Raw genomic sequence first — 69,443 nt, 5'->3', positions numbered from 1 at the left:
CCTGCCCATTTAAGTGCCAGCCTGGGCCCTCATCCCAGTCTCAGACCAAGAACCGTGCTGTCTGTAGCTCTGGTACATAAACCTCAGTGACCCAAATCCATGGATTGACTTCCCAGCTTCATTCCCCCACTTCCATTTCACTACAGCTTTATCTGATGGTCACTGGGCTGTGTCTGGCACATCAGCAGCGCCTGTTTCCAGTTCATCCTTTGATGAACTCAGTGATGGTCCAACTGAAACATTTGGGAGAGCTCTCAGTGTCTTCATGAGTTTTCAGTTCAAGCCTCAGCAGCATTTCCATGCAAACTCGACCCTCACCTTTTCATCCTATTTACTCCAAACTCAATTAAAGGACTTGCACTTTATAGGTGGTCTGGGATCTTCCTAGGAAATTTTGTCTCTGCTTCTACTGCCTCAGCATGAAGCAAAATTGGCTGTTAGTCCTAAGACCAGGAGCAGATGCTCCCCCCCTGAATACCTGAAAGCATCTTCCTCTGAAGCTTATTTCTTTCTCTGCATGACCCTGTCATTATTTAAAAGTTTTAGGGTTCAGCAGATTATTTTTTTGCATGACAAGTAATTGCATTTCTCTTGGAAGAGAAATTTTATTTTCTTTGAGTAAAAAAAGTCTACATGGATGTGATATCTTATTTACTGTAGTATTTCTTATATCTTATATTCACACTTCCAGAGAGGACTGAGATAACACTGCTGAGGTGTACTCCTGAGCAGGAGGCAGCTGCATGGGGTTGTTGGTGCTGCAGGCAGCTCTTCTGTGTTCTCTCGGGTTGTTTCTTTCCAACAGAAATGGAAAACCTGACAAAACTTTCCTCGTCACAGTAGCTTTGAACACTCTGAAGGCTGTAATTAGAATTAGCATTTTTTCCAGAGTTCCTTGGCGATTTCAGGCTGTTCTCCTGGGCAGCAGCCATTATTTGGACTAACAGTCAGCAGGCTCACAGCCAGTTCTGCAGCAACCAGCAGAAGTCAGAGGAGTTTGGAAGGAGAACATTGAGTGCTCAGGTGCTTGTCTGCTCCTTCACCACCCTGAAACTCCTTGGAGGTGTCTGTGCTGAGGCACAGGGGTTGAGGGGTTGGGCACACAGGGCCCTCAGATGGGCTCCACTGTGTGTGTGACTCAAGGGTACCAACAGCATCCCTTGGACAGGCACAGGCAAATGAACTGAAGCCCTTGCAAATCCCCAGCAGGTCCCAGTTTCAGCTGGGTTCCTCCTAGAGCAATTAACCTGAGAGAAAATTACAGTCTGGCACACCATCATTGACAAGTTGCCAGGCTTGCGGTGAAGCCAACTGCTTAACTGAGTGTGTGGCATTTACTGCCTGTGGGAAAAGTAAGGTGAAACAAATCCGTGGTTGAAACAACTCTATCTTACTATACATCTACAAAATACCTGCAAATTCATCCTCTTGTGGACATATTCACAGCTTGGAACACTCATTCTATAGCAAGAGTCCTTTCTCACCATGTCCAGTGAAGGTGGGCACAATGATGGTAGTCACAAGGTGGTGAACTTATAACTGGACCCTTTTTCTCCTGGTTATATTAATGAAAAACTGCTGTGTCCCCTTCTACCTAGCCAAAGGTACCATAAAATCAGCAGGGTAGACTGCTCAAAAGGCAAATCATTTTGCTTCCCAGTAAACCCTGCAGATAGAACCTCTTCCCCAGGCTCTCCTGGCTGTTAAAAGCAACTACTCCACACAGAACTTGCTGTCTCTTTGCAGACAAAGGAACAAAGTTCATTTGGATTTTCCTTGCCAGTGGGACAGCAGTAATGATGTGCAAAGCCTTGAGCACATGAATATTTTTTCCAATCATGCCCAAGGATTTTCTATTCCTGAACTTTATCTCCCTGCCAGTGCTTAAAGGAGACTAGCAAAGGCTCAGGTTCTCAGAGGAGTCTGAGTGCTGCAACACATCCGAGTCTGCTGGACACCACCAGAGCTCAGGGGCTATGAAAACTGAGGAGAAATGTCTTCCCCTCAAAGTTAATACATCTCTTAATGATGTTAGGAGAAGGTGTCAAGGGTCTTAATCACAGAACCAAAGAGTTGTTAAAGCTGCAGAAGACCTCTAAGAACATCAAGTCCAATTATTAACACAGCACCACTGTGTTCACCGCTAAACCATGTCTCAAGTGCCACATCCACACACTTTTAGAACACCTCCAATGATCTGATTCAAGCTGATCAGCCAGTCCCACTCTATGTGTTTGCAACAGGACATTTATTGCTTCAAAGACTGAGTGTCCTGGGGTGACTTATCTTAGGAAAAAAAGGATGGCACAAACAGATAAAAATTCATGTTAGAAAAGGGAAACCTTGGGAGAGGAAAAGATAAATGACTCACAACTGGGTTGTGGGAACTGTAGGATGCATGAAATCCTGACCCCACTTGAGTCACTTTGCCATTTACTTCGTGAAGGCAGGTGACTGTCAAGTACAAAATCTCCTCCAGTTGCTCCAGGAAAAGGTGCACAGCTGATGTTTCCCATCCTTGCTTATGCAATCCTAAAAACTGTCCTTTGCCAAAGTCACTGCAGCTGACCCACAAGAGCACTTTACAATTGCTGACTGTATTTTTAGCTGACCTTGCATGTGACTCAGTAGAGAGAAATGAGGAAAGACAGTCCCATGGGATTTCCCAGCTCTCTACATACCACCACAGATCACCACAGCTGTGAGAGTCCAAAGAGAAAAGACAAAAAGGAGACATTTCCTCTGCTCAGATGTATCTTGCCACCGGGGAATCTGTTTGTAATTTAATAAACATCTTAATGACATCAACAACTGGGTAAAAAGGACACTGAGCAGACATGGCTGTAACTGATCACACTTTCCTAGAGAACCAAGAGAGGTTTATTTTTCAGCCAGTCCTAGATTTTGGTCTTTTCTTGATTAATCAATGTGGGGGTTTTATGATTTTGATCTTAACTCCATAAAGTTCCATGTTTTGGAGCAGCTGGAATCAAAGGAAGATAAGTGCTTCTACCCCAAAGCACTCCTTCATAATGTACCAGTGGTTCTCCATAAAAAGAATATACTGAGATAACAGACAAAAATGTTGGGTACAGCTTCAGCAAAGGTTCTGGGTAGACACTTCTCTCACTTCAGGCTCAAGAGGAACCCCTCTGTAGGTAATTTGCCTGAGATCCAGGTTTAGCAGCACAAACTAAGTATGTAGTATGCAGTATGAAGTAAACCTTTAGGGGTTAATGGCTGTGTTGCTTTTAGTAGGTGTAATGAAAAGAAACTCTGATACTTGGGAGCAGAATAAAAGCTTTCATAGTGCAAAGTTAATCTGCTGACTACTCGTGCAGCTCACAAAAGCACCAAAGCCCTTTGGAGTTTTAATCTCCCTGGTTCAGCATTTGGTCACTGGCTGTCTGCTTCCAGCCTGCAGGACTGGGGGCATTTGTGCCAAAACTGTTTATTCTGAGAGGCAGGGTGGTCATTTTCCAGCAGGAGGATAACAGACAGCCAAGAGCCAGGCTCTGTCCACAGGACTTTTTACAGATTCAAAGGCATCTTGATTTGAGACCTCATTCAGCACAGAACTAGGATTGCTTGTTAACAACTCTCTTGATGAGCCATCTTCCCCAGCCACTGGGGAAGATAATTTGGATCCATAGAATCCATATGCCATTTTATATTCGATGTGCCCTTCAGCTTGGTATAGTGGCTCACATTAAGGTCTGTGCCCTGGAAAAACATCTGAGATTTGTTCTGAAAGACTCAGATTCCCAAAAAGGACAAAATTGCTTTTCTTTCAGCAGAACCTCTTGAGTTTTACTTCACTAAGTGTTTTGCCAAGGTAATTTAATGGCAGAAGTGTTCTCTCTGTGCTGTTAGACTGGAGAAAAGAATCTGCTGAATGCACTTTGCTGGGAATTCTGCCTGATCTGCCTCTTTTCATACCTCTCAGAACAGAACTGCCCCAGACAATCCTATGCTCAATTTTGGCAACACTGACGTTTACAGAGTGATGAATCCTTCTACATTCCTTGTTCCCATCCCATACCCATTAACATAATCATTTCTCACTGTAAGATACTTTACTGCAGGTAAACCATCTCACCTTGAGGTGTCTTCAGAGCCACCTCTCACCTCAGACACAGCAAACATTTTGCAGAAGGAAAACAGTGAGACAAAGTCTGAACCAGGCTTTGCCCTCTCAGAGCTGAGCAGCCCACAATAAACACGAGGAGCTCACCTGCTTCAGCTTCGTCCCCACCATGGAAGCGCTGCTGTCCAGCACAAACACGACGTTCTTTGGCAAGGGAGGAAGATCTGTAGGGGCGAAGTAGTGCACAAAATATCCATTGAGGATCTGTGGAAGAGCAAGGGAGTCAGGAATCAAAGGTGCAATGTTCTACAACATCATTTTGGGATATTTGGATACTTTCAGTGACTCTGTCTACAGCGCAGGATATGAATGCTCCTTGGTATCCTTCCTAATTCTGGTCCCCTGTTTATCCAGACTGGATAAGCCAACTGGAGCTCTGCACATCTCCTTCCATGGCTGACACTGGGGTTTCCTTCCAAATGCAACAAGGATATAACACATGTGCCCACAGATCAGAACTACAACATGTACTTGAGGAACTGATCTTGTATCCAGATATGTGCAGCAAGTATACTGAGAAACTGAAAGGCAGACACAAAAAAGAGGTCAATGAAGCAAAGAGGAAGTCCATCTCATGGTTGCTAATTGACTGGTTTTATTTTGGATAGTTCTTACAAGATGGAGGAGTAGCCTTCACTCAGGAAGCATTTTTAGGAATTTGGAGCAGGCAAAACAATTGAACCATCTCGAGTACAGTTAATAAAACAGAAAAGATGAATCGTGTGTACAGTACCTGAACATCCCCAACACTCAGCTCCCTGTTGACATCGTATCTAATTATGAAGTCTCCCAAAATTCCATTTCGGGCAATCCTGGTTTGCTCAACAACACTGGGATTGAATGTAACCTTAGCTAAGGTTTTGGTGTGCCCAATGACAGTAGAGGGAGGAGGAGATGCATCACCTGTTGAGATAAATCCACAGTATTACAGGTTTTTCCCATTGCCTTACAGATGTCAAAGCACAGCAAAGGTGTTATTGCCACAGAGACAAATCAGCCAGCAGAGTGACTTACTGGGATTGAAGATTCAGCTCTCCAGTGATAAAAAAAGACAGATAAAAAGAAATTAACCCCTCTCCTCTAGCTTTAAACTGAAACCCATCTTGTAATGCTCTCAGGGATGCAAATGTTTGTAGAAAATTCCTGTATTTGGTTCTGTTTTGCCAAACACACAGTCTCAGACATGCTGCTCATTCCAGCCAGCTCTAGACATCCAGGACACAGATCTTACACCTGAGATCCTGACAGCCGATGCAAGTAGGATTCATTTGACCTGTTTAAACACATTTCTTCCAGGATTATGGTACTCAAACTGTAGATTTTTCCTTATTGATTATAAAGAATTCTTGAGGTGGCATGTTCAGACATACCACAGGCATGTGAGGTGGGAATGATCTGAGTGACCCTCCTTGCAGAAGCCTTTTATACTCTTGAATACAGTTCCCATGTCTTCCCCCAGGTTTCTTTTTCAGGCAGCACTTGATATCTGGATCATGATTACTCTCTTCTGTTTATTGGCCTTGTTCTTTTTAAACAAGAGACAGAGAGAGGAAAATCTATGAGATATTTCAGAGTCCAGAGCATGGATGAGCTCCAAATGCTTTTTCTGGTTTGTGCTCACACTGAAGGAGTTAGTAGAGCCTTCAGACAAACTTTCCACCAAATTCAGCTGAAGAAGTAAACAGAGCAGGAAAAAGTATTTTCCAGATGAAATTGGCATCCTCACAAGAGGAACAGTTAAACCTAAATTATTTTGGAGTCTGGCAGATTCGGAATTAGAGCTGAAATGCAAAGTTCATCCTCCGCTAACATGTGGAAACTTCCAGACAGCTGTTATAAGAAATAAAAAGCTTTCTGAGACCTCTTAATTCAGAAAGAAACAGTCATCCCCGAGCAGTCTAGTGTCTCCTGCCCAAGCCCACAGCTAGTTCTCACACAGCTACACTGGAGGAAGAAGATGAGGACAGCATCCAGGACATCATTCAGAAAGTGGCTCCATTCTGAGCTTGCCAAAGAAAATCAAGATCATTGGCCTCAATGCCTCCTGTTTTGGGGTTTGTATGTGACAGAAGAGAACACCTGCACATGCCAGAAGATCATTTTCCAAAACTCACATGCCTAGTGCCTTCCTTTGGGAAAAATACAACTCCCATATGGAGCCATGTGTGCAGGAGTTACTGTACAAGGACATATCCTAGAAAGACCTGTCATCACATTGTTTCTGCCCCCCATTCAGAGAGGATGGATGCAGGACTTTCTGAAAGACAAGAAAAGGACACATCCACAAGTGAGACTAGAGGAGACACAGGATGCTGGTGGCTCAAACACTCAGGGCAAGCTGCTGATGGGCAAAGCACCCACCCAGGAGCCAGGGCTGAGCACAGCCCAGCTCAGGCTGCAGCCAGTGCTGGACCAGGTGAGGAAAGAGGGGAACCCGGGGAGGTGGGAACTTTGTCCTTATGGAGTGAACTCAGCTGTGATAACTCCCCACCCAGGGGACATTCACACAGAGCCTGAAGGTGTTCACGCTGCTGATGGGCCATGATGGGACATAATTGACAACAGCACTAATTTAATAGGCAGCTGTATCTTCTGAGAAGGTGTCAAAGACTCCCGAAGTGTCCCATGATCCACAACATTCCATCACTCAGGTGTCCTTGATCCACAACATTCCAGCAATCATTACAAGCTCCCCACCCCTGGGCAGAGACCTGGGCATTCCCACCTGAACCTGAGTAAATATAAACCAAATAGACTGGGGATTCTGTGGGTTTCCCTAGGATTTTCCTCACCACATGATGGATCTAGCCTGTGATAGCCACTTTAACCAATAGACATTGAAATTGCAACAGCCAAATCTCATCACAAGTCTTTCAGGTAATGAGATCTTTTTACTCTTCTATATTTTCTAAGGTGATATATTTATGCTTTTATATTTTTATATTGCTGTAGATAATAAGAACCAAAACATATCTGTTTTCCTGTGCTACCAGGTTGTTCTAAAATAAAACCACATGTGTGTATTTACAAACACTGATGAATCACTGTCATTTCAAGAACCTGGGTTACCCTCACCTTTTAGGATGGGTTGTAACAGTTTGATGGCACAATATGTTTTTCATCCACTACTCTCAAGGTAATTTGTAAGTACCTATCAAAATTTCATATTTTATCATTAACTGTGAGATACTTTAGACATAGGAAATAGAGGAAGGGAGCTTTCATGACATATTCAACCTCAAACCAGTCAGGCAGTACCATTTTCCAATGTTCCAATGTCCAGCCAAGTGGTACTGAAGAGTTTTAAGCCATGGGAATACAAGAGAGAGCAGACACTGTTTTTTTCTCGTTTACTCCCAGTATATACACTGTCTGCCAAGAGCCCCTCTTTAAATGTGAGATTCACAATTCACCTGTCTTTCACTTAAAAACTCCCAGCCTTCCCTGGAGGTCTCACTGCATGTGCAGATCCCACGATTTTTGGGTGTCATATGAGCAAGAATGCTTTGCAGGGAGCAAGTAATGGCTCTGATGGTTTGTTTTTGGATCCATCTTGAGAGATGACAGTCAGCTGGAATATAGTGGACAACCACATGGGATGATTCCAGACACAAAGGGTCTGTAATTGAATTCTGAACACAGACAAAGCACAGGGAATCTGAGTTCTGTTGCTTTACCCATCCTGCAATGGAACACCTATTTTATATATGTTTTACTGGCTAGGGAGGATTATAGAATCCAACAGCTCAGGCCCATTTTTATATGAGCTCTTTGAAATCTGAAGCATGATGCCAAGAATGTCAGTGCTTCCAGGTTGCCATTTGGATAGTGAGTTACATGAGTTTTCCCTGTATGTCATTTATATATAGGAATTTCCATACTGTGCTGGAGCAACAGTGTGTCTGCTCTGCGGAGTCTGTGTCTATCCTTGATCAATGCCAGATGTCTTGCAGGAAAACCACATGCCAACAATGCACTGTGATATTCCCTGATAGGTGAAAAAAGTTTCCTGCCTGTCCTGATGAGGAGCAGAGCACATTTATCACTTGGCACATGGCTGTACAGTGCAGAAACTAATGAGGCTTGACCTGAAGATAATCCAGGTCACTGAGAGCCTTGATTTCAGGTGATTTGGATGAAATCAGTAGGATCTTACTGAACAATCAGTTTAACTCCAGTTCACATATATTAGGATCTTTCTGTGGCAGATATGAACAGCTCCACTGATTTTGCTGGCACTGTGCTGCTCAGAGTGACTGAGGGTCAAGTCCCAAAAGACTCTGCATCCTCCTTCCATCCTTCTTTTTTGGTGTTTTTTGACAACATGTAGCAATCACAGTATCCTGAGCTGTTGGTTTACAACAGAAAAAATTACATCTACACTGTCTGAACAGTGAGCAAGGACAGTTAGGGGCAAGAGCAGATGCTCAGATAGCGCTTAGCGCTTTGGCAAAATACGGATTTTCCTCTTGGAATTTCCCATGTTCTGAAGTGCAGGATTTCCTATCTTCCTTGGCATAGATGGATGGAAAAAACAATTCACTTGAGCGAATAAAATAAACAGTTCCCAGGAGACTGGAGGCCAGTGAAGAGGCTGTTCCAGTGTTGAGCACAAGGCCTGAAGGCCCAATTCAAAACTCTTAAAGACAATAGGGAAAAAAAAAACAAACCCAAACCCTATTGAGATGAATGGGATCAGCCCTGTATTCATTAAGCTTCAAAGTCCTCACAGGCTTAGGCACAGATAGCACACAGACACAGTCATCCAGAAAAAATAGATCCAATGCTGCCAGGCCACTTCTTGAGAGGTCCCCAAGGCCCCACAAATAACAGAGCCATGGGTCATAAAATCCCCCCTTACCTTCAGCTTTCCCATTGCCTTTCTGCTTGCTGTTTCGAAGGGGAGGCACCTCCAGGGACACTATTCCTGAGTTCTCCAGGATGTTCACCTCCACTCGTAAGCGCCCCACCAGCTGCTGGGGCCGGATGCTGACGGTGTATTCGTATTTCCCCAGCCGCCTTTGCAGAAGTTCTTCATAATGCAATATGAACCTGGCCTGCATCTTGCGAGGAATGAAGACAGAGGCCTTGAATGTCTCATAGCCGTTCTCCCTGGAAGGAAAATCCAAAGACACCTTCACATCCCATACACGTTACACATTACCTCCTTCTCCTCCCTCTGATAGTTTTGCCTGTTCCCTGTAAATAATCAACTGAGCCTTCCCATCAAATCTTGTTGAACACCTATTACATTTACCATTGAACTTTTTTGATTTACTGCTTTGTATAATTAAAGTATATTCTTGCTTCCCCCTTGAGTGAAGTGGATGACTGTCCATGACAGCACCCTAATTTTCCATTCTGTTATTCAGAAAGTAACAAGAATTCGTTCCCCCAGTAGTACATCCTGGACCACCCTGGAATTTAAAAAGTTGTGTGACAGGGTTAGAAAAAGCTACATGCAATTTTTCATGGCTTGGAGTATAGGAATGACACCAGGCAGTGCAGATAACATTCAGTTTAGTTGCTCCTTCCCATAAATCCATGGATGGGCACACCAAGGCAGCCAAGACAAAGATGGCAGGAGAGTGCATCACTTCCCAAAACACAGCAAAATGCACAAAACTCACCTTCCTTCTGTGGAGCTTGGAGGTTTCTTGTGCCTTTCTTTGTCATCGGTGCTATTTTTCTTTTCTTTGCCCGTGACCTCTCCGTAATAAGTCTTGTTGCCAATGCTCCTGGAGAGATCAGAGATGTCAGCATGGTCACTCTGCACCCAAGTACAGTGACAGGTGTACATTTGCTGCAGGTTCTTTCACAGGCTTTGATGTGAGAAGAGTCTCAGAGTGCTGCTAATGTCACTCTCCTCAGTCCACCCAAGTCTCTGGGACAAAAGCCAACTCAGAAATTCTCTGGCTGGAAATAACCAGCCCAGTACAAAGGCAAAAGTCTCTTATTCTTCCTATTCACTATAAATGGAAGTATTTCATAAAGAGTGGGTCCCCTATGCCCTCTGGTCAAGTCTGAAGCTGTGGCCCCAATATATGTCTGTAGAGAGGATCTGAGCATGAACAAACCAAGTATGTTTGAGACCAATAGTTTAATTTATTGGTCATTTCACTATGAGGTTTCTCTCTATTTGGTTTATCATTCACACCTCCAGCAGCCACTGAACCTCTCTGCTGGTTAGAGTTGATTTCTGCTCCATTGACAATGTGGAGAACAGGAAATTACAAGAAGATTTTTAGACATTACAGTCAGTCAGGTGTGATAAATCATGTGCCATTGTTGCTGAACCTTTCCCTGGAAAAGTTTTTGAGGTCTTGAAGAGAGTTTTCTCATTCAAATCAGAGAGAGGAGGAGAAGGAAGCAGTTAAAAGACACTCAGATGGGAAACAGAGTAGTTTCCCTCCCTGTTTACCTTGAGGATTTGAATTTAGTACCATGGCATCCCTAGACTTGGTCTGTGCATTACTTACATGGTAAAGTTGGAGATGAAAGCTGCAGCTGGAATCTGCATCTCAAACACTGCTTCCCGTGCCTCAGAGCCACTGTTCACCATGGTGCAGGACACGGTGGTGAAAGCGTACCGGGAAATGATCGTGGATCTCACGTGGAACTCTGACATCCGAGGCCTGGTTTCCTATGGGAATCAAATGTCACCTCTAAACAGACAGCTGGATAACTCACCCCTTCAGTGTTTCCATGGATTTAATGTTTAATCTGGACTAGCAAACTCCTACCCAATGAGTATTAGACTCCTGACAACAGGCAAGGTGGGCTTGTCCGCAAAGTTTCAGGTGAGCTGCAAACAGTAAATCAGGAATGTGGTACTGCCTTTGCTCATGCACAGAGGCCACATTGTCCAGTGCTTGGGAAAAGTCTGAGAGCTCTGCTTATGCCAGCCTTTAAGTTGTGAAACACCCTGACAAAATCCATCTGTGTTCTAAACTGAAGCCTTCAGCTCTGACTGTGTGAGAGGACCAGGATTATTCCCTTGAATAGAATGGAAGAGAAGCCCAAAATATGTCCCTATGGGGTCCAGAACTGTGTCACAGACCCTGTCCTGCTCACTGTGCACAAGAGCAGATGGAAGACTTCTTGAAAGACTGACATCACCATTTATGAAGCAGCACCTCCAAATTCATCCAGTCACATCCCTAAGTTATGTAAACAGAGAAGCTGCTGTCAGTGGAGTCAACTGAGTCCTCCTCTGTTGACAATCCATCCTGGAAGTCTGCACTAATGGATGAAGAGACTTAATAAAAAACACTGACACTGTGACATCTCAAACAAAATATTTTAAGCTTTTTAGCCCACACTGGACTCCTTCCAGCAGAGACAGAAGTGAATGACACATGATGTAGCAATGGAAGCTGAAAGCCAATTTCTGCTTCTTTGGAATGTGTTTTCGTGCACAAGTCCTGAGTTAGAGCATTTCTCCAGACTAATGTGTTTTTTGACAGCAATATCTCCATGGAGCTCAAATGTTTTCTTCCTGGAATACTTCAGTGTAATTAACTGTAAGCAGCCTTTGAGAAAGAAAAATCTGTACATTAACTTACACAATCAAAGGCCAAACCCTCAAAAGCAGAAGTAAAATACACTGTAAATACAGAGCAACCTCACTAAGCCAAATACAGTGAGACTCTTCCTGTTGAGGCTGGTAAAAACTCACAGTCACGTAAGAGTTGTGAGGACAAGAACAGGCTCTTCAGCTGCCTGTCCAGGCTTTCTTTCAGAACAAAAAATAATTTTGGCAAACAGCTTAAGAAAGGGAGCAAGTTTTTGTCTGAGTATGAAACAAGAACATTTCTGCAGTAGCTGATGGCATCAGAAGTAACTGAGCATCCAACTAACCAAGTTGCTGGGCTAGTGAATTCCAGGAAAATGGAAGAATGAGGATCTGCTGGAAATACAGATCTACCAAGAGACTTGGCATGAAGCCCTACCTGCCTACACTTGCAAGGCTTGGAAAGAGTGATAATGTGTCTCAGATGAGCCTAGTCATGATAGATTAACTGGGGAATGTGTTCTGTGTCCAGGATCCTGTTTACCTCACGTAGAACACAATGACAAGAGATTAGAACATCCAGGGTAGGATTCACCTCACTGATTTTAGGCAGATCAGTGCAATGGATCTATGGATCTAGGCTAGAACACCCCTGCACAGGTCTAATGTCCCACCCTTAGACCACTGCTTAATTAACTGCTGTTAATTAGAACTAGATCCTACTGTTCTTAGGACCTTCCATGATACATAGGCATGGCTTTCTAGTCTCATTATCCAGAAGGTGGAGAAGATGGGGAGTTTTGATTGAAATAGGGTTGTAGGAATGTTTTCAGACATAATGAGCTGATGCTTCATTCAATCTTCCATGACAATAATTGCCTGTGGCACAGCAAGGTACACAGAGGATTTAATAACAGCAGACATAGAAAGAATCGGAAACTACAGCAAATTCTTTGGTGTCAGACCTTCTGCATTCACCCCCATGTGCTGCAGTTCACAAAAAACTGTGGGTTTATATGTAGCTGACAGATGATCAGCAAAAGAGGATCAAGCCCTTTGCCTGTCACTTGAGATACAAGTGGCTCTGCAGTGACCTGTCTGACACTGTGAACACACTGATGGATTCACAGGAAATCAGAAATTCTTTCAAATGTGACAGAGAGCATGAACTTGCCACTGTTAGGACAGCAACAGGAGAATGGTTGTGTTGGGTGAGAAAAAAGCAGTTGTAACCATGTAGCCTGTCACTGGCAGAGACCAACAGCACATGCTTAGAGAGTGTAAAAACAGTCCAACCTGCACTGATGCTACCCAGAAATATTCTGTTTTCAGTAATTTGGGGCTGAAGGAACTCCCGAGTCAAGGGTGGTATTTTTGTGGTATATTTGTACACTGTGGATTTCTCTTCTATTACTATACACAGCTGCTTTTTGAATCCATGTAAACTTTTATCATCTGCAACATCCTGCTGTGAGAAGTTCCACAGCTGAATGGTATTTTATATGAAAAAAAAGTCACTTAGGATTTTTTTGCTAAATCCACTCTTTGCTGGCTTCAGCTGATCTCTGTTATAGAATCACAGGATGGTTTGGGTTGGAAGGGATCTTAAAGCCCATCCAGTTCTAACTCCCTGCCATAGGCAGGAACACCTTTGACTAGAACAGGTTGCTCCAAACCTTGTCCAACCCGGCCTTAGTAAGGAGGAAAATATCCCACTGAACAAGCTCCGGATCTGATATACTTACAATCTGAGGAATGGCAAAAAAACTCCATGAAAAAAAGACATTCAACATCCCTCCCTCTTCCTGGTGGATGTGGGGAAATCAAACACTGAATAAGGGCGTCATGTAGAGCTGAGGATGAAATAATTGGTTCACCTTCCCATCCCTGGAAGGGATCTGCTATTCCCTGTATATAGAAAATATAAATGATGGGGGCACAGGCCATTTCCAAACAGGTTGCTCTGTCAGGCTGGGCAGGCAGCCCGAGTTCCACTCTGAGATTCCTGTGCTGCATTCCCTGGAGCTCTTGCACAATCCATCAGTGCCTGCTGCTCTGACTTACAGCTGCACAAACTGTTTGTTTCCTGCCTTTTTATTGGGGCCTTCAGAAGATGAGAGGCAGCTCAAAGGAAAAAAAAAAAAAAAGGCAAAACAAACCATTTGTTTAATGTTATTATTACCATGATTTATCATCCCTATTAAAAATTAAGTGAGGGAATGCCAAGGCAGCAGATTAGCACAGTGCTATGAGCCAGGTTGGCTCGATGCTTTGTGGAGGTGTCCTGGTTATGATGATGAACTGGCAGCTGAAATTTTCTCACCAAACAAATTATTTTATGCTTGTTTACATGAAATATTTGGAAGGATAGAAAAAGAGCTGAATATAAATGAAATCCATTCCCTATTTTTGCCTTTATCAGTTACTTTCATCAAAACAAATTAACTGTCTCTCAGATTAGAAGTAATAAACTGGTAATAAGCCTGAGAATTTCTCTCTAGGTTGCTGATTCCAGTCTGTCCAAGATGAAGGAGACCAGAAGCTGTTAAGGTGGTGGCTGCTCAGTGTGTGAAATGAGTTCCACCAATTATTAACTGGGAAGTCCCTCAGAAAAGCCAGAAAAATAACTGGCCATGAACAGCAATTCCACTGACTGCCTCTCTACATCTGAATTTTAGATTTCTGTGCTGAAAGGATATTGGCCTCCTTGTTTTCTTCCTTTCTCCAGTAGATTTTGTCAGAGAATGACAGTGATCTTCAAATTTCAAAGCAAACTCCCATTCTCTTCAAACTCAATGAAATTTCATCAGGCTTATGTTCACTACATTGTTAAGGTTTGTATGTTACATATTCTTTCTCCAAATCTGGGCTTGAGAAGATGGATTGGGAAATATTAGAAGAACCTGTTGCATTGATCGAAGTGAAGATTTAGTTTTTTTTGTTACCCAGCATCTCACTCTACCATCAAATAGTCCATTCCCAGGCACAGGGATGCACACACACACACATCCAGGGGAAGTGCAGCTCCCATGAGGTAAAAAAAAGACAGGGTGTGATACGTACCAGCCTCTGCAGGAATTTGGCCTGTCTTGGGACACGGCAAGCAACCTGCAAAGAGTTAAAGGAATGAGTGGGTTCTGTTCAGCTCACAGCAGACATGTCACTTGTTTAATCCCAGACACGGGGCGGTGTGACTGATCACCCATGGCCAGGTTCAAACGCTCCTCTGGTTAAAATTAAAACCTGAGTCTCTTCTGTATTAACAGACCCACTGATCAAAGCTCAGCAGTGGAATGTGGCTGTCTCGGGCAAGGAGGTGCTGGGTGTTTTGCAAAAGGTGCTCGGCAAGGGACCTTCTATATGATGGCAGGAAGGTCAGCCTTTAGCCCTGGCCCTGGATGCTAAGAACGTCCCTGGAAATATTGAAGGCCAGGCTGGATAGGGTTTTGAGTAGCCTGGTCTAGTGGAAGATGTCCCTGCTCATGGCAAGGGTTTGGAACTGGGTGCTCTTTAAGGTCCCCTCCAACCTAAACCATTCAAAAGCTCTATAACTAGTTTAAATCAATGCTACAGCTTCAGCTGTATAAATATTAGCTCAATAGCAGATCTGTTGCCTAAATATTCTCCACAGGTACTGTGTATTTACTGTGCAGTGACAGAAAAGCACTGGTGATGTGCATAACAGGAATAAAGATATTTAAATTCAGCCACAGACCTTATTATGAAACAGTGTTTCACCTATGAGAGCACAGTCATACTCATTGTCTCAACTCCCCTGACTTCTCACATGGTGTGAGTAGCTTTCAGCTCAACATCTCAAGTCCCTCCCCAAAGCAAGTCTTTTGTCCATGAGGGAAGCCAAGTGCCATCTTAAAATGTCAGTGGGACACCAGAGAGCAAAAGAATGCAACAATATTTTTTTACCTGATTTGCCCTTTGAGTTGATTCCCTCTGAAATAGCAGCAGCCCTTGCCAAAGAGATGATTTTGTGTCTGTTTATATCGTGCATTGAAAAGCTCAGGAATGCCCAATGGGGAAATTAAAGTTTCATCCATGAGAATCTTTACTATTTCCTTCTGCATTATTAACCAACAGCTTGTAAAAGTAGAACCAAGGGAAAACAGGTCCCTTGGGAAATGGAGAGGAGAGGAGAGGAGAGGAGAGGAGAGGAGAGGAGAGGAGAGGAGAGGAGAGGAGAGGAGAGGAGAGGAGTTTGCATCTTAAGTTTTGGAAGAAACCTTCTGTCTGGGTCTGTATCTCAGACAAATAAAGCTCGTCAGGAGCCTGGTGTGAGAGGCTGAAGAGTCTCCACCACTGCAGGTTCTTCAGTAAAAGAGAGATAAATGTCTCTGAAGTTGGTCCTGCTTGGAGCAGAGGCGGGGATGAGAGATCAACAGCCCTCAGTATTTTTACTGAAGGTTTTACCTTTTGGAACAAATCCACCTGTTCTGTATGGAATGGTCACAGGAGTTTTTAAAGACTAATCAGTGAAACTGGAAACTCAGTTCCTGTTTTTATCTTTCCCCACCAAAACTCATTTTGTTTGCTTCCTTAATTGCAAGCAATTAAGAAGGCTTTGTGTACTTGGCTTCTTCAAGAAAGTCTTCTTTGGTTTCTTCCTTCTAAAGTCTTGGGGATACCCAGTGGACATCAGTGAGGAGCTAAGCATCACTAGATAGTAGTATCCTGTTTTCTAGGGCCTCATGACTACGGCTGAAACACTGCTGCAGGGATTGTTATCAGTCTATTGGCCTGTTCCAATTAGGCAGCTTCAATGGCATCATCTAATGGAACATTTTCCAAATTACCATCAACCTTTAGCTTTAAAGCTTCCAACACACTCATTAAAGCCAAATAATTGCTAGCAGTGACCCCATAACTTATTGCCATCTGTTAGACCCAGCATGGTGTATGGGATATAAGCTGTGCAGTGGATTTGTTTCTAGCGCAGTGTCTCGATCTAGGGGAGCACCTGCCTGTTCTCAGCCTGGCTCAGGTGTTCAGTGAGGACAGACAGATGTTCTCTTCTAGATCTGGCTGTCCCAGGGCACCAGGTCACCACACCTATTTACACATCACTGCTTTTCTGGTGGAAGTGACTGCTGCTGACCTGCCAGCAGCACAGCTCCTATGAAAACACCCTCATGTGCCTCTAGCAACATCAAGCAGGTTCCTTCAGCACTGTGAGCCAGTTCTCTGAGCTTTGCAACTGATTTTCCCACTAAAGCAGATGAGTGATCCCAGATACCACTGCACTGGCAGGGGGAGATATTCTCTCCCTCTTGGACAGGTGGGTTTGTAAAACAGTGTTGGTTTGTGGCTGAATTCCCCAAAAAGGAATATGCATCCACAGTAATCAGGATTGACAACAAAGTTTTTGGTGTCCCCATAGGGAGAGATGTGGATGCTTCTGGAGAGAGATTCTTTCTATTCTAAGTGGGATAGATACAGATACACGTGAAGAGTCTCACTCTTCCCACCTGCTGCATGGCAGAAGATGCCAAATACAGACAAATACTGACATTTTAGACAAACTGGATTATCCCACCTGACCTCCAGCAAGGCACAGGTATTCCGTAGTTCCTGCATTGTATCTCAGGCCCACATGGGTGCCTCAGGTGCTACAGAGCCTCTCAGATCTGATCAAATATAGATAAATGACTGCTGCCCTAAGTGACTCAAAGTCACATGTGGTATCTCTTATGGACCTGACAGATGTGAGCACAGACCTGAAGCTCAGGGGTTTATAGAATCTGAATGGTTTGGATTGGAAGGAAATTAAAGATCATTTAGTTCCAGCCCCTCTGACACGAGCAAGGATACTTTCCACTTGAAATAGATTACAGCCTCCCAAACCACTACCCAAACCCTTGCAAAAAGTTCATTGCTCTTTCAATCCCATTTCCTCAGAAAATCTAAGCCACACAATTACACAACATAATAACCCTCACTTGTAGAATAATTTTTTTTCCTTCCACTGTCAAGAAACAATTTAGAAGCTGAAATTCATGTGGTTTGTTTCATCCAGCATGAGTTAAAAATCAAGTACAGTAAGACCATAGGCAGAAAAAGCTATCCCCCGAGCTTGAAATACTCGGAATTACTCAACCTGGAGTGTGGCCAGGACACGGCGTTAACTCCCTTGTCCCTGTGAGGTGCCCCGCTAGCCCAGCCATGGGTGGGTGTCGGACCGGCCCCATCCCGGGGCAGCAGCACCATCACCAGAGGGGCATCTCCTGCCTCAGCACCCCCGGCACGGCTCCATGCTGGCTGTAGCACGGAGCTGAGCTGCACCGACAGGTGGGATTAGCGCATTTTTACCAGACTGCCCCGCCTGTCAGTACTGCTGGTGAGGAGGGGACAAGCCAGCCGCGGCCACCTGATGCTCCCGAACAACCTCCGCCTTAAAACCTACCTGCTCCACGATGCTGTAATCCGCCAGCAGCTGCTCCTCCAGGTACCTGGCCATCAGCTCCGAGTCGGGCTGTCCCGCCGAGGGGGAGAAGCCCCAGCAGAGGCACAGCCAGAGGATCATGGTGGGGAAGGAGCCCCGCTGCCGCTGCGCTGCCGGCCCGGCTGCGGGAGCCCGACAGGAGACACAGCGACCCACCCTCTCCTCCTCCTTCCCGGCTCGGGACCGGCCCCTTTTCCACGCAGGGCGGCCTCCTGTGCTGCAGGGAATCCTTGCAGGGCTCGCATCCCGCAGCCCGGGGTCCCTGGGCAGGAGCCGCCGCCGTGCCCCGCTGGACTCGGCGGTGCTCCTCAGCCCCCTCTCGTCTCCTGCGGGACACGGGCGGTGCTGGGGGTCCCCGAGGTGCTGCCACTTGTCATTTCGGCACCTACAGCCCCTCTCAGAGAGGGGAATGCTGAGGGGACAGTTCCTGCACCTGGCTGGGTGCTCTACCCACGCCCTTAGGGAGCAGAAGCCTACAAAATGCTTCAAGGCTGGGGCTTTCCTAAAGGATGGTCGAACCCTCTGGTTCCACCCTCTGTGGAGGGAAAGCTTCTCTTACTCCTCATCTGGAGAGCCCTGGCTGGTTTAGGAAAGCTGCCCCCAGGGCTGGGCTCCCTCTGCACCCTCACCTTGGCAGCCACCCGACCTCGAAGGTGGCCAAAACATGTAATTCCACCTCCCTCTTGCCATCCAGACTGTGTTTCTCAGCTGAATAAAGCTGGGGTGACCTCCTGCTCTTCCCTCCATTTCCCAAAGGCAGAGCCCTCTCCTGCCAGACCAGCCCTAGGTGAGCTTGTGGGACAGTCTGGATTCTGCCTGGTAGATGCCAGGGACATTCCTGGGGCACGGCACTGCCAGCTGGCACCGACCCGGCAGCTCTCACCTCCAGGCATTCTGGAACTTGTACCTGCAGTGCTCACCTCGCCGCAGATCAGGCGTATTTGCTACTTTGTTTTTCTATGACAGCAGTAGCTTCTCAAACCTAGCAGACCCAAACTTCCTCTTTCTGCTTTGTTTTGGTTTTTTGGTTTGGGCCTCTCCTCTCTCCTCTCTCCTCTCTCCTCTCTCCTCTCTCCTCTCTCCTCTCTCCTCTCTCCTCTCTCCTCTCTCCTCTCTCCTCTCTCCTCTCTCCTCTCTCCTCTCTCTCCTCTCCCACACAAACCTGAGATGATACAAACCACTGTATCTTCTTTTTCTTTTCCAGCTCTGGGCCACCAGGACTGGAGCTGCTGTGGTTCATCTCCTATCCATGGCAGTAATAATGTCACTCAATGTCTCTCTGACCTTTCTGAAGCTTTGTGCCCACCAAATCCCCCATGTGCTTTTGAGATGCTCCCCTTTCGGAAGGGAAGGAGGCAGCTGGAGATGGAGTGAAGGGAAGATGATGGTCAGCATCTTTGGAACTCTTTATTAGCAAAGTGATGGCTCAAACTGAGGCCAAGGTGACACCATGTTCACACACTAGGCCCTGTTGGCACTGCCAGCAGGAGGGAAGGAATAAAAACCTGCCCAGTCCTTTTCCCACTGGGACCATTGTCAGGTACAAAGGGTTCTGTAGTTGCCACACCCTCAGTGGGAGCTGCAGAACTGCAGCACTGCAGGGAATGATGAAAGGCTGGTGTGGATGGGGAAGAGAAGATGCTCACAGAAAGCTGGAGGGAGGCTGGGACAGGATGCTTCAGGCCCCCAGAGACACCCCAAGTGGTTTCTCTACAGATCTGATCCCAGAACACAGTTGAAGCTTCTCTTTCAGCTCCTCACCATTTCAAAGTGTGGTGGAGGAGGTCACAACCATCCACTTAGGAATCAGTGAAGACACTGCAATGGTTCAGGCTGAGACCTGGCTTAAGAACACACACACACAAAAATGGTTTTAAGTATTTTTCATCTGTTTCCAGTTAGTTTCAGCTCCTACATGTCTTGCCTAGGTCAGACAGAGAAGTGCATGGGAGCAGCATGGGAAATAGGTCTGCAGCCTCCTGTGCCCTTACTACTGACACTGGGATGGTCTCAGCCTGCTCTATGGTTCACTACCCTGGGGACACAGATTTGCAAAAGCCTTACAGTGCATATTTAAAAATGCTGAAAACAGTCAGCTAAACCAATTCATAGAGCATGATTTTCCTCCTGCTCTGGAAAACCTAAAGGGAATCAAGACACCTCTATAAAAGCAAGTCAAAAGCAGCAGGTTAACCCTAGGGGTAGCATTAGTTTCTGGTCAGGAAGGGGAGATGTTTGCCAGTTTGATTTGACCATTGCACAGTCAGGATGCTTTTGGAATACCATCCAAATCTCACCAGCTGCAGCATTTGGCCACTCTGCATCTCCCACTGCCCAGGTGGGGATCTGAGGGCCAGGGTGTATCAGAACAGTGAGACTCTGCAAAGGTGATGCAATAAAGCTGAGCCTAAGCACACCTGGTGAAAGGAGGGTATTCAAGCCAGAACAGGATCCTCCAACGGGCATGAGAAAGTGATCTGGGAAATGCACTGCCCTTCCTAAAGGGATTAGGAACAGCCAGTTCAGCTCCCCTCAGCAAGGGCACATAAGGACACAGCACGTAAGACCAAGGTGTGTTTTAATGTGGTTCAGATGCAGTTGCTGAGTGAACATTGAGCCTGGGGTCCTGTTTGTTCACATTATCCCCTCTTCCTTCTCCTTGGAGTACATTCTCCTGGTTTGGGGTGTGAACATGGCAGGCACTGTGCCGGGGATGCTGCCAGAGTCCAAGACAAGCAGTTATTCAGGTGTGTTCACATCAGACATGTTCGATGCTGACTTTTGCAGACTTAGCAAGATGAGCAGCTGTTCTTTGGATGGGGGCTCAGCAAATTAAATTTCCTGATGTGCCTGCAGCCAGCATGAGCAGAGACAGCAGAGAGAGGCATGATCCAACAGCTGAGCTTTCACACACGTTTCACCTGGATCAGATCATTTTATATCAAGTAGTCTCTCTGTGTTGAGACACAAACATGGGCACTTTGGTGACCTCGTGCAGGGTTAAATGCCCAACCAGAAGTGTCTGAACCAGCAATTAAATGTACCCAAAGCACCAACAAACTGTGCCATTTAGTGGCATTCAAAGCCAGCAATTGGATCAATTGGCAAGAGTCCCAAAGGGTTACACAGGTGTAGTCATATACAAATGTCCAGAGGTAAAATTAATTACCATGAGGTTCAGGGAATTGCTTATTTTCCTTCAGGTCTTAATCTAAGCAATCTCCTCTGAAACATCTGGATGGGATCTGCTGGTCCCCAGTTCTGACACTATTACAAGATACCTGCACTCCTGAAAGAATCACAGAATGGTTTGGGTTGGAAGGGAGTGTAAAGATCATCTACCCCCAACCCCCCGCCATAAGCAGGGATACCAGATTGCTCCAACCTGGATTTGCACACTTCCAGGGAGGGGGCATCCACATCTTCTCTGGGTAACCTGTTCCAGTGCCTCACCATTGTCTGCAAAAAGTATTTCTTTCTAATATCAAATCTAAACATCTCCTCTTTTAGTTTAAAACTGCTACCCCTTGTTCTGTCACTAAATGTTAGGTAAAAAGTCAGTCTCTCTCTTTTTAATAAGCTCCCTGTAAGTACTGAAAGGCTGCAATCAGGTGTCTACCGAGCCTTTTCTTCTCTAGGCTGAGCACCCCCAGCTCTCCCAGCTCTCTCTGTAACAGAGGTTCTCCAGCCCCAAGAGCATCTTCGTGGCCACCCCTGCTGGACTTCCTCCAACACATTTTTGTCATGTTGAAGACTCCAAACCTGGATGAGGCTCTCCAGGTAGGGTTCCATGAGGGCAGAGTAGAGTAGAAAGGCATTTTCTGTAGTCCCAGTGTCTGCTGATCTCCCTGCTGCCATTAGCTGTGTGCACCATGGCCCAGCAGAGCATTTCAAAACTTATAAATCTGGTATTATTCTGATAAAAATCACCCAAAGTCTCTGCCAAAGGGCCTTGGTGCTGGGGATGTCTGACTGTGTGTGGGGCACTGCTATACATCCATATATATAATTTCCCTGACTGGCTGGTGTGTGATGGGATTAATGTCAGGGCAGTCACACCAAGTCTGATCCTTGCAGCTACACCCTGTTCTTACCTGGATCACTGGAAATTTCCAGATATGAAATTCAATATGGGGAGAGGATGCTGGCTATCTCATCAGACACAGAAATGGTGACATTTCTCCCCAGGTGCAAGTCAAACTAGCAAAATTTAATTATTCTGAGGGACAGGCTCTGCACAGCACTAATTCAGGTGGTTCAGAGCAGACAGTGCATGAGAACTTCCTTCCAGAGGAATCCCAGCCATGAGAGGACATCTCATGGAACAGCCCAATGGACACATAGCACAAAACATCCTATTGAGATCCTGTCCTCCTTATGAAATTCTGGGTTCACCTAAACTGATGGTAGGGCTCTGAGCATCCTCAGCGCTTTTTTCTCCCATATATTGTCTGTAGCTTGAGAGGTTTCAGCTTTTTGGGTTCTTTTGGGCAGTATATATGAGCAGTTTGTGCCATCTGGTGGTCACACTAACTTCCCAAGCATGATATTTTTACCAAAAAAAATTAAGCCACATTTAGTGGTTATTAGAGGACTGAAGTAAGCAGTTACAAACTTTTTTTTTTAAAATTAACTTTATTCTAAAAGGACAATTTTTAATCTCTTCAGGGCACCAGTGATTCGCTTCCTGGTCCAAAGGCCCAGTTGACTCCAGAACAGCATCAAATTTCTGATGAGACAGGACTGGTCACCCTAAGCTAGGGGCACATGTGTGAACAAAACCCAGTTTATATATAAAATTCAAGATCAGTTAGGTGCCATCAACACAGCAAAGACTGGCTGCCCTTTCCTGATGCTCTTGCAATCCTGGAGAAGCCCTGTCAGCCATGTGATAGCACTCATTGAAGGTTTTCCTGAGCTAACTTTGAGGTAGTTAATTTAATATTGTTAAATTAATTAATAATTAATGTAATAATTAATGTTAATAAGTTAACTTAAATATTGCCAGATTGTGCCACAAATAATGGGGTCAGCAGGACAGGGCAGTGACCATCCCCCTGAATTTGTCACTGGTGAGACCACAACTTGAATCCTGGGCTCAGTTTTGGGGCCCTCACTACAAGAAGAAAATTGAAGAGCTGGAATGTGCTCAGAGAAGGGAACAGAGCTAGGGAAGGGTCTGGAGCACAATAAGGGAGCTGGAGGAGCTCAGCATGGAGAAAAGGAGGCTCAGGGGTGCAGTTCTTGCTCTCTGCAGCTCCATGACAGGAGGGTGCAGCCAGGCGAGGGTCAATCTGTTTTCCCAGGTAACCAGTAATGAGAGGATGAGAGGAAATGGCCTCAAGTTGCATCAGAGAATATCCAGATTGTACATTAGAGAAAATTTCTTCACCAAAGGTGGTGTCAAGCACTGGAGCAGGCTGCTCAGGGCAGTGGTGGAATCACCATCCCTAGGAGAATTCAAAAAACACCTGGATGTGGAACTTGTGGGCTGCTGTGGTGGACTTGGCAGTGCTGGGTTAATGGTTGGACCAGATGGTCTTCAAGGTCTGTTCCAACCTAAATGATTCTATGATAATTGAAAACCCTGCTCCCATCCTCTCTATTCCCCTCCTCTACACTCCCCTGTTCCAAACACACCACTTCTCCCACCTCTCTTACCTGGCAGAGAACTGAAAGCTCTGCTGGAATTCCTTGTGAATTTCTGGGTGTAAGTTCAGAGCTCAGGAAAAGATGGAGAAAGGATGAGTAACAGCAGAGTTGTGCCACAGAAATAATTAACTGAAACATTGAAGTGTAACATACCATAAGAGAAGATAACAATATTATTAGTATTATATAGTGATTATCATATAATAAAATATAGTATACAAGAAAATGTAATGTACTGTAATGAGATATAATAATATGATATATGATATGATATACTATAATGCAATATACTATAATATATCACAAAATATAATATAATATAATATAATATAATATAATATAATATAATATAATATAATATAATATAATATAATATAATATAAATATATATTTTACACTGCTGTTTTTGTCCTAGAGTTCACACAGTAATTCTGTCATTTGCATTGAAGCTGCTGAGATATCTCCAACAATCCTTTCTTTGGGTAGAGTGGAAGGGGTACCCCAACAAATTTTCCCAAAAGGCATCTTCCTCCCTTCCTTCCCCTTTTTGCTTTGCTCTCTTTATCTCATCACTTTAAGCACCCAAAGAACCAGGGGGGCAAAAAATCTGTTTCAAAAGCACCCAGGAGCCATAGAACGTGCACCTGAAAATATCATCAGATGTTCTCATGTGACTAATTTTGGAAAATTAGAACTATCACATCATCAGCTATGATTTTTTCTTCCCAGAAGAATGGAAAAAAGGGTATTTGTGTGGCTCAGGATCCAACCCCAAGGTCTCTGGCAGCCTCTGTGGGTTGGTGGGGTGGGAGGGCCCTTGGAGAAACCCAACATTGCTGCCTCCATCACACTGAGAACCAAACTTAGCCTCTCTTGTTATAAACAGACAAGCTGGAGTTCTTGCTGAGAGCTTTTGAAGTTTTTGGATACTGCAGGTTCTGTGCCTAGCAGGAAATTAGTCAAACACCACAGGAAGCTACAAAAGCAAGGAGTGAGCCTATCCAAGCCAGTGCTGTTATTGAGGGCAGAGGCGAGTGAAGACACTATTTGGATAACCCTTGCTCAGGCACCACAGCTCAGACTTGCGTTGCAAGGCTAATATTTACCTACAGCCTAAACAAAGTCAGCATTTCAGAACTTTGCTCAAAATGCTGCATAAACCTGGGCTGTTTCCTTGAACTTGTCTCAGAGAAGGGAAGAACTTGTGTCCGTACCTGTGCAGGCTGTTCTCAGGAGGAAACAAGCAGGAAGAAAATGAAGAATCTGAGCAGCTTCCTGGTTTTGTTCCTCATTTCTGGAGTGGGAGGCTTTGATCTGCTTATTGATGACATCCCAGATGTGAGTATTTGGAGGCAGGGCCCAGGTCTCCCTTCCTTGCTGAAGCCTGGACGGAAGCGGCCGTGGGAGCAGAACTGGGTTACTGCTTCAGAATTCTCTTCTACTTTTAGCTGCAAAGTTTTCTGATAATTGGTCTTTATTTGTCATTTGTAATGCTGGGGTTTTTTAATATTATTGAAGCTTATTATTATTATTGTTATTTAATATTATTAAAGGGAGAGTGTGAGCCTAAGTGCAAATTTCATTGCAAGCAGGTTTCATATTCTTCAGTGTTGCCTTTTCTGGTGTGGTTTTAACCTTTAAACATTTAAGTGGGCTTCTGTACTCAGATCTTCAGCATATTTTATACCCTGTTTCCCTGGAATAAGCAGAAACAGGGCACCTAGGCATCTTTGTGGATGGAGCCTCCTGTGTGGAACACTGTGAACTTCAGCAAAGCTTTGTTTGGAATTGGGCTTTTGTTAACAGGAATTCAAATATAGAGTGAATATCCTATTGAGTTCACATTCCTCAGCAGAGGGATGAGAGAATTTATAAAAGAGACCATCATTTTTTGGGATAATACAATGATAAAAAGAAGCATAGGTATAGCTTTGACTCTGAGTCTAAATTTAAACCCCTAGGCTCAGGTGAACTTAGATTTGGTGTCTACACCCATTTCCACACTGTAGTTTTGAAATATTTCTGTGAAGTCAGCAGGGATTATATGAGGTTTTCTTTTCCTTTGCAGGATTAATAAAAATCTTCAGTGAGCTGGGATATCCTATTTTTCCTTACTTTTACAGCCATTTTCTTGACTCAATGAGATTTTAAAACTGGGTTTATAATTCCCAGAAAGAATATTCAACACCTGTGGTTCTTTCTAATTGTAGATGCCTTATCAATTTAACATCAGTGTGCTTAAACAATTTAAATTAATTTTGTACAAACCTTTGTGTGTATGCTATCACATAAGTTAGAAAGGAATTCATGCACTTAAACTTCTTTATTGCTATAAATTAAGCTTATAACAAAATTTAATTAAGAGTATTACTGTGGTGTGACCCACACTTCTAAATGAATCAGTGCACTTGCAAAAGACCTGATGTTCTTTTGCTGTCATTGGGAGGAATTTAGTTCTCAGGTATATTGGTGTAAAACCAGGGACAATTTCTACTGGTTTGAGCAGAAATTCTCTGAACTTCCTTTGAGTAAGATCAGTGTCTGAAATGCTGTAGTTTCCATGGCTAGACCCATCCTGGTGATAATCCTCTTGCTCTTTGTGGTCATTTCATGTTAAATATTACTCCTTGTTTCAGAAGGAAAGGCTGTAAAATGATGGTAAAGGTCATGATTTTACAGGAGTTTATAGAGCTGGTTGGCCACTGAGGGAAGCTGAATGTGTGAGGATTTTGGACTGAGATGGTTTGTGCTTCTGCTCCCCATTAGCATCCAGGGGAGGTAAATTCCCTTTGGAACTCTCCTGAAAAGTGCTAACCAATAATAAATCAAGTGATAAATCAAACAGTAAGGCAGCAGCAACTCTTTCTTCTTCTCCCACCTCTAGGAAGTGGAAAACCTGATTGATCTGGAAATTGATGGATTTCCCTCAAGCTCCAAGGAGAGAAAGGGCAGGTACCAGGTACAGTACCCAGAAATGCTCCAGAGGAGGGAGGCCAGAATGGCTGGGAGCTCTCCAGGTGTCTTTCTCCATGTCCAGGGTTGTGAGTGTACAATCATGTGGGACCAGCTGCTTTTCATAGGCATTGAGACTTCCATATCTCTGGGACAAGAACTGCTGCTCTCCCTTAAGCACAACAAGGCTTTGTTCTGTACCTGTGTTCCTGAGGGGATAAACAATGGAGATATTTGTCTAACTTCATGTCTGGGGAAAATCCCATTGAAAGGGGTGAGGTTTTTCCATGAGAAAATGGAAAAGGACTTCAGACACTGGCACATGTAGGCTGTAAACATTCAGTCCATTCATATTTAACTCTGGACAAAGAGTGACACTCAGTGATGAGCTGGTGGCACCTGAGATCTGGGAAGAAAATTTGTTTCCAGCACACTGATGGGTTGTAGATTATTTTAGTCTGTTGGCTTGGAAGAGATTTAGAGCAGCATTGCAAGAGTTCTTCTGTGTTTTACACTGTAGCAATTAATGATAATACTCATTAAATCAGTTGTTTGAATGTATTAATTTTTCATTACACTGCATGAAAGAAATGATGATCAGAGTGGACCTTGCACCAAGCTCTGGTGCTGCTTTTCTTGAGCTTGTTCAGTGTAGTGAAAACGAAAGATCCTCTTGAGTAATGTTGGATTTCCCAGAGTCTTTGAAATTACACACAGGCAAACCTGATTTTCCTTTATCCTAAGGCTTTGGATGGAACTTACTGATACCTAAAGCCTGCATAACAGTGGAAGAAAATGGCAGATTTTAGCATGAGTATGAATCAAGACTTCTCACACTTGCCAGTCCAGTATTTAAATAATTGAATCATGATCTAAACAGAAATTCCTTCTAGCTGCACTTCTCCAGGGAATCATTACTTTCCAATGTGTCTGTATCAGTGCCATATGTATTATGTTGACTCTGTTCCCAAAATTTCTGGATACATAGAGGCAGAGACATATGCATGCAGTAATTTACAATTCTACTGCTGGTTTAATTATACCAGTTATTACTTTTATTCCCATACATTATTTCCCATCCCTTACCTATAAAATAAATTTTTGCAAACCAGTAGAACTAAGATCTCAGCTACTCCTATATTAGTTGAGTCACAATAAAATATAATAAATGAGATTAAACTGAACTGTGCAAATCATCTTGAGACAGCAGCTCTTGGCCAGCAGCAGGAACACAGTTATTTACTGTTCATCACCACAGGAAGGCTGTCTCCCAAATTATTTTTTCAGCACTATGCTTTTCTTCAAAGAGCTCACCTGTTACTGGCAACAAGACAACAGATCTCCCTGCAGCCCCTATTGATTGGCTCTAAATACAGAGGATGGTTTTCTAGGTACAGATAAGGTATTCTGCTATCTTGCTCCTGAGTAATTCCCAAAATGCTGTGCCTCAGGTGTGTGAATGGTCCTCGTGACCACAGCAGCAGAGTGTTCCATGGGCTGGAATGCAGGTGACCTTGTGAACCTCTATATGGTGGTGCACAGCTGTTATCTCTGTTTTGGAAATAGATAAAGTGTCTAGACCTGTGAGGCACCCTGTGAGGTGGGATGTTCTGCAACACGTCCCCCAGATCTGGGTCCTGGTCTCTGGCTGTCCAGAGGTGGGTGAGATCACACCTTTTACACCTTTTTCCTTACTGTTCTGCCTGCCTGGTTTCACCTCCAAGAGCAGCAGCACAGGAAGAGATAGGGTGGGATGATAGAATCATGGTGCAGCTTGGGTTGGCAGGGACTTTAAAGCTCATCTCATTCCAACCTCTCTGCCATGAGGAGGAACACCTTCCACACCTTCCACTATCCCAGGTTGCTCCAAGCCCCACCCAGCCTGGCCTTGAACACTTCCAGAGATGGGGCAGCCACAACTTCTCTGGACATCCTGTGCCAGGACCTCACCACCCTCACACTGAAGAATCTCTTCCTAAATCAGCTGGTTGGAGACTCCCCCAGCTCCCAGGGGTAAATGTAACCAGACAAGGATCCATCTGCAGTACCGTGAAGACAAGCTCTGCTAAGTCTTAGGTCTGAAATTTCTCTTCTTGCATCTCCCTGAGGATCCCCTGAAAGGAGTGTGAAGAGGCTGCAATGGATTGTGTTAAAAACTGCTCAGGAAATTACAGAAAAATAAGTGAATTATGAGAGAATAGCACCTCAAAGAACTGGAAGGGCATTCCAGGTAGATCATAGAATCACAGAAACATGGAATGGCTTGGGTTGGAATGGACCTGAAAGGTCATCTGATTCCAACCCTCTGCCATGGGCAAGCACACCTTCCAGTAGACCAGGTTGCTTCAAGAACTGTCCAACTTGGCCTTGAACGCTTGAAGATCACACCTTCTTTCTAGTTTCTTATGTCAAGCATCTTCTTTTCAACATTTTTCATGCCCCAGTAGAAAAGACATTTCTGTCAAATGCAGAACATTTGTGATTCTGCTCTCCTTATTTTACTAAGTGGCTGCAATGTCCATGCACAGTGATTTGAACAAAGATCACTGTGAAGTGTTGAATATCCATATCCTGCACAGGTTTCAGAAGATGCATCTCAGAATCTGAAGACAGAGCCCAACATCTGTCCTTCAAACAGTTCCTGAGGCACATGTTGTCTTCATTCTGATTAGCAATTTGGCATGCATGAGATATGGCTCAATATCCTGTTTTTTATGCAGTGATCAACAGGTGTGGATGTGATTTAAAAGCAAAGATCAGCCATGAATCCTCATGCTGGAAATAGCAGGAGTCTCGGGTACCACAGAAGTCCCCATTCTCAATGATCACATGAGCACTCAGACCTGTAGGTCTGAGTAGGATCTTCAAGGCCAGGTTGGATGGGGCTTGGAGTAACCTGTTCTAGTGGAGTGTCCCTGCCCATGGCAAGGGAGGTGGAACTAAAGGATCTTTAGGGTCCCTTCCAACCCAAACTATTCTGTGCTTCTGTGTTTCCTTGATTCTGGGGTTCAGGTGCCTGAAGATAAAGGTACAGCTCTGTCCTCCTGACCTGCTGGAGTGGCTGCCCTCTTCAGCCTCTGAGTTCCCAGGTCTGGCCCAGCCCATGTCTGATCTCTAACAACAGCCATGGGAGTCACGACATGTACCAGTGATAAACTCCTTCACCTTCAGCTATCCCCTCTTCTCCACCAAGAGCTATCAGGAGGGAAACCTGGGCATCCTGAAAGCTTTAACCACCATTCCTAAAGTGGGTCAGGAGCCCTAAGCTGAGAACCAGAAAAGTACCCCAATAAAACAAAACCCCTGTGCTCTAAGGTCTCAGTCTTCATCTTCCCAAAATTAAATTTGTTTCAGTTAATGTTGGTTTAATCTTAATTTGTATTCAAGATGGTGATGTTCCCTATGCCAAAGGTATGTGTGAGGCCAAAAATCACTCTTCTTGGTCTGGTCCTTTATCAGGTGTGACAGTCCAGTTCACTGTACAGTGAAGTTTGTGGGGTGTAACAGGATCAGTCCATCAGGCTTCACAGAGGGTCCCTAGAGAGCCATAAACTTCCATATCCTGTAATCCCAGTCTGAATGGTTCAGGTAGTGCCTTAGAGCTGAAAAATGAAAACCTGCATTTGTTCCCAGGCAGGCAGAAATCCTGCAGTCTCTCCATCCACCTTTAAAGCATCCTTAAAATCATGTCTTTAAAATGAACTGGCTATGACATCATTATCTCTTATACAGCACAAGATTTCCCTAGAACAGTATATTAATTAGCTTCAAATGAACTTAACAATTGCAGAGCAATCTTCCAGTGCATCATGGGATTAAAGCTATTTTCATGAGCATCTTCTGTGGTTTTGGGTCCTCTTGACCCTGGAGAGCTGAGATGGCCTAGCTGTGATGATAATATGAAAGTAGATCTCTGCTTTAAAAAGTTGCATCTAGGTGAGCCAAATTCTCTTTCAGTGGATTAATATAAATATTCCTTATGAGAGGGAGATTTTTGCGGGGGGGAATTAAACAGAATTATTGGAATGGCCACAAGATGTCAGCACCTTGCCATAGAAATTTCCAAATGGAGCAATTCATAGGGCAGGGGGGAAACCACAACATTAACAGGCAATTTCGTCTAAGTAATGCATGCATAATTAACTTCCATAGGCACAAGCATGCAAATGTGATATCGATTACACAATAGCTTTTTTAATTCATGCATATTGTATATAATACATAAATATTTTCTAATGTAAATGGCAATAAAGTGAGCTAAAGAAGTCTGGGATTTGCCGTTTTTCCACTTTTCATGGAAAAACAAAGAGAACTTTTCTGCTAAAAACAAGTGTGTCTGAGGATGACTTTCTGTCAGCGTGATATGCTTTCATGAAAAATGTTTTTCTAGAAGAGAATGTTTTCTTTAAAAAAAAGAAGAAAGAGGAAGAAAGCTGTCCTGTTTGTGAAAGGTTCTGAGGCACAGCTGGGAAATCACATGCTCCAACATCCCATGTAGAAATAGATGAAATAAGACAAAAGGAATATTCACACTTTGTCTGGGAACTCAAACTAATTCTCATTCATGTCCAAAGGGCAACAGAGCTGGGTAAGAGTCTGGTGCACGAGTCTGAGGAGGAGTAGCTGAGGGAGCTGGGAAAGGGGCTCAGCATGGAGAAAAGGGGGATCAGGGGGACCTTGTGGCTCTGCACAACTCCCTGCCAGGAGGGGACAGCCAGGTGGGAGTCAGGCTCTGCTCCCAGGGAACAGGGACGGGACAAGAAGAAATGGCCTCAAGTTGTGCCAGGAGAGGTTTAGGGTGGACATTGGGGAACAATTCTTCCATGAAAGGGTTGTCAGGAATTGCAACAGGCTTCCCATGGAAGTGCTGGAGTCACTATTGCTGGAAGTATTCAAAAAAGCATGTAAAAAGTAAATGTTTGGTGACCCTGGCAGTGCTGGGTTAATGGCTGGACCTGATCTTAAATGTTTTTTCCAAATGTAATGGTTCTGTGATTCCCTATGACCTTATGATTCATAATCTTAGAAAACAATTTTTAGATCCCTGTCTTGAAACAACCAGTCAGTGTTCTTAGCTTTGCTGAATATTCCTTCCATATTTTTCTTTTCCAGCGGAGCACATCTGACTGGGGGTACGTTGGAGATCTGGTGAGTATTTTTCTTCCTCTGTGATAAATAATACTGAACAAAGTGATTTTCTGGTTAACCATTTTTTGGAAATCAATCCCTCTGTTTGTTCAGTTCCTTGTTTTTACTGCCGGTTGGGTATTAACCTATTTTCTTTAAACAGAGAGATGTTTGCACAATACTGTTGATGCATCTGCTCTTGGAGGGAGAAGGGTATGGTAAATATGAAGAAATAAGCATCAAAAGTGATTAGACAATGTCTTAATAAAACACTTAAATACTGTTATCCCCCTGCTGTGGTTTAACCATTTACAACACTAGGTCAGTAACCAATGCTTCCAGTCTCCTCTGTTTAGGACTTTGATTGAAAATGTGAGCCCTCTCCTCCTCATTATATGATGTTCAGGATTACTGTGTAGCTTTCCATGCTGGATTGCACTCACAGATTCATTCCAAGGACTGGTTGCATGGTGAAAAGCAAGGAAAACATTCCTGCTTTAAAAATATCCTCTTTCAGCTGAAATATTATGATGAACTATTTTCACATGAATATCCTGCCATAATTTCCAGGTAAAATATGGAGATGTCCTGAGCTTGAGCTCATGTCCCCTCTAGCTGCCATGTCGTGAGGAGTAGCAATTAAAAAGTAGCACTGAGACCAAAAAAAAAAATTATGTTGTCCTTTAGCGCATTTTTTCCAGTGGCACCCTAAATTTATAGAGTGATTTTGTCAAATGCAGGTGGAGGATGATGACAAGATAGGTCTTTACAGCTACAAGGTTCAGTCCACCATCACGTCTCGGCTGGCCAACACAATGATCCAAGCCAAGATGGTGAACAACGCGAAGCGGCCACAGCCCATCATGTTTGACGTGCAAGTCCCCAAAGGAGCTTTCATTGACAACTTTACCATGTAAGTAGTGGTCAGGTACCAGCCTCGTCTTCTGGAAGCATTCAGCGGGCTGGGAAGGAAGTATTTGTAAATGCAAAAAGCTCTTATTCTTTTCCAGGTTCAGTATAATTTTTGCAGGCTTTCTCAAGAGGTTCATACCATCAGTCTGTCTGTCTGTCCAGGTCTTCCTCTCCAGTAATTATTGAGCCGTTGGTCATTATCAATAAAAATGGACAAAAGTCTCAAATAGACTAAGCCCCCACCTTGCCTGATCAAAGGAGAGAGACCCAAATCAGAGCCCTCACTGAACAGAAGCTGTCCTGGTTCAGTATCCGTTCAGACAGGCAGCTTGCTGGTCAGGAGATGTCCTGATCCATGTTCCAAACCAACTATGATATCAGGAACTGCCTTCCCTGCCCAAAGCATGGGGAAAGTGTGAAGGAGGTGGAGGAGAGCAGATCCTCCTCAGAGCACAATTGTGCTGGCTACTTGAAATAAAAATCAGATAGGGAAAAAGATAGAGCTCTAGTGAAAATCAGAATTCATTACTTTGGGGTTAAGCAAGAACCTTGTTGTTCCATTTCCCACCAGCTTAGATTTCACTGATGTAAACTGAAGAAACAGTCCTCGATTGTAAAGTTTCTTTTGCAAGCTGACTGTGCTTCTCTCTCCTAGGGATATCAATGGTATCACATTCACCAGCCATATTCGGGAAAAATCTGAAGCCAGAAAAATGTATGCTCAAGCAAAAGCCAAAGGCAAAGCTGCTGGAATAGTCAGGTATAAACACTCTGGCATATGGATTTTGTACTGAGCTTACTCACAGGAGAACTGAGATGATCCATCCCAGGAGGCAATAGTTGAGGGGGAATCCTGGAAATGAAAATGCTTACTTACAGTAGCTGTGATATTTAATTGTCACAGACTTAAACTGTGTTTCATCTTTCAGGTTGCTAAAACACCCTGTGCTAACAGACAACTGCAGCTCCCTTGCAGAGGCCACAGTTAGAATCAAGCCCTCAATCTAAACCAAAGTGAAAAGAACCTTTTTTCTTCTCCTTGTATTTTCACAAAATAACCCCACTGATGACTTTTCAGGAGCAATGCCTTGGATATGGAAAACTTCCAAACCGAAGTGAATGTGCCCCCAGGAATGAGGATCCAGTTCCAGCTTCACTACCATGAAATGATCCGAAGGAAGCTGAGCTCCTACGAGCACGTCATCTCTGTGAAGCCAGGACGCCTGGCCAAGCACATGGAGGTAAAGCAGAGCTGGGGTGTGTAGGAAGAACCCCACAGGTGAATCCTTGCTGAGAAAGTGCCCATGTTTTTCAGGGAGGTGTCCCTGCCCATGGCAGGGGGCTTGGAACTGGATGAACTTCAGGATCCTTTCCAACCCAAATCATTCTGTGATTTTAAGACAAATCATGGTTGTGGGGAGACAACCAGAGATCATCAGCTCCCATAGGACAGTACCTCATGAAGCTGGAGTTTTTGTCAAAAGCACTGTTCCAAATAAATAGCAAGTATTGTTTGTTCAAGACAAGTTTACACAAGAGTATAAAAATGTCAAAGCTTGTTTGCCCAACTGCTTCTGATGTGAGTCAGTCACGATTCAGGAGATTCTCAGTTGTGTTTATCACTGGGGACTGGACATATTTGTTCCTCACTAGACCAGGTTGCTCCAAACCCTCTCCAACCTGGCCTTGAACACTTCCAGGGATGGGGCAGCTCTCCACAATGAATGTCCTCCCTTCCTGCCTTTAGGTGGATGTCCGCATCATTGAGCCGCAGGGACTGCGCTACGTGCATGTTCCCAATTCACTCGGAGATCATTTTGATGGAATCACCACCATCTCCAAGGGAGAGAAAAAGGTAACCAGTCACAGACTGGAAATAGCACAAAATCTTCAGTTTTCACACTTACTCTACACAGTCCTGGCAATTTTTTGTACCTGCTGGAAGCATGCAAAAATGTGGCAAAACTGTCTTTAATTCCATAGTAATATACCAGGCAGTATTGCTTCCTGATATTCAAATTCACCCCCATTTGTAGTTTAGCAAATTATTTCAGAGATACTGTGTGTCTATATTAAGTCTTATCTTCTCAGGCAATTTCAAGTTATCCACTTAAAACAGAAGAAAAATGCCATAATGTCTGCATGCTCAATCACACAACTAATGAAAATGTTTTCTTCCACTCAATTCACAGACAAATGGCAATCCTCTTTGTTTGGGTAAAAATATCAATTAGAAACCTATTAAAAATATTGATAAAATTATGGATAGTTTCAGCTAGCAAAATGTTAATAATGTGTTGCTTGATAGAAATGGTTTGCATGCTCTAGTTGAACTATTTGGTGCTGTAGATGGGTCATGTGATTTGTGTCACAGTTGCTACTACTGAATCAACATATCCAGGCAAACCTTAGTGCTGTTTTTCTTCTGAAGTGACAAAGTCCATTTTCCACAAATAATGAAAGCAGGAAAGTGTTCAGTGGAATCAGGAATTTCATGAAGATGTGAAGTTTCTGTGTCAATCATCCCCCTCTCACACAACACCTGGCTGACCGATGATCTCTCCTCATCTCAAGGCTCATGTTTCTTTCAAGCCAACAATGGCTCAACAGCGAAAATGCCCCAAGTGCTCGTCCACGGCTGTGGATGGAAATTTTGTGGTGCAGTACGACGTGAACAGAGAAACCACGGGGGGAGAACTGGAAGTAAGTGTGGCTGCTCAGCTGGGACCAGAGAGCTGTAAATAAAGGAATTGCTGTCCTTCAGCAAAATGTGCTAAACTTCATCCTTCAGGGGAATAAGCATGAGGACGAGCTCTGTATCCAATTGAAAGAACAGAGGGATTTTAAGTGGGCAGAATGGATTTATTTAATTTATGACTAAGACATGGGCTTACATATAGTAGGAGAAGATTCCTGTCATGTCCAAAAGCCAATGTCTTTATACCTGGCAGCACTCTGGTGATTTAATGTAGAATCAGAGAATGGAGTCATTGGATGTTGTACCAGTACATCACAAGGAGACAACCAGAACATCACTATTTTTATGTTAACATGAAGCTGAGTTATGAGGTTGAATTATTACAGGCAGAACAGTCTTTTTCAAAGTATTTTTCATTCCTCCCTATGCTAGGGCATGGAAGTGGTCTGAGAACCAGGCTCTGCTTTTATTGAGTAAAAATGGTTTAAGGCTGCAGAGATGTGCAGAGCTGAAAGTTAGAACTGGCTAATAAAGAAGAGAAGAAAGACAATAAGGAAAAATATTCAGCTCATTAAGAAAATAAGAATTTTCTGCTCTGTCACTGTCTTGAGTTTTCTGAAATATTTTCTACAGCTCATTTCATTGTGATTTTTTAATTTTATTTTGCAGATTTTTAATGGCTATTTTATTCACTTCTTTGCTCCGGAAAATCTTGATCCACTGCCCAAAAACATTTTATTTGTTATAGATGTCAGTGGCTCAATGTGGGGACTGAAAATGAAACAAGTAAGTGTTTGACCTCTGTTGAAAAATGAGCAGTCTGCCAACTTTCCCCAAGTGCTTTACCGTTCACTTTTGTAGCACACTGGCATGCAAAATTACCAGCTTAATTTGGAGAATATTTGGAATCAAGGACTTAATGGTTTTACCCCATTATTTATAATGTTTTTTCCATGACTAAAGGAAGAGGTGGTGCCAGATTTTAACTCTAAATATAAATTTTAATGGACAGATCACAAAATATTCTGCAAAGGCTCTGACCCCCTTTTTCTCTAATGCTCCATACTGAATCCTGGGAAAGTCTCAATGGGGATACTACATCCCTGCTTTCCAAACATGGATGAATTGTTGACAGCCCTCTGAAGACCACTAAGGATTGTTTAGACAACATAACCCATAAAGGGGAAAAAATGTTAAAATAAGATATTTTAGTCTGCAAGAGAAAATGCTTCAAGAAAGATAATCAGCCTCCAAATATGCAAACAATTGTTCTGAAATGGAAACTCATCAACTGCCTTTCATGCTCAGCCAGGGTAGAATAAGATAGAATCAGATGGATTTGCAGCAGGAGAGGTTTATGTTATATATTAGGGAAAACTCTGTAGGTCTGAGTGATGAGTTTAGGAGATTGCCTATCATGTGTCATTGAAAGGTTTTAAGAACTGACTAGACAAACATTAGCTGGGGATCATCCAGGTATATTTGAATTTCCTTGAGAGCACAATAGTAAGGTTTGGCAGATTGCTTCCTTGGGGAAATCAGTGCTGCAAAACTGGGATACAGGTAAATTGTCACTTGTTTAAATCACACATCTTCAGAGATGTTACCCAGCATTGCAGACAGAGCTAAGTCTCCTGAGCTGATCTGAGCAGTTGCTCTCTCCTGAACCACAAATGTTTCTCTCTTTCATTTCACTCTGTGTTAGCAGGAGTTAAACAAGTTGAACCACATGAATTTATCCTTCCTAATTGCAATTTTTCTGTTTCTTTGGTGAAAAATTTGACATTATGTAAGAAGTGAAAAAAAAAAAAAAAAAGAGAGATTTGGATAGCAGATGCTAATTTGGATTTGAGTGCTCATGTGCTTATTCTTCAGAGGCCAATATTTGCCTGTGGTTACAAGTTAAGAAGAGGTTTTCATCAGCAGAAAGCCTGAACCTGTCTTCTCTTAAACTTCTCAGACCATCGAGGCCATGAAGGCAATATTGAGTGAGCTCCGTGCTGCTGACCAGTTCTCCCTGATCGACTTCAACCACAACGTCCGGTGCTGGAGAGACAATCTGGTCTCAGCCACCCCATCGCAGGTGGAAGATGCTAAGAAGTACATCCAGACAATCCATCCCAACGGGGGTATGAGGTTCTGATTGCAGGGTGCTCACAGAAGCTGCTTATCACAGGAGTGGGTACCTCAGACAGCCTTCAGACTGCCAGAGTAGTCCGAAACAAAAGAGTCTGATTCCCAAAACAGGAAAAGCATGCCTAAAGAAGAGCAAGAATTGCAGTTTATTGTACTGGGGGATGGAATGGCATTTCCTTCTAGACAGAACTCAGACCACAGAGCAGCTGCCTTTAATCTATCTTACTTCCCACCTCAGAGATCCCAGACGTCATTGAAAGATCAAGTCCATCTCAGAAGCCTGGATAAACAGGCCAATGAAATATTCCCTAAGCAGGGAATTCACAATCACATGCCCTGGGCCGACAGCCAGCTGAACATGAGCCAGCAGTGTGCCCAGGTGGCCAGGAAAGCCAGTAGTGTCCTGGCTTGGACATTTGTGTGGCCAGCAGGACCAGGCTAGTGACGCTCCCCCTGTGCTGGGCACTGCTGAGGCCACACCTCGAGTGCCGCGCCCAGTTTTGGGTCCCTTGTGACAGGAAAGACATTGAGGGGCTGGAGCATGTCCAGAGAAGGGTAATGGAGCTGGGGAAGGACCACAAGTCCTACAAGGAATTTGAGGACGTGGTTTAGTGGTGGACTGGGGTTAATGGCTGGACTCAATCTTAGAGGTTATTTCCAATATTAATGATTTAATGGTTCTATGAGCTACTAAATGCCATGTGGGCAAGCTGTTTATCCTTTTTGTGCCTTCATCCTCTGTCTGATAAACAAGGACAGATGCCTTTTGCAGCTGTACAGGTCTTTGGAAGGGGCCTATGATTATTTTAGTCTGCCTCTTCACTCTTTGAAGTGCAGTTCTAGATGGGTTATTCAGTTATTTGTGCATCAATAGTGTGGAGAGACTCTCCCTAATATCAGAGCCTTCTGGTGCTGTGGTACCTTCATCTCCAGAAGTTTTCACTACAATGAACATGAAGTTATAGACCTGTCCAAAATCATCAGTGTGCTTGGAGTAGGAAGCCAGGCTGGATAAATGAGTGACTGACTTGGTTACCCCAAAAGAATTGACACATAAGCTTAGAGATCAGCTCCCATCCAGCAAAGCCAGTTTAAATGCAGCATTTTATTATCATCTTGTCTCTGGAGCTGCTGATTTTTTTCTTTCTTGACAAAGAAAATACCTATTTTCTGACTGCTCAGCCTTCAGATTTCTGCTCCTCTCATCCTGATTTCTTACTCTGCTCCTTCTGTGACACAAATCAAACCTCAGGTAAGCTCAGCAAACATACACCTCTTCTTGTCCAAGGAATGGGCTGATGACCAGAAAAGAAGGTTTCCATGCTCTCATTCAATCACCTGCCTGCAAACCCAATAATTTTTCCCAAACCAAATAGTTCCCAACACTACAAAGGGTCACACTGGAATTAATGAGGGGGAGTGGAGGGGCCTCATGAAGACAGCAGCCTGGGATGAAAAAGGGAACCAGAGTGCAGAAAGGTGTACCTAAACATCAGAGAGGAGGTGTTTTGCTGCCTTGATCTCATCTCTTGTCCCTCTTAACGCCACTAGAATCTTAGAACTGATCTGGATTCAACAAATTGGTTTTTTTTTTTCTTCATTGTGTCTTTGACAGGCACAAATATCAATGAAGCTCTTCTCCGAGCCACTTTCATCCTGAATGAAGCCAAAAGTTTAGGCATGTTGGACCCAAACTCAGTTTCCATGATTGTATTGGTGTCTGATGGAGACCCGACAGTAGGTAAGGATCCTGCTTTGGGTGAGAAGAAAGGCTGGTGGGGTAAGCCCAAGAAAAGCAACAAATAGACAATTTGTCAGTAAATTTAAAAATTTCCATTAATCTTTCTTCCAATGGCTTGTGCTGCCCTTTTGCCAAGTGCTAAAAGTGCCACAGGGCTTTGCACAGAAGCTTCTGAAAGATGAGCAGCCTGTTATGCAGGTTATGACTTTTCTGCAAATTACAGAGGTGCACTAGTCCTGTAGGACAGGAAATCAAAATATCCTTAGAGAAATTGGGCTTTTGAGCAACCTGGTCTAGTGGAAAGCATCCCTGGCCATAGCAGGGAGGTTGGAACTGGATGATTTTTAAGGTTCCTTTCAACAGAAACCATTCTATGATGCTATGATTGTACAAAAATTTCCTCTTCCTGTGACTTTAGCTCACACAGATCTATGCAATCACAAGCATAACATGAAAATCAGGAAAAAAGAGTGGAAAGGAAATTAATTTGGATTGGATTTGGTACAGGTCAAAGCAATTGCTGACTTGAAGATGTCAGCTCCAAAAAGTCTGCCATTAAAAATAAGTCTGAAAATAAAACAAGTTCCAATGATGACATAGAATGTCTTAAGTATGAGAAACAAAGTAAACTCTTCATGAAGATGTCTTAATTTGCAGAGAGCTTCAATCACTAATTCTGGGAGAACTCTAGATGTGCTAGAATTTCAAATTCCCTAGGAAGTTACTAAGAGCCCCGGATATACAAAGAAAATGCATCAGATACCAAAAAACATGTCCAAAAGGATTGTCTTCAGTGCAAACACTTTCTTAATCACTGTCCAGGAGAAGCTCAAATGTTGCTCTAGGCAATGGAAATTTGGCATTGAGCTTGCTGTCTAGATTTCCCTAATATCCAGAGAGAACCAGAGACACAGGGAGAGCAGGAACCTGCTCCCCTTGATGGAAACTTTTCTGTTGCTCAGGTGAATGTCACCCTTTCTGTGTCTCCAAGGTGAGCTGAAGCTGACAACAATCCAGAAGAACGTGAAGCAGAGCATAAAGGATGAATTCTCTCTCTTCTGCCTCGGGATTGGGTTTGATGTAGATTACGATTTCCTGCAGAGAATCGCAACCGACAACCGTGGCATGGCCCAGAGGATTTTTGGAAATCAGGAAACTTCTCTCCAAATGAAGGTGAGCTTCTGCCTCATTGCCTCTTAAACTCTCCTGTTCTGTTCACAGCTGTAAATCCACTAGCAAAAAGTTCTCAAAATCCATAATTTCTTCTGGAGAGTCCTGCAAGATATCAATCATATTTCAGCTTAAGCAGTCCTAGTTACAGTTTTAATAATATTTATAGCACATTCTTTACTTCCCTGTCTAGGATTAGTATTCTATAAAACAGCCTTAACTATAAAAAAAATATTTTCTGAATTAAAATTAAGGCCTGGAAGTTACTTTTGGCTATTTCATCACTAACCAAAACCCGAGATATAAATGTTAAATGATAATCCAGACTTAGCCAATGTAAGAAGTTCAGCTCTAGCTCTGGCTCCAAATCAGTGAGCAGGAATTCCTGCTGATCAAACTCTGACATCCTTATACTGTTACTGTTCCCTGATTTCACCATCTGTACAATAATTAGGTGGAAAGTAGCTGTTTGTCTTACACAGTAGCCCAGAGCTGACCATCCTGAGAAGGGATTCAGGCCCACACATGTCTGTGCTCAAGACTTTTAGGTCTAGGACGAGCACAGCCCATGGACTTCTGACCATCCTTTGACTTTCACAAGACTTGGTGCAGATATTCTTGCTGTACCCCCTTAAAAGTGTGCCAAGTATGAAGAAGTCTGCATTCTATGAGATGAGGAAATTCCCTCTTGCTCATTAGGGCCCCAGATTTTGTCACCTGCAGTCCTTTCAGTAAGAGTGGCCTGTGCAAGAGAGTCACTTCATGTACAACAAACTCACTTCTCTGTCTCCTTCCCTCTCAGAATTTCTACAACCAGGTCTCCACCCCGCTCCTGAAGAAGATTCAGTTCAACTACCCCCAGGAGTCAGTGTCAGATGTCACCCAGAGCAGCTTCCACAACTACTTTGGTGGCTCAGAAATAGTAGTGGCTGGGAAGGTCGACACAGAAAACCTGCAGCACTTGGAGAGCGTTGTCACAGCGACTGCAGTGAGTGAAGGTGTCCCTGGATAACTGCTCGGGACATCTGGGCTGGTCCATTCCCTCCTGTGTACAGTCTCCCTGCTGAGAGTTAACCAGCAGAGGGTTTTGTCCGCTTGGGTTCCTGGTGGGAACATGGGGAAACTCATGGAGGGTTTGTCCAATACTGTTCCACAACAGCTTCAAGTACAGCCAGGAATAGTCACTCCCTGCTCTCTGCAGCCTGCCAGAGGAACTTCCTTCTAATAAATGTACAAAAAAGATTAAATCTAGACAACAGTATGGATTTTCCTTCATGCCTTGTGGAGATGCAGGAGTGATCCCCTAAGGCAACTCCTTTCATGACTGAAATTCCCACCATCAGGCAGTTCAAGCTGGTGGATCTACAGCATATCAAGTCCTAGCACTGCCCTTTTATGTGTGATGAGATTTTCCCCACGTTTTCAGGGCTGTTCTTCCAGGTGGAGTGGGATGGGATGGGATGGGAATATTAAATCCAGACCTTTCTTTCTGAGGAGGAATGGAATTATCTGCACTCTTACAGGGCTTAGGTGTTATCATTTGTTGGAAAAAAACCCAAACATCTCCAGTATTTTTTTCCTGCCAAAACACAGTGCAGTCCAAGGGTCTGTGTGAGAAAGTAGAATTTGGTTTGTGTTCTTCAGTGGAATTGGATGTAAAAAAGCCTGAGGGAAGGATTATAGAGCTCTGTCATGATCCTCTTCTTTTGGCATGAGTTAGTACCTCTTGGGCTACTGCTAACAACTCATTGAACTACTTTAATCCACTGCCACAGAAGTGTCTTTAACAAAAGGATATCCTGCTACATTTCCCCTCTCATTGTAGTCAGGCCAATGGGACTTTTTGATCTAGAAGTGACCAAGGGCAGAGCCAGAGTGGGTCCTTAACCCCAGCCAAGAGGGGAATTCAAGGCACCCCATTCTCCTGGCTCCTGTCCCTCATCTTTGTCTCTCTCTGACTGCACAGGCAAATGCAGAGCTCGTCATGGAAACCCTGAGAGATGTTGAAGAGCTGGATGGATTCATGAAGAAGGACAAGTTTGCAGATCCTGAATTCACAAGGAAGCTGTGGGCCTATCTGACTGTCAACCAGATGATGGCAGAGAGGTGAGGAGAAATGTGCTCAAACAGGCATGCCTGTGGGGCTGAGGGAATGAAATGATGGAGATTTACTTCATGGACCCCATAGTGAGAGTCATGTAGCAGTTCAGGATTAATCCTCTCAGCCTTTCCTCTTGCAACACCTCTTGGCTCTGTGACCCCTCCATGACAGAATTGCCATGGCAGCTGCCATGTAGAGCTGCTAACTGGGAGTTCTGCTTCTGTTCCCACCCAGAAATGCAGCCCCCACTGCAGCTTTGAAGAGGAACATCACCAAATCCATCCTGCAGATGTCTCTGGACCATCACATCGTCACCCCCTTCACGGCCATGCTGATTGAGAATGCTGAAAAGGATGAGATAATGCTGGCAGACCAGCCCAAAGACCCCAGGAAAGGCTGCTGCCCAGGTCAGTGTCTCACTCTGCCCATTACTGTGTCTCTCTTGTTGTGTGAAAACAGCCTCTGGTCTGAATTAGGGACACAAGGAAGAAGATGCTGGCAGAGATTTGACCTGTGCAATCTTCAGTCCTGCTGGTGTCCCCCAGCTCCTGTTTCCCCTTACTCCTCTTCACAGCAGGGTCAGCAGATGTTAATGTCAGCCCAGCATATTAAAACCAAGTTTCACGGATTGTTTGAGGTAATGTTGTTTCATGAACTGATTGGGAGAGAGACAGGACAAGTTACTTTCTCCTGTCTCCACCATAGCAAAGGCAGAGAGAGCTCTAGTGCAAAGGAACATGATCAAAGATAATAAATGCTTGCACTTCTTTGAAACCTTTATTCACATGGGTCATCCCAGAGCATGCAGGAAGAGTCCTGCCTTTGTCAGGCACCTCAAACTCAGGACCCAAGTCAACAAAGTTTTTACCATATGCTGAATTTTTAAAAGTCAACTTTTTTCTTGGCAAAACACTTCAGCCCTTACATTGAAGACTGTGCTAAGGTGGGGGCTGCTCTCATGAGTGAGAGATAAAAAGCCAGGCTCCATTTTTTCACTGATAACTTACGGTGAGCTATCTACCCTCATAAGTCATATTTCATTGGTGAAGACACTGGAGCAAATCCAACCTTATGTCATTACACAAATCCACTGTAAACGGTGCTGCACCTGCTTTCCATTGGTATAACATCAGGCTTTGATCTACTGCAGTGCTCTAAAAATTACACCATTACATATGTCAGCACTTACAGAACCCTAATTGTGACTGTCATCTAACAGGTACTCTGGGATTAACTCCAAATGCACCCAATAACAACAAAGGGATCCCAGCCTGGGCCAATGTCACAGCTGTGCCAGTCAGCTTCATGCCTGAGCAAAGGAGCCCACCTGTGTCCTCCCTGAGCATCAACAGAGGTAAAACCTACAGTGTTTCTCTGCCAAGGGACACCAGACACAACAGCACTCATCACCTAATGACTCACCACCATCCCTAGAAGTGTTTTATGCCAGGCTGGATGGGCATTTGAGCAGCCTGGTCTAATGGAAGGTGTCCCTGCCCCTGGTCTTTAAGGTCCTTTCCGATATAAGTTTTATCTTTATAAATTACGGAGTAATTTTGATTTTGAATAGATGAACCTGTAAAAATATGCTGTAAGCTACAAGGATGAAGCTATTTTGGATCCTAATAGGATCTAAAGTATCTAAGTGACCTCCTGGTCTGCTGTGTGCTTCCCTGAGGCTGGGGCTGTTTGCTGAGCTTAACTTTAGCTTCTCTGCAGTAGCAAAGTTACCTCCATTGTAAATGACAGATGAAAGCTATTGTAGAGTTACTGCTGCTGTAAATGGCAGATAAATGTTCTGTGGTAGATAAAAATCTCTCAGTGCTGCTGGTGACTGATGGATCCTGTTAATTCTTGGGCCTTTGCCACAGTTTAGTGGCAGTTTATTTGAGCAAGCCAGCTGTGAGAGCCACTGCCCATAAACATGGTGTTACTACAATAACTCTGTGTGTGATGTGTGTATTTATGTAGTGATTACACAAAGAGCTCTCAAACTCCTTCTCAGCACAGGGAAATCTCAGCTGCCACCAACCCAGCAGGAGCTGGGCAGAGCTTTGCACTGCAAGACAGGACTGGCAGCAGCTGCCTTCAGTGACAGGTGCAGGTGTTTGTCTCATCTGAGGCGAATTTTAAAGGACATGAATTTCTGAGGGGCCCAATTCTGTCAGGTTGTTAAATATACTGTGAGAACAGGTCCTGGATTGTATTCCTCAGTGGGATTAGTGGGCAGGATGTGCCTTTACCTGGCATCATTATGGTTCACTGCATTTGGCAGCTCTCAAACCAGGAATGTCATTTCCTTCCCTTAAACCAGGAATTTGTATGAGGAGGAAGTGTTTGAGGGGCTTTTGTGAGGAGCATCTGAGAACTTTTTTGGCTACCTTAGGGGTGGAAAGTGCCCTCATTTTACTATGAGGAGTCCCAAAAAGTGCTTCAAAATAGCTTTTGTGTCTCTCCCCTCTAGGGCAGGTGCTGACCTGCTTCTCACACTTGTTTGTTTTCCATGTTTCAGTGGACAATGACCCACATTTCATCATACACCTGCCCAAGAGCCAAAGGAACATCTGCTTCAATATCAACTCGGAGCCTGGGAAGATCCTAAACTTGGTTTCTGATCCTGGCACTGGTAAGGGAGTAAAACATGGTTTATTTTACAGCACAAATTTTTTCTCTTGTGTCTGAAAGGTATTTGGAGGGTCCAAGGGAATTGCCTACAGGGGGGACTATGTGCTGGCAGGACTGTGATCAGCAAGCTGAGGAAAATGGTTATTTCCACATCTGGAGTATCGTGTCCAGTTTGGGCCTTGCCAGTACAAGAGAGATGTTGACAAACCGGACTGAATTCAGTGGTGGCCACCAAGATGATTTTGGGGCTGGAGCAGAGGACAAAGAGGGAGAGGCTGAGACAACTGGGTTTGACCAAGCTAAAGAAAAGAAGTAATGGATCTGTGGTGGGTCTTGTTGCTGTTCTCAATTACATGATCAGAAGGTGAAGGTGAAGCCTTGCACATCTCTATGGCGCAGATCTAAGGGACAAGAAGCTACAGAAATGAGGTGCAACAGGTGAAACTCAAGAAAACCTTTTCACCGTGAGGATACCCAAACACAGGGACCAACCCCACCATGAAACCATGTCCCCAAGCATCACATCCACAGATTTTTTGAACATTTTTAGGGATGGCTACTCCACCATTTCCCTGGGCTGCCTGTTCCAGTGACCACCCTTTCAGTGAAGAAACTTCCCTAATATCAAATCTAAACCTCCCATGGCACAGCCTGAGGCCATTTCCTCTTGTCCTATGCATCCCTTACACTAGGCCTGAAGGGATTTTGCTCCTACTCCTAGCAAGATTTAACAGCAATTCCCTGTTTATTGTTTTTATTGTGCTAAAGGATTGAACAATAGCATCAGGAAGCAATTTACTAAATTATTCTCTTCTCTTGGCTGGAAAAATTGGAAAAACTGGTGTTCAGAGGGGTTCCTGTTTCTGTTGATCCCATGGTGCTCCCTGTTGAGATCAGAACTCCAAGTCTCCAGGCAGTGCTTTAAGACTGAGGCAACATTTCTTTCTCTGCTCTTCACAGGAGTTGTGGTCAATGGGCAGCTCGTCGGGGCCAAGAAAGTAGAGAACAACAAACTCAACACATACTTTGGCAAAATTGGGTTTTATTTCAAAAAGAAAGGCCTGAAAGTGGAGATCACCACAGAAACAATAACACTGAAAGATGGCTCTTATGCCATCACACTGACCTGGGCTGACACAGGGCACATCATTCGGAAACAGTGAGTTGATTGTTTTTTACCTGCTCTCACCTAATTCTATTTGAGATACCCTCAGGGCTCCTGCCATGCCATGACTCACATCATCCAGGAGAGCTTCCCCTGCAGATTAACAACTGTCAGCCATGCTGGACGCCCTACAACCCTGTTTAGGCAACAGGACCACATCCAAAATGTGCATTCACTGTAGAAAGAGCTTAAATTTGTAGGGGAAATTAGGTTGCCTTATGGGGGTGAAGTGTCTGTTTATTAGGCATTTCCTACCAGAACTCTGGGTACCACTCCCAAGGCTCAGGGTTTTTCATGGATCCTCTGACATATCTGCCATCCCTGTGGGATTGTTCTGGGTGCCTGAGAGCATCTCAAGGGGCTGAGAGCTGTTGTGTGAACTGACCCTGCCTTTGGTCCCTCTCTGCCAGGCTCCTCATATCTGTGAAGAAAGAAAGCAATGTTACCATCACTGTGGGGGAGGAGATGTCCTTCATGGTTTTGCTGCACCGTGTGTGGAAGAAACACCCAGTGAATGTTGACTTCCTGGGAATCTACATTCCCCCCGAAAACCAGTTCTCTCCTGCAGCCCATGGGCTGATAGGTAAAGGCTGGGGGTGGGAGTGGAAATGGTGGGACACTAGGGGAAGGGGCTTTGCCAGATCTTGGAGGGAATTTTATAGAAGCATAGGCATAAAATATCCTGAGTTGGAAGGGACCCACAAGGAGTCTAACTCTTGCACAGGACACTTCCAAGAAGTGTCAGCCATGTGCCTGACAGCATTTTCCAAATGCTCCTCAACTCTGGTTTGGTGCTGTGACCACTTCCTGGGGAGCCTCTTCCAGTGTCCAACCACTGCCTGGGTGAAAAACCTTCCCCTAATACCCAGCCTAAACATCCCCTGGGCACATCTTCATGCTGTTAATTTGTTGGTGACTGTGTCCTGATGGAAAAGGTGTGGAAATTATTCAAAAAGAGAATAGGGGAACTCCTGTAATGTTCTGGAAATTCCAAGGACATTGTGGAACATCAGGGACCAGGAGATTATTCTTTATTCCAGCTGGGGAGGATGTTTTGAAAACAGACCTGACTAGGTGACATTGAGATGGGACTTTCCCTGCCTGGCTAAACTGCTGCATATTGAACATGAAAAGACCAAAACAAACTCCTGAAAACTTTCTGAGATTTCTGTGCAAACATCTGTAATCAGCTCTTCCCTAAATGACAACCCTTTCTGGCAGTAGTATAAAACAAAAGCAAGGCCTCAGTTCATAAGATAAATCAACTTGCTCAGTCCTGGACCCACGCAGAACTCATTTTGAGGAGCAGAGGTTGTTCTCCCAATTAGTGAGAGACAGAGTGCCCTGTGATCCATGCAGGATTGGTTTGCCTGCTGGAGCTAGTTTGATTTTCCTAAAGTGCCTGGCAGCAGCTGACATGGAGCTTCAAAGGTCAGGACACACAAACAGCTTTAAACCTCTCCCTGACCAGGTCAGTTTGTGTCTGAACCAGAAGTGTCAATCCACCACCAAACACCTGGGCAAGCTCCAGAGAAACCACAAGCCATCATGGAAGTGAAAGGCAACAAGTTCACTGTTACCAGGTAGGAATCATGTGCTTTATTGCTCTCTTTCTAAATCAGTTCTGTCCTTAGTGCTGCCCAGCATCTGACTCTGGACAGGTTTGAAAAATCCCTGGAACCCCCCAGAGTAGGCCCATGAGGTCACAGAGCTGTAATATTAACTGTGTTTTGTGGTTATTTCCACTTCCTGTGGGTGGGAGACACATCTCCCCACTTTGGCAGAGCAGCACCAATACTGAGCAGGATGCCCAATGTCTCCTTGCCTATTTGCCAAGTTGTGACCTTGCTTTGGGTGTCCTCCCTGCAGGGGTGTGCAGAAGGACTACAGGACAGACCGTGTGCTGGGGACCGACGTGCCGTGCTGGTTTGTGCACAACAGCGGCAAAGGCTTCATCGATGGCCACTACAGGGACTACCTGGTCCCCCACCTCTACAGCTTCATGAAGAAACCCTGAATGCTTTTTTAGTTCAAAAAATTCCCACCTGCTCCTTCATGCCCAAACAACTCTGAGCAGCAGCTGTCAGCCTGTCACACCAGGGTGACTGGAGGCGACCCCACCACTGTTTGCTTTGTTTTATCAGTGTTTCAAAGACATGTAAACTCCCTTTTCTGCTGAGAAATGAAATCTGTAATAAAGTGACACGCTGGGTTGGAGGAGGTGTCTTCCTCTTGCCTTGTCTGATTTAATGGGCTGTAACTCCATTAAAAATTTGTACTATTTTCTAATAATCATTTCATAGAGGTGTAATAGTGTTGTGGCTCCTGCAATGTGGATAACACACATGACCAGATTTAATATGTATTTAATATTTACACCTTTGTGTTTCCAGACTGCTGGGAAAATGTAAGCTCATACAATGTTGGAGTGGGCAAAAAGAACGTGCATTAAGTAAAGGAAATTTAACAGAAAAGGAATGTGGGTCTGGAATGGGTATCATGAGCAGTCTCCAGTATTTAAAGATGGATTAACCAGTGGTGAGGAGGGTCCTTGAAGTAATTGTTGTTGCTATATTGGCAAGAAATTAATTAGATGAGTCTCAGACAGCTTCCAGCCTTTTTGTGAAAATTCAAAATCAGAATGGGGCTTCATGCAGATACAAATCTTTCCATGTAGGAAACATTCACACTATATAGAAATAATCTTCAGTACTAAAAGTTTCCCTTCCAGGGGGCTTAGCTCCCAAAAGATCACTTACTTTTCAGGAATATTCAGCAATGAATGAGATTAGTAGTGAAATATACCTGTGTGTATACCAAAAGCTGGATTCAAAACCCTGCTTTTTAAACACCTTATTAAAACACATTTGTCTTATCCTTTTCAGCAGACCTAATCTAGGAAAGGAACTCAAGCAGTCTCCTTGCCCTTCTCAACTTTGGTTTTCTTCACTTAGGCACTAAAAGCTGGTACAGGATCTTTTTTGCAGCTGTGTCAGTATCAATGTGGCTTTGAAATGTCTTTTAAAGTTCTTCTCGGAAGTGTCAGCAACTTCCTACAAAGCATATATTGCTTATTTCAACTCACCCATCAGTTCTGGCCTCCACAACATCCTGCAGCAGCAGCTCAACCAAGCAGTGACTTACCATTCTCTGGTCTTCTCTGTGCAACTTACACCTTGTCTACTGTATTTACTCTAATTCTTCAGGTTGCAGAATGTCAAGTGTAATTATTTTCAGTGATACAGAAGCTGCTGTCACTTGCCCTCATTGCTCTCCTACAAACCTCCTCTCTCTCACTGCCTCTTCTCTGGGAGAGGGCAGTGCTGTTCACACAGCACAGGCTGCACAGAGCCTGAATTTACAGACAAGTGTTCTCTGCCTCCAGATCTCCTAACTCTAGACATTTTATGCTTGAAAAGACAGCTGATGTCCTGCGTGAGATGTTCCAGGCTACCTGAGACAGCAGCTATTTCATGAAACCTCTGCAGAATTCCAGTTTTCTGCAAGTTTCCCCTGGAAACCACAAAATAACAAGACCTTTTGAAGCAAGGAAAGGGAAAAGGTTCCAGAGACACACAACCTTCAGGTGATGGGTTTTATGGCCCAGGACCACCCACATGTTTTTTTTTATTACCCAAATAATGTGGTGCACCAACCCAGCACTTCACTGTGCTCTTTGGTGGGCTTAAATCAACAGCTGCTTCACGCATTGGAAAGGCTGGTAAGAAACACACTAGCCTAAGAAAGGTCTCTGTTTATTCCTGAAGTGCCTTAGAAATTAAACGTTGTACAAAATGGGACACTTTTAAAAAAATAAAACAAATAATGCTATATCATTTTGCACAAGTAACATTACTCATGTAGCAGAACAACAATGGAGGAAAGGAAAAGGCTTTGGAAAACCAAAAGAGCAACCCCCAGTTCATATCTGCACAAGCTTCAGCTGGCATCCCAAAACATGCCACAAGTAACATCCATGGTGCAGCTCCATAAGGAGTCCATATGAAGATAAATTCCATATCAGTATTATCAGGAGCCCTGATAAACCTGCTGGAGGAGCAATGACTTGCATTCTACTATCACTGATGTGCTGATCAAAAATAAACTGGTGACTGCACTTAATAAATCAGACCATTCTTGCAGGAAACAATCCCTTGCAGCACTGGTATCTTCCTGCTATTCCCTTAATCCCTTACTTTGTTCCTGCACCCTGAAGTCCATTTTGGCTCTGGATTGAGAAGTGTGTTGCTTAAACTCCACTAGTTCCAACACACACTGCCTCCCTGTAGGTAATTCTCCCTTCAGGACCTGCCCACATACTCCACTTTGCAGCTCTCTGCTACATTTTACAAAAGGAAATTGAAGCAAATACTATAAGGTTGATATAAAATTAAATGAAAAATTTCCATAGTATTTCCATAAACATTTTATGTAACAAATTCATAGCTATCTTTAAATAAATCAAGTTTGCTGTTGTTCATGTCTATATACATTATAAATACATATACACACGCACACAATTAAAACCCTGACATGGTAGAGTCTTATGTCTGCCTGAAAGATTTCAGAAAGAAGGTTTTGAGCACCAAAATCTTCTCTGACGCATGATTTAGCACCTCAGGCGAGTTTGGAAACATCTTCATACTGGATATCTTCTACTCTGCGCCCTTTAAGAGGTCCCTGGATAATTACAGGAAAAAAAATAACATCACAACATAAAATTGCTTGTTTCTTGAATTCCCAACAGGGAGTTTATAGTAGGAGAATACAGGAGATTTGTTCAGGACACAATGTTCCTTGATACATAATTTTCAGCCTGACCAGAGAATGTGACAGGGCCTCAACACCGTCCCAGAAATCCTTTCACTTTCACTTTTAGTACCAAAGTTCCTCCTCTCATCAGGGCATCTGCACAGAGTCTTCCCAAATCCTCCAGAACCCAGTCTGGGCTGAGTTTGTGCAGCTCTTTGTCCTGGGTTTCAATGCAAGATGTAACCAAAAGTATGTATTCTATTATCATCTGTTAAAACCAGGTGGGGCAACGTTCTTTATCTCTTCTATGACCCATTCCTCATATCTTAGGGGGATATCTTCTGTTAATGGGCCATTTGGTCTCACTGCATGACTGATAAAATTACATCATCCCATTGTGAGATGCTCCACCCTGAGAGGATCCAAATATTCCTACCTGGATATAATCTGAAATTTAGAACACCACATGCAGCCTTTCTCCACTAGATTCCCAGAGGAAGACAGGACCCATCTACACCACCACTGTACCTTCAGAGGAAAACTACACCCTTCTACGGCATCATTGCTTCAACAGAACCACAACTGTCACTCCAGGAGGACTGCAGCCACCATTTAATCAGACTGCTACTGTCCAACAGGGTGTCAGGTGTTTTTTTGGTCAGGTGACCAACAGAGTCAGTGGGTTTTTTTTTCCTTTTTTTTTTCTTTGTACTACTTCATATTTATTTTAATTTTCCTAGTAAAGAACTGTAATTCCTATTCCCATATCTTTGCTTGAAAGCCTCTTGATTTCAAGATTATAGTAATTCAGGGGGGTGGGGTGGTGGTTTACATTTTTCCATTTCAAGAGAAGTTTCTGCCTTCCTTAACAGAAACCTGTATTTTCAGACCAAGACACCCTTCTTTGAATGGGATCTAACAGTGCTCCCTCTTGCAAGCTGTATTTAAGAAGTTTGACTTTGAGCCAAAGTCAATACCTCTGTGCTTTATCAATCAGTTTAAAGATTTTTTGTTCTGCTCTGCAAAACCAAAGAGCCACACAGACATGTTGGCATGGACTGATTGTTAACCATAACCAAGATAAGAAATGAACATATTAAGCCCCACATTCAGTCTGGAAAAGGCAGGAGAAAATTCACATCCTTGCATGTTCTAATTTTTTTACCTTCCCACAAAACAGTACCACAACAGCTATGTTCCAAATAAACACACAAAGTATTTTCCAAATCTCTTTCAGGCCCAAAACTTACTAAATTTAGCACCCTGGCATCTTTTTGAAGATTCTCTGCAAACAGCCAAGAATTAGCCTGTGATAGGTGAGAATGTGTGGCTGTTGACAGGTGAGGGCTGTCCACAGAACTTTGCACACCACAAATCCCACCTGTAAGGCAGGATTAAGGATAACATGGTTCTTTGTGAAAGTTCTCCATGTACAGATTGAAAGCTCTCTGCAAACAAGAGCTTGCAATGTTTGATACTTACCGAGTCAATGGTTATTGTCACTGAAAACCTCTTCTCATTGATGGATTCCAAAATGCCTTCATTTCCTCTGTACCCACCATTTAATACCATCACTTTCTTGCCTGAAAGAAAAATAGCAAAAGAGTTACACAGCAGAGTTCCAAACTTCTGTAAAATGTTTGTCCCCATCTTTCTTATAAACCCCCTTTAAGTATTTGAAGGTGCTCTAAGGTCCTCACAGCAACTTCCCTTTTCCAGGCTGAACAACCCCAGCTCTCTTAGCTTGTCTTCTCAGGAGAGATTATGGTACTTTCTAGTGGATGAATTATAGTTTAAAAGAACCGAAATGTAAGTTTTGCAGAGGCAGAAGGCAAAAACAGAAGAAAACAGCCATACCTGGTGCTGGTATTACAGTTTCTAGATGTGTCTGATCAAGCTTCAGCTTGTCCCCAGAGTCAATCACCTTCACAACTGCTGTGTATTTGTCAATCACTTCCTGTTGTGAAAGGCAAAGGCCAATCAGAAAAACCAAACATTTTTCTCTAAATTTACATTTCAAAGTTAACAAACTTTGGCATTGTGACACTGCAATTCTGCATTTTCAAAACCAGCAAAATGCAAAGGCTCTAGCCTGGAGATGTTATGTGCAAATGAGATCCTGCAGCTTAAATATCAGTGCAGAACTGACTAGTCTTAGGTTAAAACCCAACTGCACTGCTTTTGGTCACATCCCATTGACTCAGGGATTATTCTCCAAGATGGATGTGCTAATAGGGACAAACTACACAGGACAAAACCATGCTTAAGAAAAGATCACTGAATAAATGACATTAAACCAATTCAGAGGTTCACTGCCTGTCCAGAATAAGTCCCAATACAGGTGAGGTGACATTTCAGTCCTCAATCACGTTGTCTTAAGGCTGAACAACCTGTATAATGAAACAAATTTTCCTAAGTCATCTAATTCCAGAAAAGCCAAACAAATGCCACATGTTCCCCATGGCCCACCTTACCTTAACAACTGCCTTCTTCTTGTGGTACTTCTCCCCAAGCTTTTTTGTTACAATTTTTACAATGATCTCCTGGAAGATTTGAAAGGAGAGAAAAATAAAATGAAGTACCAAAATGTGCAAACAACTCTACAATCTAAATTAATAGTATAGCACAGTCAAGGAAGCAACAATAGTAAAGATGTGGCTTTCTGAAATTTCTGTATATTGTCATATTATTAGCTCAAAGTAGCATCTCTCAAGACTTTTTTGGGTTTCTTTGACAAATACAGTTACACTTGAATTCACAATCCAATGTGACAGCCCACAATAGGTCAAGAGCAGGAAAGGGAAAATAAATGTGAATTTAGTTTGCAATCTGCTTCTGATCTTTATAGTAATCAACAATGGCTAGGAATGCAGAATTGGCTGTATTTGGTACAATATTAATTTTTAAGTCACTTACAGGCTGTAACCAGTAGTCTCTTCGAGACGTTCTTTTCTTCTCCTCTTCAAGCTGAAGAAAAACAACAAATAGTCAGCAATTACTTCCCCCTTCCACTGCAGCTTTCCTATGCCTTTGAACAGCTTTCAACCAATTATCCAGTCCTATCTAATGTGGGGAACAAAAACGATCCCCAAACCCTAAGTAACAGTAAGTCATTATAGTCTTGCCTCATAAAAATTGATTAGATGAATCCAGGAACTCATGATAAAATGGTGATTCGTATTTCTTTTCTTTGGCAAGTGTTTCTAGGTATTTTCTTCTCTTGCAAAATCTGTATTCCTTTACTTCCAACATCTCAACCATCTGGGGACTAGGCAGAGTTGAGCAGCCAGTTTTATGAGGAAATGAAACCAGTTTTATGGGGAAATGAAATTATTTTGCCTGGTAAGATGTGAAAGTTGGACATTGAACACCTTCCATATGAACAGAAGGTCGGAGGTCACTTCAAAGGGATACCCTGGTGAATTGAATTGTCACAGCCACAGGGGCACACAGAAACAGATCCCACATGATTATTACCTCCATGATCTCATCCAGTGCAGATTTCTTCTTTTTCTCTTTGGTTTGACCAGAGCTGTGAGCTCCTTCTTTTCTCTTAACTGCCCCCTCCACCATCTTCAGTGCATTCTGTCCAAGGACACTGCTGGAAAAGTAAATTGGTTCTTTCACAGCAGATCTTACATTTTTTCCCACTAGCAAGATGCATTTGAAGAACTGGCTGTGCAAAAAGGCCTTCTGGTCTGCTGGATTTCAGCTGTGACAGTCCCCTTCCAGACCCTGCACACCTCCTCCTCTAGAAGTGATCTCCTTGGGGTGCAAACTCCACATCCACTGAGGGGCACTGCTGGCATCCAGCAGAATGGACACAGCCCCATGACCAGTTCAACACAGCACAAGAAAATAGCTGATCAAGGACTTGAGTTCAGTGAAGAAGACAAAAGCTGGTCTGCAAATAAGGTTTTCCAATTTGAAAGGACAAATTTTAGAGAAGCCACCTGGACAGAGGAACTCAGACATGGCAGATACCCAGAATTCCTTTCAGACAGAGACACTGAGCCTATCTGGCAATGGGAGAAAACACCCAGAATCTGTAGACAAGAGCTCCACACCCAGCAAATAAATGTCACCTTCACAACCATATTCAAAATAGGCAAACAGCCTAAGAATTGTGGAAAATAAAGAGCAAGCATCACAAAAAATTACATCTCAGGGATGAGGGAACATCTAGGTAAAGTGAGAACTGCTCAGAGGCAGCTTCAGTTCAGCCATTTTTCTAACAGACATTGAACACAGAAAAAAAATAAGGTATTGATTCAACACAAAAAATGAAGGCAGCTGCTCTGAGGTGAACAGTGATGGAATAATTAATATGGCCTTAGGACAAACTGCATGTTCTGCCTGTGGTGAGGATGTTAGGTATACTCCCACAGGTAAGATATCCCACGGGAATGAAGATACAGGAGTTGCAGTGGAAGCAACTTTAAGAGAAAAATTCTGTTTCAGAGAAAGTCTGAATAATCATAGAGTTTGAGAAAAAAATAGCACATTAAATCATAAATCAAATAGCATGTACTTAAACAAACATCCCATGAAGGGCAACATACAATTAAAACATAACAACTGCAGTGTCCCTACTTAAGAGAACTAACATATCTAGCTATGAAGTTGCTACACTGCCATTTCAAAGCTTACAGGTAAGTATTTAGTGCCGTGAAGACATTAGACTACTTGATATATGATTTCACATTTTGCCAAATTTTAGCAAGGACCTGAAGTATTCCTCACTGAAACTATTCAAGTGAGAGTCTCAATTAAGTTTCAGAATCATCTTAAGCACAACTTGATGCTTAGGGATAATTTACAAGTTTTCCTCAAAGCCTGCAATCTGTATCTATTATTGCAAAGAACTGCTTTACTGTCTCATTTTCTGCCTGGCATATATCCCATCAGATACCTTATCTAAGAGCTGAGTGTGATGAGGGGAAAGCTTTCTTTTACCTGCAATACATTTAATTACAATATTGCCTCACATGAGAAGATGCACTGCTCATCAAACAGTTCCACAGACTGCTGTAAGACAGTATTATTTGCATTATTGATCCCTTTTTTTTCCTGCATTGCTTGTGGTTACATGATGACAATTAAATTCCAGAGCTCTAGGAAGAAACCAGAGCTCAGAAACCAGAAATCAGGCAGATTTAGCTGCTTAAACGATGACCAGAGAAAATATTGTCTCCAATCATACAAGGCAATCAAACCTTTTAGGAACCAAAATTAACAAGTCAGGAATATCCATTCATAGAATGCAGCTGGGACTAGATTGCATCACTGCAAGTGCTTTGGCTGGATCCCTTTCCCACCCTCCATGGAGGAATCTGTAACTGCCTATTACTTTATGGGCATCGGCCATGAAGCACAGAGAATTCAAGAAGGCTCCTCACAGCTCACACTTAAGATACACCCACTCATCCATTTTAAATACAAAACAAAACATGAAGTCACCTAGTAGCCCATTCTGAATAACAAGAGAGGATGAGAGATTAGACTCCAAATATTTTGGGAAAGACAAACCTTCCTGTTCATACAAATACCATTGTCACAGAAGTGCTTTGTAACAGTAAGGGTTGGCCTTAAATTCTTTTCTCACCTTGTTTTAGAAGATGCTGCGACTGAAGTACTTGCTCCTTTGTTTAAATTAAATGTAACTAAAAAATAAAGAGACATTACTCTATTTCTATCTTTAAAAATAACTGCATTGAAGGATGTTAACAATTTTTAACATCTGCAAATAGGAAAAATCATAAATTTGAAAATATTTACTAATCTATATTTTGGCTTAGTTTTTACAATAAATCAAACTTTTTAATACAGAACACTCTGCATTTCCATATTCCAGTGCTCTTTATAACTGATCTCAAAGCACTTTATGAAGCACTAAGCAGGCTTCAATGCTGATTTCATCAGAATCACAAAATCAGCTCCAGTAGGTTCTTGAAAATTGCATCCATCAAAATCTGATTACCTTTTTCTTCTTCGTTTTCTCTGTTCAATTCAGTATAGACTGGCATTTCCTGCCAAAAAAAACACAAAGCACATTTGAAGAATCAAAAAGAAAACTAAGTCAAGATATCATTTTTTGGTGATCATTGCTTAGCTCAGTTTTACAGACAGCAGCTGTAATATTCAACCTGGTTTGATTTGTAAAATATTAAAATTGAAAACATCATATCATTACAGGTTTCTGTGCAAAATTCTCCAATTAACAGAAGTGCTACTTAAACTTGCTCAATTCCATTATAAAAGGCAAGTGGTCTTGCTTCAGCAGTTTTCTCTGTCTGAACCAACACGATCTGACTGGTTTCTGGACAAACTCAAAGAAGAAAATTCTGGTATCTTTCCAATTTTTAAGCACCCAAGGCTCAGACCATTTAAATTTCAATTAGTTTTAAATTAAGAAGCAGGTGATTGTTTACAACAGCATTTAAATGTACCCATCAATACCCAGGATCATATGGGAGGTTCCAGCCCCAGGCAATAACATATAAAGGGATCATGAAATGATGCCAAATAAACAGATCCCAAATAACCAAGCCAGCACCACCAAAATAGAACTTTTCACTGTGTGAACTTGGTTATGCCAGATGCCCCTGGTTATTTATCTCAGCCTCCTCAGTGTACAAAGCACTTGTTATCTGCAGCTCTATTAGCTGTGAAATACCATAAATGAAGACATTTAATGCAGGTTAATGGACTGTTTGCTCCCCCTTCCTAAATTCAAAGGTGATTTTTAAATCACTAATCCCTTGAAGAGCCGTAAATATTACTTCCTTAGTACTACTGCTAGCTGGGTACAAGGTAACTGTAAATTAGGAAGCAAAGGAAAGAGCAGTGCAAGGAATGTAGCAGCATCAAATTCCCCAGTTTACTTAACCACAATGAAGGTTCACACACAGTGCAATTTTCCTCACCAGTTCTTTCCCCTCCAAACCTCTTCTAACTTGTTGTTCAATGAATTTAGCCGTTTTTTCTTCATCATCAAGGTCCTGTTTCTTCTTCCTCTCTTGTTCTTGCTGCCTGCGAATGGTCTCTGGGTCCCTGTCGATGTACTGAATGTACCAGCCTTTAGGAGTCTCATCAACCTTGCAAAGACCTAAAAAATCAAGGCAAAACAAAGTAAGATTAATATTAACAATATCAAGATCATTTTTAGTCCATGTTCACTGTAGCACTGCCGATACTTTACAGAGAAAACATGCCCCTTACTGGGCTGCTAAAGCTGGCTTTTAATTTGAATCTGCACCACGTGTTCCTGGCCCTCAGCTACCCAGATCTGTTTGGACACAAGCCAGCGTATGTCACAAAGTGCATGAAGTGCTTTACAACACTTTCCTTATTGAAGAAAACGTTTCCTTCTCACTGTTTTAACAAGGAAGAAGACAGATATCTAACATGTATAATCGATACACACTAAAGAAAATATTGGAGTGCTGTGCTATCATTACTGACTCTGGCTAGCATAACTTTCCAAACACTCTCTAACTGCTGGATGTATCCTGCAGAACAGGGGCACCCAGAGCCAAAGCAAACTTTCTGTCACCACAGTGCCATTTAATCTCTCTTCTTCCCAGTAAACACAGATCTGCAGATCTCCAGCTTTAACCCTTCCACTAGGCCAGGAATGAAAATGACTGCTTGCTTCTTGTCACCTCAGATGTGGAAATGAAGGGATGTCCTAGTTCTTAATTTTTAAATGGCAACTGTTGGAAGTTGATTTAGAGTTCAGCAATACATCCAGTAAATACAGACCAGCAGATGAAACAAGGAAATGCTCACAACTGATGTACTTATACCAGACTTCTGACATTTTTCATAAGAAAACTCCTAAAGGTTAGCACAGAAATACGTTTGGGAATCTTTTCATGTATATACAGGAGGGGAAGAAAGGAAAAGAACTAACATAAATATTTACTGATCAGTTATCAGGAATTCAATTGCCCAACAATATTAAGACTTCCCAACCCTGAGCAGGCACACCCACCTTCTCTCCCCAGCCATTTTGTAAAATCAGTCAGTGTTTCCCATTGTGTGGCATTCATGTGGATGTGCTCTCGATGGCTGATGTATTCATTGTACACAATATTATTGTGAACTCTCTTCGTTCCTAAAATACAGATTATGATTATGATTATTATTATTACTGAACCAACAAAAGACACTAAAACAAGCAAACAAACAGCAAAATACTTACCAAATCGCCTCCTGAGCAATTCAAGGAAATCATTTCGGAATTCCCTTAGGGAATAAAAAAAAAAGTATTTTTAGTAAAACTTTAACCACTAGGAAGCAATTTTCTCTTGTCATTAACAATTAAACATCTGCAGTATAAACCTGATGATTATTCTTCTGAGCTGAGTATGATGCTATTCCGACACATTTCCCTTTTTCACTAGGGCAGGACTATATACAGGATGAAACACAATATGATACATGCACACACCTTAAATCTCCAAGAGAGTAACGGCCTCTCAAAGGGATAAAATGGAGCAAAGGAATCTCAACACTTCCCACTAATTACTGGTGTTATGTTACCAGGTGTCTTCCCAGACTGACTGACACAGAGCATAGGGCAGGACAAAGGGCAGAGGGGTGGATGGGGCAGATGGATCACTCATCTCCCTGCTAATTTCAGGGCTGCAGAATAAAGCCTCACTTCAGACTCCTGCTGAAGACAGCTCCAGTCATCCCAGCTCTCATGTAGGTCAGCTGGACAAAGGCCTGGGAGAAGCTGGGAGATGTCAGTCCCTCCCTGACTTGTTCTCTCTCTGTTATGGCTGCTCTTTTAGCTCGTGTGTGTGGGGCAGTCACTCAGCAGGGACAGAAAGGTGATGTATTGTAACACAGAGCAACTTCAAACAGGTTTAAAACATGAGATAAAATTGTCAAATTTGGATAAAATCATTGCTTCCTGAAATATCTTACCTAAAGTTTAAAGGTGGCATTGCCTAAACTTTCAATTACAAAAAGAGCCAACATTAACATGTATCACAATAAAATGTTTTCAATGGGACATTATTGGGCCTTAGGGGTGTGGCTGTGCATACCTGACACAGGGATGAAGATCTGGGTAAGAACATACAGAAAACTTACTCAGAGAAGTAATCCATGAATTGCTGAGGATTTTCAGAAGCCAGCAGCAACTGCCTCTGGTGGGACTCAGACATGCAGTGACACTTGAAGCCATTCTATAAAGCAAAAATAAATACTTTGCTTGTCTTTGTCTCAATCTGCAACACTCATAGATTACGAGAGTATTAAAATCCTACAGATAAAATCCAGTGATCGCAGTTCCCACAATGGTCCCTTCAACAGCACTGGGGACACTTACGAGGGAGACTGACAGGACAAGGGACATTGGCTTTAAACTGACAGAGGCAGGGTTAGATATAGGAAGATAAAATAGGAAGAAATTATTCCCTGTGAGGGTGGTGAGGCCCTGGCACAGGTTGCCCAGAGAAACTGGAAGTGTTCAAGGACAAGCTCGACGTGCCTTGGAGCAACCCGGGATGGGGGGAAGGTGTCCCTGCACTTGGCAGAGGGGTTGGAAGTGGGTGATCTTTAAGCTCCTCCCAACCCAAACCATCCTGTGATTCCATGAGCTCGGAGCTGTCACAAGAGCTAACCCCAAGCAAGGGGACCTGCCCCCAGGAGAACCGGGATGGGGGGTCCTTAGCCGGAGATCCGAGCCACCCGAAGGACAGGGACCCCCCCCCCCCCCCAGCGCGCCGCCAGTTACCTCATCGCGGCACTGCTTCTGGCACATCTGGCAATACCAACGCAGCTTCTGCAGCCCCTTGGACTTGATGCGGTTGGCGATCGCCTTGGGGCTGAGGAAATCCGACTTCCCCATGACGCCGGTCCCGTCCCGATCCCAATACCGCTCCCGAGCCGGTGCCGCTCCGGATCCCGCCCCCTCCGGAAATGGCGGCGGCGCCCTGGAAGCGGATCCCGGCGGGGCGGCGCAGGCGCGCTGCGGGCGCGCTGACCTTCAGCGGGGCTGTGGTGGAGGCGCCGCCATGTTCGCCCGGGGCGCCGCGGTCGCGCTGGTCCAGCCGCAATGGTATCGGCACGGGCTGGGACGGGCGCTGTGGGGACGGGGGGGCGCGTCCCGATGGCCGGGGCGGCTCTGCGGGGTGTGGGGGGATGGCTTCGTTCGGCCGTGCTGCGCCGGGGGGCGGCGGGGTCGCAGCCCCGGGCGGCCCGTGAGGGGCTGCGGGCTCTGAGGGGTGGCGGCGGAACGGGCACCGGGCGATGAGGGCAGCGGGGGTCCCGCAGGGATGGAGGGTCTGTCCTCGGTGGGTGGGAGCGCTCGGCCGGGATGGGTGAATGGGACAGGCAAGGGTTAAAGGACAGGTTTGTACATAGCAGGAGACCCTGCTCTGGCCAGGAAATGGTACGGCCTCCTCAGCTTCGTTTTAATAGTCTTTAGAACCTAATTGCATTGCATGAAGCTTTGTTTAAAATTATTGTTTTTATTTCTAATTTGCCCTTCCAATGTCCTCGTTTACTCCTTGCCATTACCCAAGGCGGTGGATATTGCATTAAGCTTTTCTCTGTACTCGGCACTGCTGAGGCGCCGCCTCGAGTCTGGGGCAGCTGCGGGGCCCCTCAGTTCAGGAGGGACATTGAGGTGCTGGAGCGAGTCCGGAGAAGGGCAGTGGAGCTGGGCAGGGATCTGCAGCCCAAGTCCTCTGAAGAACGACCGAGGGAGCTGGGGTAGCTCAGCCTGGAGAAAAGGAGACTCGGGGTGGCTTTACCACTGCACAACTCCCTGACAGGAGAGTGCAGTCAGGTGGGAGTTGGCCTCTTCTGCCAGGAGCCAGCGGCAGGACACGAGGCCATAGGTTTAGGTTGTACATTAGGAGCAATTTCCTCACAGAAAGCGTGATTAGGCATTGGAACGGGCTGCCCGGGGAGGTGGTGGAGTCATCGTCCCTGAAGGTGTCTAAAGAAAGATTGGATGTGGCACTCAGTGCTGTGGTTTAGTTGATAAGGTGGTGTTTGGTCATAGGGTGGACTTGATGATCTCAGAGGTCTTAGATGAGGGAAGGATGAAGTTGTGCCTACAGGCCATGGGTCAGCGTGGCTTGTCTCTGCCAGAGATGTTTTTTAAGAAACAGCAAATCTTTGAATTTTCATCACTCTGAAAGGGATTTGCCCTTGGCAGGTGTTGGTTTGCTGGAGAGACAGTGAATTATCCTAATTTCTCCTGCATTCCTTTTCAGGGGCCAAGTCAGGAATATGGCAACGCTAAAAGACAGTAAGTAAAGGTTTTGTCTGATCTTGAGAGATGAAAAATGTTGCAGGGAAACCATATGTTAAAATATAATTCTGTTTAGCAATTGCTATGTTGGGTAAAATTATTCTGATACATAGTAATGCTATATAGGCCTGCAGTGCTAATTACATTAAACAAATGTCCTTCAGAAAAGGATTTGCTTGAAGTGGTTTTGGCAGTAATTCGGGTGTCTTTTTATAGTTATGCTCAAATATATTTTTAAAATAATTTTTATTCATATGTTCTAAACCAGATTTCTACTCACATCTCATAATTAACTTAGTTTCTCTTATGTTTATTTCCTTGTGCTTTTATGCAGCATTTGGGGGAAAAAGGATTGACTGAATGGTTTTAGTGGGATAATGCTTCCTTAAGCCATTCCTCATAGCTCTTATATAGGGATATTGCCTAGGAACTGTACTTGTCTATGGTTTTCGGTTTATGTTTTGATTTATTTTTCCATTAGTGTTTTTATAAATGTCATTTTACCACAGTTTAAACAGAGGAGGAATTTTTTTCTGTCTTCACACTACGGGGATGTTTTTGTTTGTTTGTTTCCTCTGTCATCTGTGAAAGATGACATTATACCTCAGTTGTCAAATTTGCAGAAACAGGTAGAAGTGAAAGCAAAGAGAATAGTAAATAGACTTCATGTTAGGATATATATTAAATGACTGTAGTGTCTGAAGGAAATAATATCTCTGTTGTAAAGATGAATTTGTGTTAGCCACGTTCTTACTCTTATTGTAAATACTGAGACCTTTTATGAGGTTTATTTGTGTGCTGTTTGTTTATTTATTTCTTCTTCTTTGAAAAACATGGCAAAATATTTTTGTATGGCTCTTACTGGCATTTTGTTGTTTGAGTCATTATGCCCAGTACAGTCCATGACCTTCAACTCTTAACCTTGCAGTCACCAGGCGTTTGAAGTCCATCAAGAACATCCAGAAGATCACCAAGTCCATGAAGATGGTTTCTGCAGCCAAATATGCAAGAGCTGAGAGGGAGCTGAAGCCTGCGAGAGTCTATGGAACAGGAGCTCTGTGTGAGAGAAAGTTCTTGCACTTAGTCATGGGGGAGCAGAAGAGGAGGTTTTCATAGTGGTGTTAATATGCCAAGGCTTTTTAACCTTTCAGTAGTCTGTTTCCAAAAGAATTTCCGTAGTGAACTTCTCTGAGTGACATCTGATCAGAGTTGTGAATTGTTTCTTGCTCACATCTGGTCTGACCATGTGCAAACTTGAAACAATTGCAAAGGAGATAAAATAAATCTGGCTGACATTTGGAGCCCCTTTGGAATTGGTTTTCCTTAGAATAATTCAGAGCACTTTTTATGACTTACTTTCTTTTTTTGGCACCCTTGAAAAATGTAATTTTTTTTTTTTCAGCTCTTTATGAGAAAGCAGAAATAAAGGCACCTGAGGACAAGAAGAAGCATCTCCTTATTGGTGTGTCCTCTGACCGAGGCTTGTGTGGTGCTATCCATACATCCATTGCTAAAACCTTGAAGAACGAAATTACCAACCTCTCAAATGCAGGGAAAGAGGTTATGGTAGTTGGAGTAGGTGACAAGATCAGAGGCCTGCTTCAAAGGTAAAAAGGATGAGGCCCAAAACTCACACTGCAAAAGAGTTTAGTTTGGAGTTTTGTTTGTTTTCTGTGGTAGAAATTTCAAGGCTGTTTAGAAGATTGTTTGACAATCTTCTATTGATTGTCTATTGATTCCTTCATTGACAGGAAATTGCATTTAAGTGCTAAGTTCAAGTTCCTGTAAAAAAAAAAAATCTGCAAATATTCTAGAAGTGGTTTTGGTAATCTCATTATTTGGGAAACTGCTGCACAGCACTGTTATTTTCTTGAAATAAAAGTCTGAAAGCTGGCAACTGGTGCTGTTACATGTGTGTGTATTGTGAAGCTATCATAATTTAACTAAAGGCAATTCAATAAAATGTTTAGTTCTGAACACTCTGAAGTTACAGTCAGTTACTTCTAGTAAGTCAGTCTTGCTGCCTCGTTGTACTTTAGCACATCCACTTGGCTCTAACACAAGTTTGTTTTTTCTGCAGAACACACAGCAACTATTTCCTGCTGACATTCAAAGAAGTGGGACGGAGACCTCCAAGCTTTGGAGATGCTTCAGTCATTGCTTTAGAGCTGTTAAACTCTGGGTTTGAATTCGATGAAGGCTCTGTCATCTACAATCGGTTCAGGTAAGGCTGAACTGAAACTTCACTGGAAAAATACTTGGCAGAATGCTTCAAAGAGCATATTGCCCTGATAAAGTTATATGAGAACTGGCTGTGATTTGGCATGTTCACTTCTTGATTTTATTGTGTTTGAAGGACTGGGCTGTTTTTTCTAGTAGCTGTGGTTGGAATTCTCTTTTGACTTGTGTATATATATAGTGAATGCTGTTATATTTACAATCAGGACATCATTATTTTTAGGTGATATCCAAGATCTTTTCATCAGGATTATCACAAAACTTTGTGGCAGGGGAAATCCAGAAGTTGTCTATGGTAATTTGAACCATTCAGTTTAGAGTTAGTTGAACTGAACAGTCTGTTTTGCTCTTTTTCTACAGGTCTGTCATCTCTTACAAGACCGATGAGAAACCAATCTTCTCCTTTGAAACTGTGGCTAGTTCTGGTAAGTAGGGAGCTAGAAACCCATCAGTTACATGCAGTGATAAATCACAAGAAAAGTACTCTGAAATAGGGAATATGGTATTAAAACATATTATTATGGCACTTGTATCATAAATTTAATAGATGGTTTTATCTTGGCCAAGATCAGTCCAAGACTGGCTTACAAAGGTACTGTGGGACAAGGAGGTTAAAAGGAAAGGTGATACAATTCTGGTTTGAGATTCTGTCTCAAGCAAGAATTGTGTGTACGTCAGCTCTGTCAGTTCCAAAATTTTCGGCACTGAACAGCCTGAGTAGTGAGTGACTTCACTGCTCACTAAAAATACCCCAGAATGTTTCTGCAGCATTGTTTGGAAAGGTTAATCATAATGTGGCAATAATGTATTTTGCTTTGTTCTGACTTTTCTAGTATTAAATTGAATTAAAACACATAAAATAGTGAACAGAATTATAACTAGCATAGAGATTCTGAAGGTGCACATAGTATGTGCAGGAAGTCCCTCTGTGCTGCCTTAGGTATTGAAACAGCCCAGCCAAGTAATCTTCTCCATGTCACTGTGTTTTCCTGGAAGTAATAAATCTTGGATGTCTCTAAGCCTGCTCTTCCGTGTTTTGCAGAGAGCCTAAGTATCTATGATGATATTGATGCTGATGTGCTGAGAAATTACCAGGAGTTCACACTAGCAAACATTCTGTACTACTCCCTGAAAGAATCCACCACCAGTGAGCAGAGTGCCAGAATGACTGCCATGGACAATGCCAGCAAGAATGCTTGTAAGCTACTCCCTGGGTTTTCCAGGACTTCAGTTGTTCAGCAGGAAAGTGCTGACCTCCCTTTGTGTAATTCTTGGCTTCAGAAGTCATCTATTTCTTATCTTAATTCCACTTTGAGTCGTTTTTTTGAGCCAGTTCAACTGAGATTATGTTTCAAACATGAACTGTATTTAGTCCCTAGGACGAGGGATTGCTGTCAAGAAACAAGCCTCGGACTGGAACTGAAATAACAGATTATTTAAAAGACATATGAAATACTAAACTAATCTTGTAATGGCTAAATATTTTCTATGCTCCTCTCATGTGGCTGCTCTGAGGATTTCCTGAATTTTTATAAATCTGTACCAATCCATGCAGCAAATATAATTAGTGCAGCACTATTTAAACATGGGAAAGCTTAAACAATAGTTAAATACTACCTGTCATGGAGCAAGTAGAGAATATATGAGTATTCCTTGGCAGGATACTGGTGATTGTGTGAAGCTGATGTGATGTACAGTTGGGCTGCCTGGAATGGTAGGCATGGCTCTGATGACCAGCTTGAGAGAAAGAGGTGATAATTTCTGTGTTTCAAATTAATTGAAAAAAAAAAAAACCCAGAAAAATCCGTCTCTTTTTGCCACAACTTGAAGAAAATAATAATGTAGTTAATTGACAGTGAAATCTGATTTCAAAGCAAATGATGTGTGCTTGTGTTATGTTACAATAAGCTATGTCATACCTGTTTACAAGTCTGCCAGCTGTTCTGCAGATGTTTAACTGACAAGCTGAATTCTCAGGTTTCTAGATTGGTTCCTGTTAATATTACCTCTAGGGAAAAAATGTCTGGTGCGCCAAGCCTCTTGATATTTGCAGTGGTATTGTTGGATATTTGCAGATACTTACTTGGATATTCTGCCCATACACCTTCTCTTTATCTGCATTTATTCACTCATTTTGTGCTAAAACTCCAATCTTGCCTGTTTCCAGCCGAGATGATTGACAAGCTGACCTTGACGTTCAACCGCACCCGTCAAGCCGTCATCACCAAGGAGCTTATTGAGATCATCTCTGGTGCTGCTGCTCTGTGAGTATTTGTAGGAACATGCAGTCAGAGCTGTTGCAGTCATGTGCTGTTTTTTTGGGGCAAGGTTTGGGATTGTAGGCCCTAAAACCAGAGAGGAGGCAGTCCCTGGCATGGCTCGCTCCCAAGCTTTTCAGCTTGTGCAGTTCTACTAACCAGAGCAAAGTTTGGCAGTTTTTTCTGAGCAGATACAGTTTAAAAGCTGGTAAAATAGATCTTCAGCCTCACCACGCATCCTTGCCTGGAGAGGCGAGGGTTTTCCTCCTTCCTGGCCTTTGGTGGATTTCCCCCCTTGTCCCTTTTACCTGGATGTTTCCTACCTTGCTCTATCAAGTAGCCCAGTAGTGTTGAGTCGGGGAGAGCAAATGTCATGACTGAAATGCTTTTAGATAAATCATGTGTTCAGAAGCTGAGAGTTTGGGGGTGGACTTGCAAGGAGGGTATTTCCAGAATCTGTTGTTACAGAATATGTATTTTACTTGAAATTCAGTATTTTGCTTGTTTGCCTGAGCCTGAGGTTTTGTGCAGGTGTGTGCTGCAGGTTACAAATGTGTGGGCTTAGACCACAATTTGTAACTGCATGTAGCTCATGTGTATTACTGTAACAGTTAAAAATTTGTGCTCTGTATAGAAATACATGTGTTCATATCCTGTGTATTTACAGAATGCCTGGAATATGTACTTTATATTATTTTGGTGCTGTATTGTGCTCCTCACAATACATTTGTGATCATAAACCCATTCAGAGTTTTGCCTGAATTTGCATGAGTTGCTTCCTAACCTGCTTGTTTTGTTTTTTCTCATAATACCATAACCAGGGATTAATCAGGAAAAGCGGTTCAGCCAAATCCAAGAGGTAAAGTTATGTCATAGAAACTGGATTGTGTTTTAAAATGAATTAACACAGAAAATATAAAGTCAGATGAGGAAGTCAAAATTGAGTGGTCTTGGTCAGACAGAAATTTTTCTTCTTAAAGAGCTGTTAAATTGGACATTTCTATTTTGAATCTGTCTAGAGAAAGAATTCTTAATTTTCAGTAATTTTAAGGAAAGTATGTTCATGGGAGCATAGTCCTATGTGAGTTATAATTTTCTGTGGGTTTTTTTTTCTCTGTTACTGGATTAATTCACAATTATTGTTTGAATTTTTGCATAGTGGCCTGACTGAATACAATTACTTAAAAATGTCTGTATGTAAGACATACCTAAAGAGGTTTCTGTATTAACATGAACATATTCAAAATCTAAAATGTAAGGAAAATTTTGAAATTTAAAATGTAAGAAAAAAATAGAATTGATTAATAGTTTGGGGGAGGGTAAGGAATATTAATGAAGTGTTCAAATTAGGGAAGATAACAGTTTAAAAGAAATACATAAATAGATGAGAGGGTTTTAATTTGTTTCAATTTTCCTTACAGGTGAAGAGGAGCTCTTCCGAGTATATGTGGTTTAGCCTGCCTGTGTCTGTGTTAACAAGACTGCTCTGTTATCTTGTGAAGAAGTGGAAAAGCCCCAGAAATCTGTAAATTCTTACAATAAACCACCTCCATGAAACAGATCCTTTTGGTTGTCTGTGGAGCAAATTCTCTTGGAGTCTGAATGTCTGGATTGGGCTTGGGTGTGCTTTGAAACTTTATTTTTTAAAAGTCTGTGTGCTACATTTTTAATTTTTTTTTCCATATGAAACATGTAAGTGAATGCTTCTTTTGAAGAGTGGAAGAGATTTTTTTGCTTCACCTGGTCTTTGAAAGTGACCCACTTTGACAGATACTGTGGGCTGCAGGAGACTGGAATAACCTCTGCATCACACAGCTAGAATATCTACCCAGCAATTGAGAGATGGGGACATCCGAGTCGAGATCAGAAGCCAATTTTATTGAGTATACAAGGCATTTATATAGGGTTTTACTTGTATGGCACTTACAGAAGGTTTGGTAACAATTTCCACTGCTTACACATTCTTCATGACATCACCTGGTAACATTATCACAAAGTTTCACAACTTGTTTCTTGATCACTTACTGCCCAGGGACCTGTGTCTCTCCCGCAGTTTTTGCTCGATCGGGCCTAAGCTATTAGGCTCCTTTATCAGCTCTGTTGTACTCTCTGTTTTATTCCCCATAAACACTGATCTCTCTTATTTGAATTTTGTATTGCTACTGTTAACAGCTTTTGAATTTTTAAAATTAACTGATGTGATTAGGTGAGTCACTACAGAGCTTATTTAGAATGCAGTTTATAGCATGGTCAATGTGTGTATAGAAATGTAAATGTCAGAGGGTTGGGGCAGCTCTTCTGTGGACACACCCTGAGTTTTCTTCAGCCTGGAGAATAGAAGGTTTGAGGGAGACCTTTCAGCATCTGAAGAGGCTCCAGGGGAGCAGGAAAGGGACTTTGGGTAAGGGCATGGAACAACAGGACAAGGGACTGTGGCTTTAAAGTGATGGAGGTCAGGGATAGTTTGGATATTGGGGAGAGATTCTTTCCTGTGAAGGGGCTGAGGCCCTGGCACAAGTTGTCC

The 69,443-nt window shown here is 43.2% G+C and overlaps 4 protein-coding genes and 1 long non-coding RNA gene across 9 annotated transcripts in view; 3 read left to right on the top strand and 2 right to left on the bottom strand.

The window, feature by feature from the left end:
* Positions 1–18,266, bottom strand: part of ITIH5 (inter-alpha-trypsin inhibitor heavy chain 5) — a 40,335-nt gene extending 22,069 nt beyond the window's left edge. The window contains exons 1-7 of the mRNA XM_005526087.3: positions 18,076–18,266; positions 14,724–14,768; positions 10,627–10,790; positions 9,778–9,885; positions 9,009–9,259; positions 4,881–5,050; positions 4,235–4,351 (exon numbers count right to left, since the gene is read on the bottom strand). Of these exons, the coding sequence (XP_005526144.2) occupies positions 4,235–4,351; positions 4,881–5,050; positions 9,009–9,259; positions 9,778–9,885; positions 10,627–10,790; positions 14,724–14,768; positions 18,076–18,195 (975 nt within the window). The 5' untranslated portion in view covers positions 18,196–18,266. The remainder of the gene's footprint in view (positions 1–4,234; positions 4,352–4,880; positions 5,051–9,008; positions 9,260–9,777; positions 9,886–10,626; positions 10,791–14,723; positions 14,769–18,075) is intronic.
* LOC148184372 (uncharacterized) lies at positions 6,922–9,293 on the top strand. 2 transcript variants are annotated; one of them, XR_015772538.1, is made up of 3 exons: positions 6,922–7,024; positions 7,141–7,283; positions 9,163–9,293. It is a non-coding gene; the product is annotated as an uncharacterized LOC148184372 (long non-coding RNA). The 2 variants fall into 2 exon arrangements; XR_015772539.1 differs by having other exon boundaries at positions 7,141–7,290; positions 9,163–9,289.
* Positions 18,267–24,876: 6,610 nt separating the features above from the next.
* ITIH2 (inter-alpha-trypsin inhibitor heavy chain 2) lies at positions 24,877–48,610 on the top strand. Its single transcript, XM_005526070.3, has 21 exons — positions 24,877–25,104; positions 26,651–26,725; positions 31,831–31,866; positions 32,586–32,758; positions 33,413–33,517; positions 33,836–33,998; positions 34,505–34,612; positions 35,332–35,460; positions 36,125–36,241; positions 37,416–37,584; positions 39,207–39,332; positions 40,324–40,505; positions 41,305–41,490; positions 42,469–42,608; positions 42,838–43,010; positions 43,823–43,957; positions 45,116–45,229; positions 46,189–46,387; positions 46,804–46,976; positions 47,865–47,976; positions 48,263–48,610. The coding sequence occupies exons 1-21, from the start codon at positions 25,021–25,023 to the stop codon at positions 48,408–48,410; spliced, it is 2,847 nt and encodes a 948-aa protein (XP_005526127.2). The 5' UTR covers positions 24,877–25,020; the 3' UTR covers positions 48,411–48,610.
* Positions 48,611–50,132: 1,522 nt separating this feature from the next.
* On the bottom strand, positions 50,133–61,085 carry KIN (Kin17 DNA and RNA binding protein). 2 transcript variants are annotated; one of them, XM_014255189.2, is made up of 13 exons: positions 60,897–61,085; positions 60,251–60,345; positions 59,352–59,395; positions 59,142–59,264; positions 58,072–58,253; positions 57,126–57,174; positions 56,751–56,808; positions 54,623–54,743; positions 54,062–54,112; positions 53,620–53,688; positions 53,003–53,102; positions 52,628–52,728; positions 50,133–51,073 (listed from the first exon to the last, which is right to left on the bottom strand). In XM_014255189.2, the coding sequence occupies exons 1-13, from the start codon at positions 61,008–61,010 to the stop codon at positions 51,011–51,013; spliced, it is 1,170 nt and encodes a 389-aa protein (XP_014110664.1). In that variant the 5' UTR covers positions 61,011–61,085; the 3' UTR covers positions 50,133–51,010. The 2 variants fall into 2 exon arrangements, with proteins under 2 accessions (XP_014110664.1, XP_005526126.1); XM_005526069.3 differs by having other exon boundaries at positions 54,623–54,746; positions 60,897–61,084.
* A 5-nt stretch (positions 61,086–61,090) lies between these two features.
* On the top strand, positions 61,091–68,480 carry ATP5F1C (ATP synthase F1 subunit gamma). 3 transcript variants are annotated; one of them, XM_005526066.3, is made up of 10 exons: positions 61,091–61,220; positions 62,386–62,420; positions 63,352–63,483; positions 63,826–64,030; positions 64,504–64,647; positions 65,022–65,086; positions 65,704–65,859; positions 66,829–66,925; positions 67,741–67,778; positions 68,341–68,480. In XM_005526066.3, the coding sequence occupies exons 1-9, from the start codon at positions 61,177–61,179 to the stop codon at positions 67,745–67,747; spliced, it is 885 nt and encodes a 294-aa protein (XP_005526123.1). In that variant the 5' UTR covers positions 61,091–61,176; the 3' UTR covers positions 67,748–67,778; positions 68,341–68,480. The 3 variants fall into 3 exon arrangements, with proteins under 3 accessions (XP_005526123.1, XP_005526124.1, XP_087911536.1); XM_005526067.3 differs by lacking the exon at positions 67,741–67,778; XM_088055410.1 differs by lacking the exons at positions 67,741–67,778; positions 68,341–68,480 and having other exon boundaries at positions 66,829–66,929.
* Positions 68,481–69,443: the final 963 nt, after the last annotated feature.

Source organism: Pseudopodoces humilis, chromosome 5 (assembly GCF_049639895.1).
Source record: "Pseudopodoces humilis isolate 2021_Gansu_Grassland_sample_001 chromosome 5, ASM4963989v1, whole genome shotgun sequence".
Lineage (NCBI taxonomy): Eukaryota > Metazoa > Chordata > Aves > Passeriformes > Paridae > Pseudopodoces > Pseudopodoces humilis.
The sequence above is the reverse complement of the archived record's forward strand: the minus strand, read 5'-3'. Positions and strand labels throughout refer to the sequence as shown.

Coding starts and splice junctions, on each gene's coding strand:
- ITIH2 (XM_005526070.3), top strand. CDS start 25,021: ATGAAGAATCTGAGCAGCTTCCTGGTTTTGTTCCTCATTTCTGGAGTG. Junction 26,726..31,830: donor AGAGAAAGGGCAGGTACCAG/GTACAGTACCCA, acceptor TTTCTTTTCCAG/CGGAGCACATCTGACTGGGG. Junction 31,867..32,585: donor GGGGGTACGTTGGAGATCTG/GTGAGTATTTTT, acceptor TGTCAAATGCAG/GTGGAGGATGATGACAAGAT.
- KIN (XM_005526069.3), bottom strand. CDS start 61,010: ATGGGGAAGTCGGATTTCCTCAGCCCCAAGGCGATCGCCAACCGCATC. Junction 57,175..58,071: donor GTTTGGAGGGGAAAGAACTG/GTGAGGAAAATT, acceptor TTTTTTTGGCAG/GAAATGCCAGTCTATACTGA. Junction 53,103..53,619: donor AGAAGAAGGCAGTTGTTAAG/GTAAGGTGGGCC, acceptor CTTTCACAACAG/GAAGTGATTGACAAATACAC.
- ATP5F1C (XM_005526066.3), top strand. CDS start 61,177: ATGTTCGCCCGGGGCGCCGCGGTCGCGCTGGTCCAGCCGCAATG. Junction 62,421..63,351: donor TATGGCAACGCTAAAAGACA/GTAAGTAAAGGT, acceptor TTAACCTTGCAG/TCACCAGGCGTTTGAAGTCC. Junction 64,031..64,503: donor ATCAGAGGCCTGCTTCAAAG/GTAAAAAGGATG, acceptor TTTTTTCTGCAG/AACACACAGCAACTATTTCC.